The sequence below is a fragment of the Helianthus annuus genome, chromosome 10, assembly GCF_002127325.2.
Source record: "Helianthus annuus cultivar XRQ/B chromosome 10, HanXRQr2.0-SUNRISE, whole genome shotgun sequence".
Classification (NCBI taxonomy): domain Eukaryota; kingdom Viridiplantae; phylum Streptophyta; class Magnoliopsida; order Asterales; family Asteraceae; genus Helianthus; species Helianthus annuus.
Window position 1 is genome coordinate 119,274,519 of NC_035442.2, and position 72,089 is coordinate 119,346,607.

Consider the following 72,089-nt stretch of genomic DNA (forward strand, 5'->3'; position numbering starts at 1 on the left):
TTCAGTTCTGACCCGATTAAGCTTAATTCTTCTATGTTTTAAGCTTCCATTAGGACCATCTTATTTTGTAGTATAACCCTCTGAGGTTATATTACCTGGTCATTAGTATTTTGAATTATATGCTAGTTTCCGTTATTATGCTTATAAATGCCTGTTATGCCCTTATGCTTTATAAACGAGATTTTTGAAAATGTGAGAGGACAAATAGCTTTATTACTGATATATAAGTATGTCAAATAAATTTGACATCAGTTTCTGGTCTCAAACTGAAGTTATGCAAGATATCGTAAAATGAAGTTTTTTTTAATTAAATTACGCTATTTTGCATAAGATATGTTTAAACATAGATTTTGATCCGAAACTCATTACCTACTGTTAAGATATTATTTTTAGGGATTTTTGGAAATTTTTTCCAGATTTTATACTGACCATAACATAGAGTTCTAGCATGAATTCGGTAATTGACGATAATGCCCTTTTTACTAATAAAATGAGATTTACATGTGATTGGCCTACCAAACCTTTTTGTACTGATTTGATATGAAAAATAAAATATTTTAAGCATACAAGGCTATCCAAAATCTCAGAATCACATAAACATCTCAAATATCGTCAATTAGCGATTTTTACGCTAATTAGGTATATAATATGGTTTAAAACTATATTTAACACCTAAGACTTGTTACCTACTGAATTTTTAAATAAATTTTAATGTTATTACAGTAGGTATAAGTCATGAACTCAGATTTCCACAAATGTCCTTAAAAGCATATGTGAAATGACCAAAATACCCTTTCTGGTCATAGTTTGGTCATAAATGGTAAATCACACATATGTATGATATCTTACTGTTATAACGTCATAAAATAAATATTTTTGCTGAATACTTTGGACCAGAATATCAGTTTGCTATAAAACCTCTTTTATAAATATTAAAATGACCAAATGCCCCTACGGGACTTAAATTGGTTTTAAATACTTTTTGGGCATATATGTTAACATCCTACTGATGTATTAACATATTTTAAGCATAATAACATATGAGACCTGTATATAATTCAATTGGTTACCCATTATGCATTTATGCGTTCGGTTCGGTTTATGTAACTAGTTTACATAAATTAGCCGAAATGGGTTTAACCTTATCATTAAATCTTCAAAATCCAGAATGTGCTTAGTTTACCCATATTATACAAGTATCCAAACGTGTTGGGTCTAAATCACATTCTATTCCGGTCTCCGCTTAATCTAGCGTTTCGAACCCTAAAGTATCTTTCAAACTAGCCGGTCTAAGTCTTTGACTTAAATAAATACCCGTTAGTATCCTAATAGGTTAATAAACCTTCCATACAGATTGAGTAGCTTTGGTAGAAGGTATTTTCATAAGGCTTTAGGAAATATACGGTTGAGTTACATCCTTACACATCTAGCTCAGGTAAATACTTTTAACTTATTTTCCATTATACGGGCTTGGGATACGGTATTTTATTAATACCGCTTGGTCGGGTATGAAATCATTTAATCGGATTGTGATTAATAAATTTACATAACCCGTTTTAATCTGTTTTGTTTGATAAGATAAACATTGGGGGTTAATACGACCGTGTCCTGGATATCCTTGGCTCGTTTCATTTGTAAATGACCACGACCTATGCACAGGGTGTAGGCATACACCTGGCAGATGCAAATGCTAAATAACCCACATGTTGGGGATAACTCCTTTGTGGGTTTTATAGTGGTGAGTCGGTTAATCATGACCGGCTTCCAAACCGGCCCCATATGTATGACAAATATGTAAAACTGTATACAAGATTATCTTAAATAATTGTCCCAAGTTATAAATGGTTTGTGCCTTGTGCGCCTAAATCAATTTTCATAAACTATTTTCAAATGAGTCGGTTAATTGTATTTACCAGTGAAAACTGACGTATTTTCCAAAGACTAAGTGACAAGTACCTCTCGAAATTAGGCTGGAGCTACTTGGTGTCAAATAAGAGGATCTTGCAAATCCTTAGATGCCTAAAGTCTGTTATTTCAGTTTCTTGTATTTTGTTTTATGATCCGCCTGTGGATCTCTATTACAACCAGTCTGTATATTCTTTCATTTGGACACTCGGACACTATGGTTTGTAATAGTATTTAATCACCAAGCCTTCCGTTGTGCTATTATATTGTGTGTATTGACTATGATGATATCAACTACGTCACGATACTCCCCGTCGGGCCCACCGGTAATATGTGGAAATATCGGGGTGTGACACTCACACTCGCACTCGACCTCGCGCGCGCGTGGCGTGGGCGATGAGGTGCAATGTGGCGCTTTGATGGCGCACTTCACATGCTCGCATCGCCGTGAGCCGCTTGAAAGCCGCCTTTGTATTTTTGACCGTGTGCGCGTGGTGGAGCACAAGGGTTGCAAAGACCAAGTGGTTGGTGACGTGGCGTGCAGGCGCATGACCCTAGTGGGTCCACGCGCAGAGGCGCATGACGTGGCAGTCATGCGCGTACGCGCGCGAGTACACATGGCATGATGGCGCGCACTCACGCATGGAGCATGGGCACTGAAGTGACGTGCGCGGCGCACCAAAGTGAGCCAAAACGGAGCGACAGTGTGGCGTACTCGCAGAGGCTTACAGGTGATGTGGCGCACGCGCGCAGGTGCGCATAGGATTGAGCCAAGGTGGCGCACACGCGCATGGAAGTGAGCCAAAATGGCACACGCGCGCATAAGCGTGCAGACTTGCGCGTGCAAAGGCGCGCGCGCACCAGTCTGCCTTGCGCTCGCGGGCGCAGAAGCTTCCAGCAGTTAATGCCAGTGCAGTTACACTTCAGCATTCAAAACTGACGAAGTCAATGCTTTTGACTGTGAATTTAATGACGAATTAAAGTTCATTGAAGACGTTCAATGCAATTTAATTCGCCCATTTAATTCATTTTTCAGTTTCATCAAGACCTGCAACTATAAATAGGGTGCTACCCTACTGCAGAAGATACACCGAATTCACCAGCTAAATACAATCTTCTTCTCTGAATTCTTCTTCGTCTACAAGCAGCAAGGTATACCTTCGGGTTGGAGTCAAGACCGGCAGTACGACTGCTTCGGGCTGTTGTATCCTGGAAACAAACCTGTTCTCCTGGGAGACACGAAATTTGTTTTAAGGGACCCGTGTCTAACACGATCCTCAGCCAAGAACCTGTTTTCTTTTGTTATTCGGTTCTTGTATTTCCATTTTATTTCAGTTGTAACAGTATCGTTTTTCAGCTTTCCTTATTTTAGTTGTAATTCAAGATAATAGTAAAGTTTTATTTATTTTTACACGAACGGATTCCTACAATCTTAAAACAAATTTTTAAAACACCGTTCGTGTAAGACACAAACAATTCTGCTGTAATTCTAAATTTTTCCTTCACAGCAGGTTGTGTTTTAAAAAGGTTTTTTCTCTGTTTTGATTCAAAGTAGAGACTTTGTCAAGGCATATTTCTATTCTTCTACTCCTTCTTTGTCTTTGGGTTCTAAGATCTTCGGTTGTAGTCTTCAAAGTTGGACTTAGAAGCTACACGGTTGGTTTTGTTACTCATCGATTCTGTTAATAAAATAATAAACCAACACATTTATTATTCTAATAGATTTATTAACTTGGTTTTGTGGAATTTTTCAGAATGTCGACTGAAAATACCAACGTCAACGTGGTTGTCGGTACCCCTGCCAACATTGTGGGAGCGTCCATAGTGGCAAATCATGCTGAACGACCCGAGAAGTTCTCAGGTCTCTACTTCAAAAGGTGGCAACAGAAGATGTTCTTCTACTTGACCACCATGAACCTTGCGAGGTTCTTGACTGAAACAGCTCCCCAACCTGCGGAAGGGGAGACCAACGCTCAGGCTCTGAGCGCGGTAGAGGCTTGGAAGCACTCGGATTTCATTTGTCGAGGCTATGTACTCAACAGTCTCTCGGATGCACTGTATAATGTGTACTATAATATCAAGACTTCCAAAGAATTATGGGAGTCTTTGGATAGAAAGTACAAAACGGAAGATGCGGGAACAAAGAAATTTGCTGTCGCCCTTTTCTTAGAGTACAAAATGGTTGATAACAAGACTGTTATGAACCAAGTCCAAGAGTTACAGATTATACTTCATGACATCCACGCTGAGGGAATGGTACTTAGCGAAACATTTCAAGAGGCAGCCATGATCGAAAAATTGCCTCCTTCGTGGGTAGAATTCAAAAACTACCTAAAACACAAGCGAAAGGAAATGACGATTGAGGAACTTGTCGTCTGTCTTCGTATAGAAGAGGACAACAGGGTGGCCCAAAAAGGCACCATTTTGCAAGCTTCGGCTAAGGCAAACATGGTGGAAGTTGGGGAATCCTCAAAGGGCAATAAGGGCATGGGTAAAAACAACAACAAGGGGAAAGCAAAGGTTAAAAACCTTGGACCGAAAAAGGGGGCTGTGAAAAAGAAGTCTGTGTCTTTCCAAGGTACTTGTTACAACTGTAACGAGACGGGGCACCGTGCTAACCAATGCAAGAAACCTAAGCGTGAGCGTGCGCATATGGTTGACGAGGATGGTATGCCTCTGATTGCAATGATAACCGAGGAAGCGGCTATGATTGAAGAAGTCAACGCGATGGGTGAAAACCCAAAAGGATGGTTCGTTGACACGGGTGCAACCCGCCATGGTTGTGGAGATAAGGCTCTTTTCTCTACATTTAAGGAAGCGTCAGGTGAAGAAAAGCTTTATATGGGTAATAAAGCCACCACAAGCATAAGGGGGAAGGCACCGTCATCCTGAAGATGACGTCTGGCAAGGAGCTTACTTTGACCAATGTGCTTTATGTCACAGAGATACGGAAGAATCTCATGTCGGGATGGATGCTCAACAAGTTTGGATCTCGTCTAGTGTTTGAATCGGACAATTTTGTTCTTTCTAGACGTGGAATGCTTGTTGGAAAGAGCTATACCCTTAATGGTATGTTCAAAATGAATGTAATGGTTGTAAACCAAAACAAGAAAATGAATGAAATTTCTACTTCTACTTACATGATTGAATCTTCTAATGTTTGGCATGGTAGACCAGGGCATGTAAATTTTAATTCATTACGACGTTTAATTAAATTAAATTTGATACCAACATTCCATATCAAGTCCGATCACAAATGCGAGACATGTGTCGAATCCAAACTTACAAGATCATCGTTTAAATCGGTTGAACGAATAACCGAACCCCTTGATTTAATTCATACCTATGTGTGTGATTTAAAAGCGGTTCCCTCAGGTGGAGGAAATAAGTACTTCATCACGTTTATTGATGATTGTACTAAATATTGCTATGTGTATTTACTAAAAAGTAAAGACGAAGCAATAGAGAAGTTTATCTGGTACAAAAATGAAGTTGAGAATCACCTTAAAAAGAAGATAAAAGCTGTGAGAAGCGATCGAGGAGGTGAATATGTTGCACCTTTTGCGGATTTATGCACAAAAGTGGCATTATACATGAGTGTACACCTCCTTATACTCCACAATTAAATGGCGTGGCGGAACGAAAGAACCGCACATTGAAAGAGATAATGAACACCATGTTGATCAGTTCGGGAGTGAACCGAGAAATGTGGGGGACGCCATTCTCTCAGCAAACTATCTTTTGAACAAGATACCCTTGAAAAATAGGGACGAAACTCCATATGAGTTATGGAGAAAAAGGAAGCCTTCATACAAATACTTGAAAGTGTGGGGGTGCCTAGCAAAGGTGATTGTACCACCTCGTAAGACTCTTAGGATAGGACCCAAAACTGTTGATTGCATTTTCATAGGATATGCACATCAAAGTAGTGCACATCGTTTTCTTGTACATGAGTCCAAGAATCCCGATGTACACAAACACACTATCATAGAAGCTAATTCCAATATCGTCTCAAATTTTGAGAATGTGTTTCCTATGTTAGGACAAACACATGCGACTTCACCAACAATGGTTGATGAAGCAGGTCCAAGTTCATCTACATGGTTAGATGAAGCAGGTCCGAGTTCATCTACGAGGTTAGATGAAACTCATGAACGACCCGAGGTCGAGGAGGGTGAGCTTAGACGAAGTAAACGACAAAGGGTTGAAAAATCCTTTGGTCCAGACTTCATGAGCTATATGGTTGAGGGTGAGCCCAATACCTACCGCGAAGCGGTTACCTCCACAGAAGGACCTCAATGGCAAGAAGCAATTAAAAATGGAATTCATTCTATATTGCAAAATCATACTTGGGAGTTAGTAGATCTTCCACCTGGTTGTAAACCACTTGGATGCCGTTGGATATTCGAAAGGAAGATAAAAGCCGACGGAAGTATTGATAAATCTAAGGCAAGGCTAGTAATCAAAGGATTTAGACAAAAGGAAGGTCTAGACTACTTTGATACTTACTCACTCGTGACGCGAATAACCTCTATACGATTGGTTCTTGCAATTGCGGCTCTAAGAAATTTGGAAGTTCACCAAATGGATGTAAAGACCGCATTTCTAAATGGCGATTTAGAAGAAGAAATTTACATGGAACAACCTGAGGGTTTTTCCGCCCCAGGAAACAAGGGCAAAGTGTGTAAATTGGTCAAATCTTTGTATGGCATGAAGCAAGCTCCAAAACAATGGCACCAAAAGTTTGATCATGTCATGATTGAAAATGGTTTCAAAATAAATGAGTGCGACAAGTGTGTTTATTTTAAAGACACACCAAGAGGTTATGTCATCTTATGTGTTTATGTAGATGATATGCTTATCATTGGGAGTGATGATAACATGATCAACTCAACGAAAGACATGTTGAAAGCAAGGTTTTATATGAAAGACATGGGTCTCGCGGATGTGATTCTTGGAGTAAAAATCACTAGAACACAAAATGGTCTTGTGTTGAGTCAATCTCACTACGTGGACAAGATCCTTGGAAAATTCAATTCGGACGATACGAGTATAGCTCGAACTCCAATTGATAATACCCAACGCCTAAGGAAGAATAGAGGCGAGAGTGTTGCTCAATTCTAGTACTCAAGGATCATTGGTAGTCTCATGTATCTAATGACATGTACTAGACCCGACTTAGCATATGCTGTGAGCAGGCTAAGTAGATACACCAGTAATCCGAGCACGGATCATTGGAAAGCTATCACGAGGGTGCTTAGATACATAAGATACACAAGAGAATATGGATTGCATTATACCCGTGATCCAGCAGTGATCGAAGGATACACTGACGCGAACTGGATATCGGATATAAAAGATCATAGATCGACAAGTGGATATGTGTTTACACTTGCAGGAGCAGCTATAGCTTGGAAGTCTTCCAAGCAAACGGTTATAGCTAGATCCACGATGGAATCCGAATTCGTCGCTTTAGATAAAAGCAGGGAAGAGGCGGAGTGGCTACGTCAATTTGTGGAAGCTATTCCAAGATGGCCAAAGCCGTTGACGGCAATCTGCATACATTGTGACAATCAATCTGTGCTTGTTAGAGCACAAAGTGCGATGTACAATGGCAGATCAAGGAACATTCGACGTAGACACAACATGGTATGACAACTTATCTCAACGGGTGTTTTCTCAGTTGGCTATGTTAGGTCAAAGGAGAACATTGCTGACCCGTTAACAAAAGGCTTAAGCAAAGATAAGGTGTATAAGTCGTCAAGAGGAATGGGACTAAAGCCCATAGAAGAAGAGAATATGAGGGAAACCTAACCTAGTTGACTGGAGATCCCAAGATCTAGGTTCAATAGGCAGACTTAATCATAAACCCAAAGGGAGTCACTGTGGGGGGTGCCCCAAAATTAACAAAAAGGAGTGATATACTTCCTAGTCCATTCCAATCAGTGACATGAGGGAAAGGTTAAGCATGTTGAGGTTAAGGATTTTGAGGAAATCCAAATTAACCATGATGCTTTTAATGATTCAGAGGAATCACCTATGTTAGAGAGAAGTGGGGTCGCTTCGAATGGATTTGTGGGGAGGCACAAATCCTAGAGCTCTCGCAGAACCAGGAAAGTGTTCCATGACCATAAACAGACACAACCATGAGGACTTAACACAACTAGGGAGAGTATTGTGTGAATGTATACTGTCGCCTACATAAATGGGGGATTGATCAAAGACACCGCGTCTACAAGACCCTGGGAGGCTAAGTATGCTTCACAAAAGAAGGTTCAAAGGTTACACCTACCTATCGTGCAATACTCAACTATTGAACGTGTATCGTTGAAACTTGATAGATCGATTTCTATTAATGTGGGGGATTGTTGGAAAATTGTGAAAATAGCATTTTTCACAAATATAGGAAAATGATTTTTTCCTATTTTGTACTAGAAATAAATATAAGAAAATGAGCGGGTTTTATATATTTATTTGTGGGTTTGTGTTCTATGTTGGAAGAGCTTCGCAACGAACTAAATCACGTCCAAAACGGAGCTAAGATGAATGAGATATCGATGCTCAAAGTTTGGTGTTTGAAACTTGAATGCTGAAAAAGTGGGAAAGTGGCATCTTGTCCCACATAGGAGGAGAGATGAAACCTAAAGGGGTATTTAAGTGGGAATTCTCCATCTTTATTGTTTCATGGTAGCACACACTTAGTGTACTCGCGAAGGGTGCAGAGCACCCTAACTCGTACTCTCACACGCGCGTGCGCGCGTGCCTGGCGTGGGTGATGAGGCGCAATGTGGCGCTTTGATGGCGCACTTCGCCATTCGCATGCTCGCATCGCCGCGAGCCGCTTGAGAGCTGCCTTTGTATTTTTTACCTCGTGCGCGTGGTGGAGCACAAGGGTTGCAAGGACCAAGTGGTTGGTGAGGTGGCGTGTAGGAGCATGACCCTAGTGGGTCCGCGCACAGAGGCGCATGACGTGGCAGTCATGCGCGTACACGCGCGAGTACACATGGCATGATGGCGCGCACTCGCTCATGGAGCATGGGCACTGAACTGACGTGCGCGGCGCACCAAAGTGAGCCAAAATGGCGCGACTGTGTGGCGTGCTCGTAGAGGCTTACAGGTGACGTGGCGCACGCGCGCATGTGCGCATAGGATAGAGCCAAGGTGGCGCACACGCGCATAGAAGTGAGCCAAAATGGCGCACGCGTGCATGAGCATGTAGACTTGCGCGCGCGCACCAGTCTGCCTTGCGCGCACGCGCAGAAGCTTTCAGCAGTTAATGCCAGTGCAGTTACACTTCAGCATTCGAAACTGACGAAGTCAATGCTTTTTACTGTAAATTAAATGACGAATTAAAGTGCATTGAAGGCGTTCAATGCAACTTAATTCGCCCATTTAATTCATTTTTCAGTTTCGTCAAGACCTGCAACTATAAAGAGGGTGCTACCCTACTGCAGAAGATACACCGAATTCACCAGCTAAATACAATCTTCTTCTCTGAATTCTTCTTCGTCTACAAGCAGCAAGGTATACCTTCGGGTTAGAGTCAAGACCGGCAGTACGACTGCTTCGGGCTGTTGTATCCTGGAAACAAACGTGTTCTCCTGGGAGAAACGAAATTTGTTTTAAGGGATCCGTGTCTAACACGATCCTTAGCCAAGAACCTGTTTTCTTTTGTAATTCAGTTCTTGTATTTCCATTTTATTTCAGTGTAACTCTATCGTTTTTCAGCCTTCCTTATTTCAGTTGTAATTCAAGTTAATAGTAAAGTTTTATTTATTTTTATACGAACGGATTCCTACACGTTATTCAAGTAGTGAAGGTTATTCTTGCTCCATATACATGAGATAGATGATTGTTGATGGCTGTAACTAGGTTTTCATTAACAAATCCAAGAAATCATTGTGTTTTGAAGTAAAACTCCAAATCTGTTATGTTAGACTAACCCTAATAGTTTGCAAATCCGAAATCCAGGTTTGATCCATTTTTTCATTATTGTTACTAAACCTTATAGTCATTGTTTTCAAGTTACTAATTATATCAAAGCTTGTGTTCATGGTTATAACAAATGGGGATCATATCTTGATTTCAAACCAATTCAACCTTCAAGATAACTAGTAAACTTCATAAACTACCTGTACATTTGTTTCGTAAATAGTTAAGATAATCAAATAACTCATGTAATACTTACCATATACTCGACTTACCCTAGCTACCTAGATTAATTGGGTTTTTGCATTACCGGGACGACACGATTATCAGTTCGTCAAACCATTTTTATTTTATACTTGTATGTTAAAAATATGCCATCTTCTATAAATTATGATTTATATAAAAAGTCTCTTACAAAGTTGATTCAATTATAAAAATTCAAAGCTTGTTTTTGTGTAGTTTTTAACTTTGAGGTTTTAAGTTATTTCCTTATCAAACCAACTCTTTATAAAGTATAAATTACTTAAAAATATATGTTTGGCATATAAAAGACGTATTTTATAAGTTTTAAAAAAGTGTCATATTCAAAGCCTGACATGATGGCTCTTAATTCTCTTTTGGATATTTGGTCATGGAATTTCAAAGGTATTGATTTCTATTATATTTTTTTAACGGCAAATAATTTTTTTAAATGGGGCACTAACGAAATTTATTATATCGGGATACAGTCGTCTTTAAAACGAGGAAACCCTCACCTAAGGCCAAAACCCGTGAACACTTGTTTGAAGGCACAACAATGCGGTAAGGTAAAACCCGCTCAGTTCAAGGATCAAACTAGCGATCTCCGCCTACTCGTCTAGTCTCCCATCATCACCAGGTGCTGCTGTAGAAAATAATGGGAAGGGCAAAAATTGAACTTGAGTCCCTTAAAGCACCAAATTTCTCCCTTACCACTCCACTACCACCTCAATAGCGATTTCTATTCTATTAAGCCTAACAAATTATTGGTTGATGACTCTTTGGTTTAAACAATTTCCTTAAAAAGTAAATATTAATGCATGGAGGGTAATGCTGAATAAATTACACTCATGACTTTATAGACTAGTGGCATTTTAGGGGTGAGATAAAACTTTGAGACCAATAGGTTCTGGGTTCGATTCTCACAAGTGGGTTTTTCCCATATTTATTGGGTTTCCTCCTGAATTGGTGTGTAGACATTATGCCTAGTGGAGATGGATATGATCTGGTGGTTCCGCTAGTGACACGATGATACTCCAGTGATCCGTCAGTAATCCAAATTTGCCGTTAAAAAAATGTTAGAATAAATTACCTGCTAGATGTAATTCATATATGAAAAAAATCAAACTGAATTAACAGTGATTTATTATTAAATTAAAATTAGAATTAGAATTATTAGAATTATTTAAAATTAGAATTAAGAGATGAGCAAATGGTATCGGGTATAGGTACCGGTCTCAAATTTACCAAATCAGTGTATTTTCGGTACAGGTACTGCACAAGTATTCACCGGTTTTTACCCTCAAATACCGGTGCCGTACCAGTACCGACCGGTACCGAACCATACCATACTAGGTATATTCGGTACCGGTACCCACTTTTGGGGATTTCGGTAACGGTATTTTCGGTACCGGTTGGTACCGAGCTCATCAAGTCCTGTAGCAACGCAGCAATGCAAGTAATTGCACCGTTTAGATTACTTTTCATACACACAGTAAGTAAACTGTATTTTCGTTTGAATGAGGTTTTATATACACAACAACTTATTTTGCTTTCTTTTTTGGTTTTTTTTTTTGTAATGAATGAATTGTATCATGTAAAATTAACTTGGATATTTAGAATATTGATGAGCAAATCGTATCAAATCCTGTAAACGAACCGGTATCGTATCGGTACCAAATTTACTATACCAAATCATTTTTGGTACCAATTTGGTACCCACCTTTTGGCGTTTTCAGAATCGTTACTTTAGGTTCGATACCGGTCTAGCACCATACCTGTATTTATTGATTTTTGTAGGATCGTGTAGTGACCCAAACGAGTCGATCAGAAGAGTGTTTCACCAATACAAGTGGCGGAAACAAATGTGTCAGTGTTATTTCAGCTGGAAAACACAAGAAATCACTTTAAACTGTCTTTTGATTGATATTAGATCGTTAACAATGCTGTAGACACTTCGACAGAGCTTCGCCGTCGGAACTAATCTCGTTTTTCAATGAACTAACACATCAGGGTATTTATAGGCATTTAATTCCGCATGAACTGGACCAAACGGAACTTAATTCCGTGCGGAATTAGTTTAAGGGAAATCATGAGATCAAACGGAATTACATTCCGTGCGGAATTACCATGGGGTAATTTCGTGCGGAATTACCTCTTAGCCCATATTTCTTGATTTGCGTGCCCTGATCTATCTATTATATTACAAGACTCGATACAAGATGTGACACTTCGGGTTTTCCCGAGCAACCTCCTTGTATTAACCCTTGGTGTACTTATATTATTAAATGGAAATTTGTAAATTTTGTAAATTATATGGGTGTGCTATGTGATCCTTGTGTTAAGCTATGTGCATGTAATACATATATATATATATATACGGCTATAATAGAGAGCCGAGACCACGAACCCGACTCGAGACCACTCTCGGTCTCGAGTAAACAGTAAACAGTTGGGCCGGTTGGGATGCAAACCCCCTTTGAGCCCACTCGAAACCCTTGTAGGGTGCATCAGCCAAACCGGGTATAAAATCCATGTCCAAGCCAACTCTCCCTCACTTCCATCATTCTCCCACACACACACTCCTTCACTCTCTCTCACTTAAACCACAACAAGCAAGCTCATCTCTCTCTCTCTCCCTCTCGGATCCAATCGGCGGCAACAAGGAGTCTCGGTCAAAGCTCATCATCATCACCGGATACTTCATTTTCTCACCATCTTCCTTGACTCGGTGCCTTTTCATCAACCGGTTAGTGTTAATGTGTGTTAAGAGTTTTGGTGTGTTAATGAATAAGAAACATGTCTAGTCTAGAGGTCTTTTGTATGAAGTTTGTTTGATTGGTGGGTTTGATATTGTGTGTGAACTATTCTATGATGATGTTTGCTAAGATGTTCCAAAATGACAAAAGAATGATAGTTTAAAGAGTGTTTAGGACCATCCGGATTATGTTCAATGTTATAAAACAAATGCTTCTTTTGTTTCTTGCAAGATGATCTTGATATCTAAGTGATTTTTGTTCATAGAATGCATGGTTATGTAGGAGGAACATGTTTGTTATAGAGAAATCCTAAAGATGAACTAGATGAACATGTGATGAATATGTGTTGAATGTGTTTGAATGTTGTTACAAATATTTGAAAAACTTGTTGTTTGATCCATTTTGGTTAAGTGCTAGACAAGGGAACATGTTTGTGAAACCTTATTAGATAGTACATAAGGGCATGAAATCAGAATTCTGTGCATAGTACAATTCGGGCAGATGTATCAGAATCAGCAGGTAAACGACTCGAGACCAACGGTTGCGACTCGAGACCATGGAGCCACAACTCGAGACCGCAACGGTTGCGACTCGAGACCTGGGCCAAGCAACTTCAAAACGGACTTCAGGGACTCGAGACCCTCAAGGTCTCGACTCGAGACCACACCGTGACAACTCGAGACGGGACTCGAGACCTCTGAAGTTGCGAGTCATGCCTGCACCACTCGAGACCAGCCATTACAAGTCGAGACCTCCTGGTTGCGACTCGAGACCGCATGTTCTCGAGTCGAGACCATCTTGTCTCGACTGGGCTGTTCACTTTAGTTATTGGGCCATAATGTGATTTGTTTGGGCTGCCTGTTTAACTGAACTATGTGTTAGTTGATACTGTTGACTGATCCAATAGTAGAACAGGCCCAATAACTCTACATGTAACTGTATGCACGCTATGTGTTAGATTATGTGTAAAATATACGTGACATTCTCTGTACCCAAACCTGACCTATACTGGTAACCATGTTAGGACGTGGTGACCAGCGTGTTTGACAAGTAACCTAATCTGCCGAGCAACCCAAGGTGAGTTCACACACTAAGCATGCGTCCCAAGGAGGGACACGGACAAACTGCCAACTTGGGAAAAATACTTTTGAACTACTATTTCTGGGGGAAATCCGAATGGGTATTTACTATCTCTGGGGGAGATACGTTTGGATATTATTTATAAATCACAACTAGCCAAGCTAAACGAAACTCTATCACCTTAAGTCCCTGCTTACAGTACCGATTAATCGCCGGGGGCGAACGGGTTATTAGTTGATAGCGCTATTAGGTCTGACAACCTCACACCGTGACCGGGGGAGATCGGGCGTGAACTGGTAGACCTTGCATCTTTGTCAATGACGATAGACATTGATTCGGGGCACAACAACTTTCCGTCAACAGTTTCGATATCTACAGTTTAGTGAGCTTACAGATGGGGTAGCTCCCCACAACGTGATTATAAATGCTTTATCTAAACAACTTATATTTTCGAAAACTAAAACTGGACAACTAGTGAACTGGCTCAACTTTACGTTGACACCTTACTGCATGCTTTGCAGGTACCCAGTGATTCAGGAGCTTGCATCTTGCAGATGTGTAGTGGTCGTCTAACCCGTGTGTTGGGTTCTAAACAAACTTGAACTAAAAATCTTGTTCTAAACTATTTTGTCTATGCTTCCGCTACTTATCTGAACTATTACTTAAACTTAAACACTTTTGAACTTTGATTATGATATTTGCCAACCTTGGGGTTGGTGAGTATTACTTATGTTATTAATTAAATTGCTCAGTATAATTGGTGGCTGGATCCTGGTCAGTCACGCCTCCAAGCGGTGGTGTTCCGCATGTGGATTTTGGGGGTGTGACAGATTGGTATCAGAGCCATTGGTTATAGTGAACTTGGTTTTAAAAAGGGGAAAATCTTTTTGAGAAAAACCAGACTATAACCCGTGACTCGCGACGACACTACACTCCAAGTGCAAGACTCAACACATTAGACCTCATAGCTCGGACTAGTGTTTACTTGCTTGCTTGCTTTATGTTTTCTGTTATGCTATACGTACTAGTGTGCCTAGTTAGATAGATACACCTCCCTCTTCTATCTCATTCTCGCTACATTACGACATCACACTCACTCTATGCTTTCTGATTATGAAGACAATGAGTGGACGTGGAAGAGGAAACATTAACATGACTTAGGCTCAATTCACTAACCTGCTTAACACGGTGGCTGCAGCTTTCGCAGCTCACCCTGGAGGTAAACTCGTTATCCTAGGATGTTTAGATCCTACCGCCGCATCGTCTTTTACCCCTAAACCTATTCGCTTCGCTTCGCTTCTCACCACAGGTCAGCATGCACCTGCGCAACCACACGTGTGTACTTTCAAAACTTTCATGGATTGCAAACCTCTCCCATTCAATGGCACTGAGGGTGCCATAGGTCTTCTGCACTGGATTGAGAAAGTCGAAGCCGTCTTTGCTGTCTGTGAGTGTCCCCCTGCAAATTGGGTGAAATTTGCTACTGGTACGCTTGAAGAAAATGCGCTTTCCTGGTGGAAGGCGCAAATTCAGATGTTTGGTTTGGAAACTGCTAATGCTACTGCGTGGGAGGATTTCAAGGACACGATTAAGGAGGAGTATTGCCGCAGGGATGACATCCACAAGCTCGAAAATGAGTACTATGAGCTCAAGATGGTTGGATCAGAGATCGAGGCATACACCAAACAGTCCAACGACTATGCTGCCCTTTGCCCAAACATGTCTCGACCCATGTACCGAAGAATCGAATTGTACATCAAGGGTTTGGCTCCAGAAATTCGAAGCCATGTGACTGCAGCCAACCTCAATACCATTCAGCCGGTCGTCCGTCTTGCTCACAAACTCACTGACCAGGCCGTGGAACAGGGCAAGCTGCCCAAAAGGATTAGTGCTACTGCTGGAACTTCTAATGACAACAAGCGTAAGTGGGAAGGAAATCAAAGCAAGGATGCTAACCTCACTCAGGCCCCAACCCAGCAAAGGAAAACTGACAACAACAAGGGCCCTCAACAACAGGGTGGCTATCGCGGGAACCACCCCAAGTGCAACAAGTGCAATCGACATCACAGTGGGCCTTGTGGGAAAAGTCAGTGTCAGCGATGTAACAAGATGGGGAATGAGGCCAAGGATTGTAGGAGCCCACGTCCCGTGGGGCAGAACCAGCAGCAGCAGCAGCATCATGGGAACGTCAAGGGTTGTTTCCAGTGTGGAGCTGAGGGGCACTTTAAGAAGAATTGCCCTGAACTGAACCAGAACCGTAACAACAATCAGGGAGCTGGAAACAACGATCAGAACAACAATGCTGGAAATGGTGCAAGCGGAAGGGCTTTTGTGATTGGAGCTGGAGAAGCGAGGAATGACCCCAACGTCGTGGCGGGTAAGTTCCTACTCGATGATCGTTATGTTTCTGTATTATTTGATTCCGGAGCCGATGCTAGTTATGTGTCCCTACGTATTAGTAAGAAGCTTAAGCACCCGCCTTCGTTACTAAGTTCTAAACATATCGTCGAGTTAGCCAATGGTAGAAACATCGAGGCCTCACATGTTATCAACAACTGCAAACTAGAACTGTCTGGTCAGACCTATAGCATCGATCTTTTCCCCACCGTTCTTGGAAGCTTCGACGTCGTCATCGGTATGGATTGTATCCAAACATCGCGCGGAAATCCTCTGTCAAGAGAAAATGGTTCGCATTCCCCGCCGTTCTGGCAAACCCCTCATCGTGCAAGGTGACAAAGGCGGAGAAGTCACAAGCATCATCTCGTTCTTGAAAGCCCAGAAATGTTTACGAAAGGGGCACACCGCTCTCTTAGCGCTTGTCACCAACGCACAGGAAAAGGAAAAGAGGATTGGAGATTTTCCAGTGGTACGCGACTACCCTGAGGTATTTCCTGAAGAACTGCCTGGACTCCCTCCCCACCGTCAGGTCGAATTCCAAATCGAGCTAGCTCCCGGAGCAGCGCCTATAGCTCGTGCGCCTTATCGACTAGCCCCCGCAGAACTGAAGGAACTCTCTACGCAACTACAGGAACTATTGGATAAAGGATTTATCCACCCTAGTTCATCACCCTGGGGAGCGCCAGTACTATTTGTTAAGAAGAAGGATGGCACATTCCGAATGTGCATCGACTATCGTGAGCTGAACAAGGTTACCATCAAGAATCGCTACCCTCTCCCACGTATCGACGACCTGTTCGATCAGTTGCAGGGATCGAGCTACTACTCTAAGATTGACCTACGATCGGGCTATCATCAGCTAAGAGTCCGTAATGAAGACATCTCCAAAACTGCATTCAGAACACGTTATGGTCATTACGAGTTCCTTGTCATGCCCTTTGGAATGACTAACACGCCTGCGGTTTTTATGGATCTCATGAACCGAGTGTGCAAGCCGTACCTCGACAAATTTGTGATTGTGTTTATCGACGACATCTTGATCTACTCGAAAAGTCAAGAAGAGCATGAACAGCACCTACGCCTTATCCTCGAACTCCTTCGTAAGGAGCAACTGTACGCCAAGTTCTCGAAATGTGACTTCTGGCTTCGAGAAGTCCATTTCCTTGGGCACGTGGTCAATAAGGACGGGATTCACGTCGACCCAGCTAAGATCGACTCTATAAAGAATTGGCCTACGCCCAAAACCCCTACCGAAGTTCGCCAATTCTTGGGATTGGCAGGATACTATCGTAGATTTATCAAGGGGTTCTCAAAGATCGCTCAGCCTCTCACGGCTCTCACTCAGAAGGGTATTGCTTACAAGTGGAATGAAGCTCAGGAATCCGCATTTCAGAAGCTAAAGGATAACCTCTGTAGTGCTCCTATTCTCTCGTTACTTGAAGGTACCGACGACTTTGTGGTTTACTGCGATGCGTCTATTCATGGTCTTGGTTGCGTGTTAATGCAACGCGAGAAAGTTATTGCCTACGCCTCTCGACAACTTAAGACTCACGAAAGGAACTACACTACACACGACTTGGAACTGGGAGCAGTGGTTTTTGCGCTTAAGATATGGAGACATTACCTGTACGGTACCAAGTGCACTATTTACACCGATCACAGGAGTCTCGAGCATATCTTCAAGCAAAAGGAATTAAATATGCGACAACGTCGATGGGTCGAACTCTTGAATGATTATGAATGCGCCATCAAGTACCATCCGGGCAAGGCCAATGTCGTGGCAGACGCCCTCAGCCGAAAAGACACTACGCCCAAAAGCGTGCGAGCGCTACAACTTACCATCCAGTCTAACCTCCCTACTCAAATTCGAAATGCTCAGGTTGAAGCTCTGAAACCGGAAAACATCAGGGCTGAGTCCCTGCGATGATCGAGGCAGCGATTAGAACAAAAAGAAGATGGCGCTTACTATGTGGCAGGGCGCATTTGGGTTCCACTCTATGGAGGCCTACGTGAACTTATGATGGACGAAGCCCATAAGTCCCGTTACTCAGTACATCCTGGTTCCGATAAGATGTACCACGACTTAAGGACTACATATTGGTGGCCTGGCATGAAAGCCCACATAGCAACGTATGTCAGTAAATGTTTGACCTGCGCAAGAGTCAAAACTGAGTATCAGAAACCAGCAGGCCTACTCCAACAACCAGAAATCCCGAAATGGAAATGGGAGCAAATTTCCATGGATTTCGTTACTGGCCTACCTAGATCCCAACGCGGGAATGATACTATTTGGGTGATAGTGGATCGATTGACCAAGTCCGCACATTTCTTGGCCATTAAGGAAACAGACAAGTTTTCTACCTTGGCGGAGGTTTACTTAAAGGAAGTAGTCTCGAGGCACGGGGTGCCAACCTCCATTATTTCCGATCGAGACGCACGATTTACTTCCGAGTTGTGGCAAGCTATGCACAAATCCTTTGGCTCACGCTTGGACATGAGCACCGCTTATCACCCGCAAACGGATGGGCAGTCTGAACGCACCATCCAAACCCTGGAAGACATGCTTAGAGCATGTGTGATCGATTTTGGCAAGAATTGGGAGAAACATCTACCGCTAGTGGAATTCTCCTACAATAACAGCTACCACACCAGCATTCAGGCAGCACCCTTCGAGGCATTGTACGGTCGTAAATGCCGATCACCTCTTTGCTGGGCGGAAGTTGGTGACAGCCAGGTCACAGGCCCAGAACTGGTGGTAGACACGACAGAGAAGATTGCCCAGATTAGACAACGCATGGCGGCAGCTCGTGACCGTCAGAAAAGCTACGCCGATAAGCGTAGGATGTGACAACTCGTATTTCGAACCTATCTTTGTGATGTATGTAACGTATGTGAACGTGTTGTGATTATGTGAATCTTGATTTATTGAATGATATTATGTGAATGTGTATATGTTACATGAACCGAACCACACAACACACACACGATCGCACAAGCCCACTTGGGGCCGTGTTACTTGTACGCGAACCTATAGGGCAGCCCAAGTTGGGTTCGGCCCATCCCCCTTAGTCAATTAACCATTAGGGTGTTGTAAACATCTCACACTTTTGCCAATGCACTTCACACACAAAACCCTAGCTACCTCTTTCTCTCCTCTCAAACTTGACGGCAAGCATACCCTCCTCATCGAAGATTTCTTGTATTCGGATCACTCTCTCTCTGTTTGATTCTAATCGGTTAGTACTTTAATTATTAATTGTATGAATGTTGTAGTTCATATGTTTCTTTGTGATGCTTTACGGATGAGATATGATCGATTTATGTTACGAATAGATGATAGGCGGCTCACATGTATGATGTTGTGATTGATTGTAATGAAAGTTAGTGTTTGTTATTCGACTCATATATGAAGTATGATTAGATCATGATAAGGATTAATAATCGAATAATGTTAAAGATGATTGTTAACCGAATGCTTGCTAATCGGCTGTAATGTGTTCTTGTGCGGATGATTTGTAAAATTGTTGATAGTAAATGCATGCTAGCAATCAAGGATATGAATCATGATAATATGTTTAAGTGTTATGAGTATTGTTCATGCTTTGGTTATGATTAGGGTTCTTATGAATCAGTTGATAATTTCCCTGTTTGATCGATGGTAGGCTAATCGGATGGTTGGAAAACTGTTGATTGATTTATTGTAAATTTGGAAACTATTGAATAGATGTAACTGATTGCATGAATCACGAAAGTTAGTTAACTAGTCGCACAAGATCTCTTGGTCGCACAAGAAGTCTAGTCGCACAAGTCATCTGGTCGCACAAGATGACCTGACCGCACAAGAGGTTCCCAGTCACACAAGGCTGTTAGATCACACAAGTTGTATGTTTGTTTAACTGTTTGGGCCGGATGATCATGTTGGGCTGGGCTAGCTCTAATCGCACAACCCAACCGGATTATACAAGATGTCCGGATCGCACAAGTTTAGATTTAATTGATTTGGGCCGTGTTCATGTTTCTAGTTTTGTTGGGTATTTCGATATTGGGCTGAGTTTTAGTGGGCTCCAACGGATGACTCGCACAAGGCCACTAAGCTTGTGCGAGCCCAATCTTGAATACGTTATAACTGTTGAACGTGTTAGTGTATGTTGCTATGATCCGTGTGTGTTCCTTATCTGCTAGCTTATGTGAAACATACGTGCATTACTTGAGTCAAAACCTGACTTGTATAGTAACCCTGTTAGGACGTGGTTGACCACTCTTAGTTCAAGAAACCTTTTTGTGTATCTGCCGAGCAAACCAAGGTGAGTTCACACAGCCAAGGCATGGGATTCCCGGGTGGGAATTGGGTTGGAAGATTTGAATTGGATAATTACTCGTACTTACGCTATTGCTAGACTATAGACCATCGTCCTCAGGTTAGTCAGGACACTTACGTAAAACCTACGTAAACTAGTATCTACCATTGTCTCCCGGGTCGGGAGGACACTTACGTAAAACCTACGTAAACTCATACCTACCGCTGTCTTCCGGGTCGGAAGGACACTTACGTAAATCCTACGTAAACCCCACACGTACCACTGTCCTCGGGGAAGGGCACTCACGTAAATCCTACGTGACCTTGTACGTATTCCTGTTCTCGGATTAAGAAGAACACATGGTTGCAAATAGTCCAGTAAGTACAAATATGGGAAGCCCCCATTAGTAAGGATAAACGTGGGAATCCCCCCACTAGTAATAAATATGACCATGGGAAACCCCCACTATTAGTACATACATACATGGGAAGCCCCCACTAGATGAACATACGATTTGCTATTCTGAACTTACTTTCTGTGAACTCGCTTAACTAGTTGTTGACTCTCTGCTGCATGCCTTGCAGGACCTTAGGTACTTGTGGAGCTTGCACGGGAGGCACAGTCGTTGTGGACAGGGATCGTGTATGTTATGTTGAACACTTATGACATTTCAAATTATTATTTATGTTGGGTTTACTTACAAGCTTCCGCTACTTGAACAAAGTTTGGTTTGAACATCATTGTATTGAATTGGGTTTTACGAACTACTTTAACTATTATACACTATGTTCAATATGATTGATGGCTTGATCCTGGTCATGTCACGCCTCCAAGCGGTGGTACTCCACGTGTGGATTTTGGGGGTGTGACAGATTGGTATCAGAGCCATTGGTTATAGAGAACTTGGTTTTAATATGGGGAAAACATTTTATTAAAACCGGACTATAACCAGAACAGTGCTCTCAACGATCCACAACGACGCTTCGCTCCACGTGCAAGACTCAACATCCTAGGTAATATGGTTTATGTTTATTGCCTACATGCTAGAACTATATAGAACTTTGCTCGTAGTATGCTTAGATACACCTGACCCTATTACATGAGAATACCTATATGCTTACACTCTTCTGTCATCGCACTACTCGCGAACCATTCTCACTTATGCTACTTTTACTATGAAGACCATGTCTGGACGTGTTAACATGACTCAAGCCCAGTTGACGGCTCTCATTAACGAACAAGTTGCTGCGGCACTTGCAGCCGCACAAGCAGGAGGTATATCCTGTAGTCATAGCACACACTAGGATCATTGGATCCTACACTCCTAAACCAACTCTCGTGTTTAAACTTTGTCCTATTCGTACACAATAGGTCAACCCGCACAGCAACCTGTCTGCACATTCAAGAACTTCATGGACTGTCGTCTAAGCACATTCAGTGGCACAGAAGGAGCAGTGGGACTACTCCATTGGTTTGAGAAGCTCGAGTCAGTGTTCGAGATGTGTGAATGCCCTGAGGCTCGCAGGGTCAAGTACGCCACTGGCACGTTGGAAGGGATTGCGCTAACCTGGTGGAACGCGCAAGTTCAGATTCTAGGGTTGGCAGCTGCTAACGCCACCCCCTGGAACGAATTCAAAGAACTGATCAAAAGGGAATACTGCACGCGTGATGACATCCACAAGTTGGAAGTGGAGCTTTATCATTTGAAAATGACGGGGTCAGAAATCGAAGCTTACACGAAACGGTCGAACGAACTGGCCATCTTGTGTCCAACCATGGTGGACCCTCCAATCAAGCGTATCGAGTTGTACCTCAAGGGTCTAGCGTCAGAAATTCAGAGCCATGTGACATCGGCTAATCTCGACAATATCCAAGACATCCAGCGTCTTGCTCATCGCCTCACGGATCAGGCGGTGGAACAGAACAAGTTGCCCAAACGCATCAGTGCTACCACTTCAGCCGCTACGCCTACTACTCCTAGTGACAACAAAAGAAAGTGGGATGGGGATTCTAGCAAAGGTTCGGCAACAGTTCAGTCTCAAGCTCAGCAACAGAAGACTGACCACTACCAGAGTCCTAGTCAGCAGTCTTCTGGTAGTCGTGGACAGAGAAGATATCAAGGATTTCACCCCAAGTGTCACAACTGCAACAGACACCACAGCGGCCAGTGCAACAAGGGTCGTTGCCAAAGGTGTCTCAAGATGGGTCACGAGGCCAAAGACTGTAGGAGCCCACGGCCTGCGAATCAGAACCAGCAACTGCAGCTACCAGCTCAACAAAACCCGCAGCAGCAACAACAACGGGGCAACAGGGGATGTTTTTAGTGTGGGACTGAAGGTCATTTCAAATGCGATTGCCCTCAATTGAACCAGAACCAGAATCGCAACAACAACAATCACCAGGGTAATGGGAACCACAACAACGGGGGAAACAACAACAATGGCAACGAAGCAAGGGGACGTGCATTCGTGCTGGGGCGAGGAGACGCAATGAACGATCCCAATGTGGTTATGGGTAAGTTTCTCCTCGACGGCATTTATGCTACTCCAGTGACACGATGATACTCCAGTGATATATAACAATAAAGATTAAAATCATCAAATATTAAAGATTAAAGATTAAAATCATCAAATTCGAAACTACAAAAAACATTAAAGATTAAAATCATCAAATATTAGAAGTAATAAAAAAGTAGTTATACATTGACGAGGTATGGTACTGAACCCGACCTGAGCGGTCGGACTTTCTTGTTATTTATCACTTTTATAGTAATTATATATTATTATTGTGTACTAACCCGTGAAGCCCAGCGCGTTGTAGTTTATATACTACACTAGGCTGTGGGCTTGTAGAGACAACCCCTAACTAGGTCTGGCCCATTGAGGTTAGGGTTTCCCACATCTCCTATATAAGAAGGTCTCCACCTCCTTATTAGGGCATGATATATGGGGCAAACACTTTTGTAGCTGGAAATGGAAATAGGGGATCCTTTCTCTACCGGCCGTCTCTACATCCCCGTTTTTCTCTCTTCTTCTTATTTGCAGGTCTAGGATTCGGGTGAAAAATATGAGGTGTGGCCATATCCGTATCCATCACCGTAGAAATACTGACCCACTCGGGTTCACTCTTTTACATACATCTTTAAATCGTAATACTTATCAATGAGTCTAAAACACTTTTAACCTTTAATTAATAATCTATAAAAGTATTATAAAAATAAATTATAAACTTATTTCACAACTTTATATAATGTTATTATAATTTTTCTATAATCTGCTGGGTTCCTTGGTTTAAAGTGGTCGCGCCTAAGGAAGAGGGAGGTTTGGGTGTTCGTAGTCTTGCTTCTACCAATAAAGCCTTGATGGTCAATTGGAGCATTAGATACAAGAATGACAACTCGTCACTATGGGCTCGGTTAATTACGGCACTACACTGTGGGGTTAGATGCAAGTCCAGTATTCCGGTGAAGTGCTCAATCGGTGGGGTCTGGAAATCTATTGTTAATATGGGCAGAGCTACACAAAATCCCACCATTGATATTAACGCTAAAATGTCACCAAGAATGGGGGTAGGGGACAAAACGTTATTTTGGCTGGATAATTGGATGGGTAACGGACCTCTACGTGACCGTTTCCCCAACCTCTACGCGGTGGAGTCCGAGAAAAGATGCACAGTTCAACAACGGTATAGCATAATCGATGGGAATGTGGAGTGGTTCTGGGGCAGTTTGAACATCCTGACCCAATCCGAACAACTGGCTGAACGGGCTTCCTGCACTACTCTTCTCTATAATATCGAGCTCGGGTCAGGACCAGATCTCTGGTTATGGAAAACAGGTTCTTCAAGGGAGATATTCACTGTGCAACTTTTACGGGCAGAGTTGGATCACATTAATATCATACCGGAAACAAAGGTGCTCAACTGGCTACACTGGATTCCGAAAAAAGTTAACTGTTTCTTATGGCGAGTCGTACTGGACCGAATTCCGACCAAAGAAGCATTGATGGCTAGAAGAATCTCCCTCCCCTCAGCCTCTTGCATCTTTTGCAACGACGTTATAGAAACCGTAGACCACCTTCTTGTTACCTGTGACTTCGCCCAGCAGGTTTGGACTTTGATCCTTCAATGGATCAACATTCATCTACCGCGTTTCACCTTGAGTGTCATACAACTGTCCGAACAAATTTTATCCCACAAGACACACAAGGCCTTGAAAAGAGCAATATGGGCGGTTGTGGCTGCAACATGCTGGAATATATGGCGAACAAGAAACGACTTCATCTTCAAGCACAAATCTCCTCAGCTGACTAAATTGATTGGCGACATCAAGGCGCACTCTTTCCTGTGGGTGCAATCTCGAGCTAGTCTTCCTGATATAACCTGGGAAAAGTGGAGGGGTTTCAAGTTTATGGATTTCCCCCTTTAGCTTGAACTTTCTTTTTAGTTCTTGTAATTCTGTTCCTTTTTTATTTCTGTAAAGCTTCTTGCTTTTTGATCTATGAAATTCCGCCTTTTTCGAAAAAAAAAATTAATATTTATACTATATTAAATTTTTGTGAACTTGATCAATCAAAATACATTGAATTTTTAAAAGATTTTGACCAAATTAAATGCTATTGCCTACTAATATTGGGGGATGGGGAACCTATCTGCTGAACACCTGGATCCGAAAAAGAAAACAATAACGGATGGCTGGATGCAAAGGATGGGACTCTTAACTAGAGATAGGTAAAATCGGGTATTCTTAAAACCCGGAACCGGTTTCAACCCGGAACCGGGTATGGATACAACTGAGTGGAACCGGGTTCTCGGTGGAACCGGGTCCGAGTACAACCCGGGTACACGTAAATAAATATAGAACCGGCGTAACCGGTTACGGGTTCAATGGAACCGGGTACAGGTACTGTTTGGAACCGGGTACGGGTACTATTTGGAACCGGTTACGGGTACTGTTAGGAATCGGTTATTTTGAGTTTTTCAATAAAAAGCTGTCTACATACTGTTTGAAACCGATTCCTTCTGTATTCACTCGATAAAAGCTGACTTTTTAACTTTTCTACTGTCCGGAACCGGTTCCAACGGGTATAGTACCGTTAGGAACCGATTATTAAATATAAAAATCAGTTTCGGCTCATTTCATTCAATCCATCTTCTTCTTTAAACTCATTGAAAGAACAAGAACCTATGGAATCGGAAGAAGGAGTTGTTATGGTTTTAGAAACCAAACGTAACCCCGCAATTTGGAAATATTTTGATTTGTGTTTGATGGCGGATAGCCATGAGATGGCTAGGTGCAAAAAGGAAAAGAAATAGATAGAAGAAGAAGAGGATTTGTGAATAAAAAATGGGAAAAGTACAACATATTTATACTGTCATCGGTTCCAACGGTCATAAAGGAATCGGTTCCAACGGTCTTATTTGCATTAAATGTGTTTTGATACTCAAGATTCGGTTCCAACGGTCACTTGGAATCGGTTCCAACGGTAATGTATACCGTGTACAGATAGGAACCGGGTACGCAGGAACCAGGTACGGGTAGGAACCGGGTACGGGTAAGGAACCGGGTACGGGTAGTTTTTTTTACAGAATATGGGAACCGGGTAATACCCGTCGGGTTTTTTAAACCTGGGACCGGTTCCTCTGAGCATCGGGTATGAACCGGAACCGGGTTCGGGTCGGGTCCACTGGAATCGGGTAGGAACCGGTTTTTATGCCCATCTCTACTCTTAACTATGTATTACACTTAAATACATATATGAGTTGATCTGATAAAATGAAATTAACGAAAATACAACAAAACATGTGATATGTATTACACTTAAATACATATATGAGTTGATCTGATAAAATGAAATTAACGAAAATACAACAAAACATGTGATGACATAATTATAAAGGGTTTTAATCCCATAGTGGAGTTAGACCATGTGTAGTGGAAGGGGAAGATAATGCCCCCACCCTAGGGCATTTTACGCCATGTGGCGGTCCAGTCAGCAAAGGGGCATTATTGGGCGTTTTCTAAAATGGGTGTAGTGGGGATGGGGCATTATTGGGGCATTAAATAAAATAAAGAAAAAACACAGAAAAAATCTTATTGGATAAGGAGAAGGGGGCTGAAAGATGATTAGACAAGGGAGAAGGGGGAAGGCGTTTTATATAAAACGCCAAATTCATTTTTTTTCAAAAAAAAAAAAAGCCAAAAAACGCCCTATGTAATGGGAGGGGGGCGTTTTTCGGCGTTATTTTTGAAATTTTAAAAAAAACGCCCCACTACACATGGTCTTAGGGGGTGTTTGTTTTTTTCAAACATCTTCAAGGGAACCATTGTCTGCAAGCGCGCAGACGTTTCCCTTGAAGACTGTTTGTTTTTTTTTAACAGATCTGAAAATGGCTTATATCATCTTAAAATAAAAGCTTAAAATAAAAGCTATGAACCCTTCCTTCAAACATCTTTACAGAACTCCTTCAAACATCCTCCTACCAACATCTCTAGCATCCTCTTCTTCTTCTTCTTCTTCTCAATTCCACACAAAACCATGAAGACCTCTTTCAGAGGAAGCTACGACGCCGGCCGTCGCCTCCGTCTACCACCACCACCGCCCCTTCACCCTACTTATTACGGTAGCTGACACATCTCCGACGAACAGAGTTTCGGTACCTCCAAATATGGGAGCCAATCCCGAGCTTGAAAGCCTGTTTCCTGAGAAAAAGCGAGTCAGAAATCCTATTGTTCCAATCGGTATCATTTCTATTCTAAACCCTAGTTTTTCTCACTTCAAATCCATGTTGCTGTTTATCTTGTTTAATTGGTTGTCTTTTCAAATTACAAGCATTTTGTGGCAATCATGATTTACCTGCCAATTATGTGATCATTAGTGTTTTGGTGATATATCTTTGTTATAATCTTTTAATTTGAATATGCTGTGTGTGTAGTGTCTGGAAATGATTAGATTATATGCTTAACCATGTAAAGTAATGTTTCTAATTTCATAAGTTAGATGTTTGCTGGAGCACTGATGATGCAGTTATTTTGGTTACTGGCTATTACTGTGAAACTTAAGATTATTTTTCTGTGTTTATTCATGCTGATTATAAAGTCAGTACCGGCCATAAAACAATTGTATTGTGTAGTTGAGGTAATTGGTTTAGGATGTTTTGATTTGGAAAATAAAACAAAGTTCATGTAGTTTGTACAGACAGTATCAATTTATAAAAACAAACAGTCTTATATTTTCAGCTTGAAGAGCTTCAGACCACATCTTTAGTTGCAGACATAAAAACAGATGAAATCAGCCTGCAGACAGCTTATGTCTGCAAAAAACAAACAGCGCCTTAGTGTATTAGAATTTAGAAGTTTTTACTTATCCACATCTATGTAGGTATATTTTTATGATTATTTGAGTATTTACATACCTACTCATGTGTATTATAAATGATATCATCAACATGTTGTTCAACCTACGAATATGTATACAAGGGTACTATACGGGTAGTGTTTGTGGGTTGACGGATCAAACTCCATGCAAACATGAAATTTGACACGAACCCAAACACATTAAGGATATTCATGAGTTCACACGGATAGCACTAACATTCACATTTATGTGTTAATAATGCATAAACCTTATTTTTATTGTAATCTTATTACAAAAATTTTGATTTTTAAAATTCAGGATGTTACATAAATATTTAATGTTAGCACGTACGTGTTGTCTATAAATGTATGCCATCTGAGAGAAACACACTCAAAACTCCTCATTTTTCAAAGCGTGGAAAATAAGTATGTTTGTTACAAAGAAACTTTTTTCTGTTTTTATTATATTAACTTGCCTTCTTATAACACCATCTCAGTCTCAAAACAGAAATTGCTATTACTTTGAGTGGACAATTAACTTCTATGACGGAGTCCAAGATTCACCAATTGATGTTCATGTGAAATCAAAAGACGATGATCTTGGGCATCACACCATCACTTACGATCATGGGTGGCCTTTCGGTTTTTGTGAGCAATTCTTCGAAAGAACTCTTTTTTGGGGACATTTTACTCTTGGATCCAAGTTTGTAAGTTTCAATGTTTTTGACAAAGAAATAGCAAAAATTATTGGTCGGAATATTTCAGCCAACAACATGGTTCACTGGCTATTGAAACAAGATGGGTATTACTTGTCACCAGAATTTAAACCATATGATGATCCAGCTTGGATGTTTAGAGGACATTGGCAATAAGAAATATTTTGAAGTTGTTTTTCTAATAATTATATTATAATAAAATTATATTAATGCTGTGTGTTTGTTAATGACAATAATTTTCGATTGATTATGTTTTGAATTCATTATGCAAACAACCAAGGAACCACCCCAAACCCCCAACTTTTTTTCTATAATGACCTGAATCGAACAAAACAATAAAAACAATAATTGACGAACAACTTCAAATTCGTTTTCTATGTTGTTACTTTGTTAGGCGTGCATCCTTTAGGGTATCAAAATTAGCTCACTTTAAACTCATCAATACTTAAGTCAAAATGAATTTCTTTGGAAACCTAATTTAATCTTTTGTTTTTTCAATCAAATTAGTTATTATGTTAACTAGTTTGAATAAAAATGGAATCAATATACTTTCATTACTTTGTCCCTTGTGTCATGATGAATTTGAATCAATTGAGCACATCTTTGGTACATGCAAGTTGTTGGATAGATTATGGGATCTCATCTCTGGTTGGACCTCGATTCAATTCCCTTCGGATTGTAATCCTTTGGCGGATATCGGTTGGCTAGAGAATTCATCTTTGATCAAACAAAACAAAGAAGTTTGGGCTCCGTTATATTTGTTACATGGTGCTTATGTGAAAAAAAAGGAATGCAATAGCTTTTGAGAGTTAAAGATTAATCATCTCGATGCACTAAAGATGTGAAGACGTTTTCTTTTTGATGGATTACAACTAGAGCGAAGAAGAAACAGTGGAAGACTTGAATTGAGTGGCTTTTAACCCTATAACGTAAATGTCTTTTTTGCTGTTTTGCCTAGCTCCTTGTTAGGCTTTTCTTTTAATTAATGAAATTATCGTCTTTAACAAAATCGTCATATTTAAACTAGAAATATCTAGTGTTATACAAACGTTAAAATCCCGAGCGTCCCCATAAAATTTTGACACCACACCCCATAAAATCTTAAAACCTAGCATAGTATTAAAGAAAAGGAAAAAAACTAGAAATGCAGTTCACTAGAAAATTTGGCAGATGAGGTGATGGAAACACGATGAAGGAGATAATTTTTTTTAATGGCTAAGCTTGCATATTATGAGGATTGAACTCATAACCTCTTACTATCATATACCTTATCTAAGGGGCTGTTTGACAACATCTGAACCAATAAGTGTTGAATGAATAAGAGGTCTGAATGAGTAAGACTTAAGAGGCTCTGAACCAGTAAGTGTTGAATTAGTAAAGTGTTGTTTGGTTGCACCTCTGAATAACTGTGTAAAATGATATTTTTACCCCTGTTCATAATACTGAACATATATACATACAGCAGATCATCAAACCACTTTCATACAAATTTGTTAATAATATTGAACTATTTATAAAACTTTATACAAATCTGAACATATATACAATCTGTTCATATATACACACAACAGATCATCAAACCACTTTCGAACATATATACAATCTGAACGTATATACAATCTGTTCATATATACATACAACACTTCATGATTCGTTACCTGCTGACGTGGAGGATTGCTGCGACGTGGAGGGTTGCGGAGGAGAACGAAGGAGAAAGATGGAGGGCTGCGACGTGGAGGGTGGCGGAGTAGTAAGGGGCGGTGGAGAGGGGAGGAGGAGATGTTGGCGGCTGTGGAGGAGAAAGGGGCGTGCTGTGTATTGAGGAGAAGGGCGGATTGTTTTATTAGGGCAAGGGGTAGGAGTGCCAAATTTTTCATTCAGATTAAAAAAGTTGTTGAACCATTCAGATGGTTCCATTAAGAGGTTAAGTTTTTGTGAACCAAACAACCCATACCTCTAACCGATTCAGAGGTAGGCTTTTAATGGGTCCATTAAGATGTAAACAAACAGGCCCTAACTCACCAACAAAATTGATTTATTCCCAATGGAAGAGATAAATAATTGTTAATTTGTGTGTTAAAAGCATATCTATTACTATTTTCCCCTACTTTTCAATGACTTTTCTTAAACTAGTCTCACAAGTAATTAAAGGCTGGATAGAGGTTACACCGGTGGATAGTCCCACTGGTTTTGCAAAAAAAAACATCTTTTTCAATTATCTATATCTATATAACATCTTTTTTTAAACTACTTTTCAGTAAAATACTAACTTGATTGGTCTTAATTATCTCCATAATTAGAGTTAAATGCTTGGTTGGTCCCTATGGTTTGCGAAAATTGCAGACTTGGTCCCAATGGTTCACTAATTACAGTTAGTCCTAATAGTTGTAATTTTTGCACTCGGGTGGTCCTTATCACTAACATGAGTTAAATTTCTCAGTTAAGTTGATGTTAAATGACCAAATTACCCTCAACAATTAAAAAAGTAAAAGTAAAAATATAAGACGGGTCCACCCCCATCATCTTCTTCTTCACCTCTCATACTCTCTCTCTCTCTCTCTCTCTCTCTCTCTCTCTCTCTCTCTCTCTCTCTCTCTCTCTCTCTCTCTCTCTCTCTCTCTCTCTCTCTCTCTCTCTAGGAACCACCATCAGCCATCATCTTTGGACCACCACAATTGCAAACCTTGTATTTCCACAACAGGCATTCCAATTGCAAACCCTTAATTCAAATAAAATTGTACAGGTGCTTACACTATCAACGTTGATTCATGGTAATATTGGGCTTGAACATGTTCATTTTCTTTCTCTAAAGGAGGTACTGCTTTACATCTTGCACGCTATATTATAACAATCATATGTCTATGTAGTGCATATTGTGGCATTTACTTATGTCACTTTGCTTATACCTTTTTGTACATGATACAAGTGATCCAGCTGACGACACAACTGCATTTGGATTTTCCATAAGATGATTGTGCCTCCTTACAGTTCTGGTAGTGCAGGTGGTGGTTGTAGAGTTGGTGTGGCGCCGGAGGTTTGTGTAGATGGTGGTGATTGAACGGTGATAGATTGAAAGAAACCAGTTTTTTTGGGGGGCAGAAGATGACTGAACGGTGAATGTTTAATGATGGACCTCCAAAATTTAAGGGATGAAATGGTGATAAAAGCCATTGACGACTGATGTGGTTACTGGTGTTTCAGACAGGGAGAGAGGGGGATAGGGAGAGAGGGGGATGAAGAAGAAGATGATAGGGTGGGCCCATCTCCTTTTGTTTCTTATATTTTTACTTTTAATTTTTTAATTGTTGAGGGTAATTTGGTCATTTAACATCAACTTAACTGAAATTAACTTAAGTTAGTGATAAGGACCACCTGAGTGCAAAAATTACAACTATTAGGACCAACTCTGTAATTAGTGAACCATTGAGACCAAGTCTGCAATTTTTGCAAATCACAGGGACCAACCAAGCATTTAACTCTAATTATGGAGATAATTAAGACCAAACAAGTTAGTATTTTACTGAAATTTTATTTTAAAGCATTGATGTTATATTTTTATTGAATATTCAGTTAATTATATTTTTGAAATTTAGAATTTGAAATCCATATATTAATGGTAGATATCTAAATCAATTTCAATTATTCTTTAATTTGTAATTATCATTTATTAACTTTCTAAAAGATTTTATTATTATGGTAATATAATTATGGGGCAAATTAAAATCAACTAAGTTATTATTTTACTAACTTTTATTTTTGAAACATGCATGTTATATTATATGAAACTCATTTTTATTAAATATTCAGCTATGTGTATTTTTGAAATTTAAAACGTGTTTATTTACGACAGATTTCTAAATCAATTTAATCATTCTTTAATTTGTATTTATCATTTATTAACACCCTAACTTAGCAATTTTTAGACCAATCAAGTTATTATTTTACTAACTTTTAATTGTAAAACGTATATTTTCTATTATATAAAACTCATTTCTATTGAATATATGAAACTGTGGAGTTTTCATGTGCTCTACAGCCAACTAAGCCCAAAACGCGTTGGTGATTAAAGAGGCATTGGATTATTTATGAATCAGGGATCTCTCCTGGCCACGGCCGATGTGGATTTGACTAGGGTGTTACAATGGTCGATGTTAATCTTTCGGTAGTCGGTATCGATATCATTACAATCACCCCCCCCCCCCGCCCTTAGGGACTCATCGTCCTCGATGAGGTTTGCCTCAGTGCCCCACCATCCCAAACAACTTAGGGATGGCTCTGATACCATTTGTAACATTCGGCCTCTCGCACCACCAATATTTTCTGCTTTGCCCCTAATGAGTTGCCCATCCAAGAGCTCGCTACTTTGTTTTTGGTTGCCTCGGTGGAGACTTCCAGGAGGTCGCCCATCCTAGTACTACTCCCACCTGAGCACGCTTAACTGTGGAGTTTTCATGTGTTCCACAGCCAACTAACCCAAAACGCGTTGGTGATTAAAGAGGCATTGGATTACTTATGAACCAGGGATCTCTCCTAGCCACGGTCGATGTGGGATTTGCCTAGGGTGTTACAATGGTCCATGTTAATCTTTCGGTAGTCGGTATCGGTATCATTACAATCACCCCCCCCCCCTTAGGGACTCATCGTCCTCAATGAGGTTGCCCTACCATCCCGAACAACTTAGGAGTGGCTCTAATACCATTTGTAACATTCGCCCCTCGCACAACCAATATTGTCCGCTTTGCCCCGATGAGTTGCCCATCCAAGAGCTCACGACTTTGTTTTTGGTTGCCTCGGTGGAGACTTTCTAGGAGATCACCCATCCTAGTACTACTGCCACCTGAGCACCATTAACTGTGTAGTTTTCATGTGCTCTACAGCCAACTAAGCCCAAAACGCGTTGGTGATTAAAGAGGCATTGGATTACTTATGAACCAGGGATCTCTCCTGGCCACGGCCGATATGAGATTTGTCTAGTGTGTTACAATGGTCCATGTTAATCTTTCGATAGTCGGTATCGGTATCATAGTGGCGAGATGGAGGAGCTGTCAGACGGTGGTATGATAGAGCTGTGGTGGTGGTGCTAAGGTGGTGTTTGCTGGTATTGGTAGAGAAAGAATGCGATTGATTGAGAGAGGATGATATGCACCGACATTTTTCATTTTTCTGACGATGATATTTGTATGATGGTGGTATTGTATCTGTGGTTTTAACATACAATACATGGTTTTAGCCTTGATTTTGTAGGAGTCTTAATTATTATTGTTATATTTGATTTTGAAAGAACTAGAATTGTTGTACCTACACGTCCTACACCGCATCATATAAGAAGAAAAAAAGGAAATGTACCACTAACCGATCTATACAAGAAGAGTAGAACTAAAATAATATTTTTTTAGCTATTCCATATACGTGTCTGTTTTAACGTTTTTAAGTCGGCTTAGTTATTTTTTCAATAGTTTACATTTTGTTTACTTTTTTGCAAGTTAATAAGCCATAACGCCCATGCATGGTTCAATGCTTTTACATCTACTTTTTGTTTGATTTAACGAACCCACCGCAAAGCGCGAGTCCTCATTCTAGTTATAATTATTCTACAAAATTGTAAAGTAATTATAATTACCCTACAATAATTATTCTACTACTGTAAAATCATGATTTTGTGTACATTTTGCTCTATACAAATAAAAAATTTATTATAATTACCCTATAATAATTACTTTATTATTGTAATATCATGATTTTTTTATATTTTACAATTAAACATCATTCATAAGTATAAGGGAAAAAAAAATCTCTCCTTTACTTGTTATGCGAAGGGTATTTCACTATTTTCTATGTTAAAGTTCATTTGTATTTGATTTATACCCTCAAACTTACAAATGTATTTTTATTAAGGCTGGAGGGTGTGGGGGCGTCACCCTCGCCACGTCAAACTCTATAGCGCCCTCTGGCGCTATACACCCACACCCATCATTTTAAGAAGGGGCGCCATTGATGTGGCTCCATCATGGTAACGAGCTCAAAGGGCTTTACCAGGTGGGGCCCATGTATATTCATCCAATGAATTTTTTTTTTTAATTTTTATTAATAGGGGTTTCATCCACACCATGCAAGTTAAAGAGGGTTGTGATAAAGCCACAATGGTGATATGACGCTAACGTGGAGCTGAGGTAGACTGATAAAGCCCCTTAAGGGCTCCAACCACACCCTATAGCCTTAAGATGTAATAATATGTAATAATATAATATTGAATATCATAGTCAAAATAATTAAATGTTTTTAAATCGCCGTTTATTTTAGAACAAGTTGTTATACTATTCATGTTTCATCTTTTGTTATTATATATAACTAGGTTATTGACCCGTGTGTTACACGGGTTGAATAATGAAAATGATCTAATTTAGAATTTTATAAATATTTCATATAAATGAAGTTATAGATATAAATAAATGTAATGCAACTTTTAAGTAAAAAATGTATCATATTTTTATATTATATTCTATACAAAAATTAATGCAAACTCTTGACTACTTACAAAACTAAATCCTTGACCCGTATAGTTGTTTCCTTTTTATGACCGTAGCCAAATTCTAGAACGTATTACATTGCAAATTTATGACAATAGAAAGAAAACATAAATATGTTGTTGTTGTCACTTAAATCAAAATAAGTAAATCGTACATGCAAGTTTGACCCGCAAAGATCAAACGAAAACCACATGATCTAAAAGACTAAGGTGGTGTTTGTTTTTGAAGAGGTAAGAGGTCTGCAGTCTGCGGACCACATCTGCAGGCATCTGCAGGAGAAGAGGTGGACCAAAAGACTGCAGTCTGCAAGGAGAAGAGTGTTTGTTTAAGACCCATCTCTCCTCTTTTCACTTCTCAGAACCACCACTCTCCTCTTTTCACTTCTCCTCAACTTCTTCTCTGAACCCTTCATCTACCACCACCACCACCACAAAACTAAGCCTGACCGGAACGACCCAAACTTGAACCAAAAACCCGACACCACCGTGCCATCGGGTTCCGGTCGCCAGTAAACGGCTTGTCGACCATCCGCCGCTGCTCGAGTCACAACCACCACTGAAACACCACCATCGATTCCGGCGGGTTTTACCGCCGTCGTGAACCACCATCACTGCTGCATCTGCTACCTCCGTGAACCACCACCTGCAACACGTGTTTGACGGAGAAATGAACAGATCTACTTAGATCTAGAAGAAGATGAGGGGTGAGAGATGCTTACCGGACTAAAACATCAAGAATCGCGGCTGCCGTACATCAGAACCACCACTACCGCACTTCAATCGGAGAAACCGACTTTAAATTCATGCTCGGAAGGGGTGTTTTAGGGGGGGGTATACCCTGGTTCCGCCGGAAAAAACACGTCGGAATTCCACTGTCACCGCCGTGAGCGGCGGCGCCGTCGCCGGAGTTGTCACCGTCCTCCCCCTACTTCTGTCGTGCCTTTGATGAAGATGAAAGAATGTGCAGATGGTTGAGAAGAGGTTTGAAGAGGTTTGAAGTGGCTGGTCCATGTCTTCTCCAAGAAGAGGACGCGTCCGAAAAACAAACGCACTTTCGACCTCTATGTCTGCCCTTGGTCTTCTTGGCGCAGACAGAAGTGGTCAGGAAGAGCTTCTCACAAAAAACAAACACCCCCTAAATTGAAGTTCACAGATCTTACTACCAAAAATTGCAAAAACAATGCATAAGTCAAGTCTTTTAGCCAGAATCACAAAAAGTTAAGGGTAAATTGCCATTTTAGTCCTTGAGGTTTGGTCCAACTTACCATTTTAGTCCAAATACTTTTTTTCCTCCTCTGGGTCCCTGACGTTTCAATTTTCTTGTCATTATGATCACATTGCCTAACTCAGTCTAAAAATCTGGTTATAACCAGTGATATTTTTGGCATAACTGTTGTGTAGTGATAACCAGGAGTAGTTTACAACATAATTTATAAATCTCATAATAATTTAATGCCAAAAATATCTCTGATTATAACCTGATTTTTAGACTAAGTTAGACAATGTGATCAAAATGGTAAGAAAAAGGAAAAGTCAGGGACCCAGATGAGGAAAAAAAACTATTTGGATTAAAATAAAAATTTGGACAAATACACAAGGACTAAAATTGCAATTTACTCTAGTTAAAGAATATCCTATTAAACTTTACTACAAAATCCTTCACATTTTAAACAATAACGATCATTCTCATTTTAGTCCATAAACAAAACATAAAAGTTCAAAATAGCATCAACGTTTACATCCTTCCTATAATTACATACAACAAAAGTGCTTTATGCATCACTGCCAAAAGTGTCAAGATCAATAAAATCATGAGTGATATATTAAGGCTAATAGAGAGTTAATAGAGACACAGAGAGCCATACATACAAAAAAGAAACAAAATAAACTGCTTAAATAATACCAATAAACGCATGATTTATATCGAAACTAAGGTTCCGAATTCTATAGAACAATATGAACGCATTTAAGTTTTCTAGTAATGTTTTAACAAAAAGGTAAAACAAAAAAATGATATAGAAAACAGAAACCATAAATCTCAAATATCGAAAAGCTAAAGAAACCAATTATCAAACACAATTCAAATCAAAGCACTACAACAATATAGAGAGAATCCAACAAAAAATACAATTGTAAACAAATAACTACGATATATAGAATCAAAATCAAAATGAACATTATGTGTGCGTACTTGCCCCTTCTCAGCAGATATATGCCTAGGTGTAGTGAAGATTTCACTTTAAACATGGATATTGCATTAAAGTATTGAGGATCACTTACCAAGCCAAAGAAAAATGGTCAAAGTTGTAGCACTTTTATCATCACCACTTATGAAGTAACTTACCAATTCAATAATTATATTGGGTTTCCAACATCTGTGTAGTTCCTTTTATAAACACAAGAAACTTAACATTAAAATATAGAGCTAACCTATGAAAAATGAGGGTAAAGACAATTAATGCAACTCTCAGCAATGCCACCAAGAGCTAAAATTGCACCCTCCCTCTCTTTACAACTTGCATCATCTAATAAAGATAACTTGGACTACACATACCATAACATTACATGATTTCTCATGACACAATCGTAAATCAGTTGCAAATAATAAGCTTACTTAGAGATTATATCCAAACACAATTACCTCGACAAAAGGCATTAAAGCTGAAAAAATCTCATTACCAAACACATTAGAGATCATATCCAAGGCAGCAACACTACACTTTTTGAGCCTTTGAGATTCCATATATTCACTATGTCATCATCCTATAATTATCAAACAAACGTATATTTTTTATTTGAATAATTCGGCCAGTTTAAGATCAACTGGCACCTTAGAGCTTATTTGAGTAATTCCAAATATTCACTATTTTGAACACTAAAACTTCTCAATCTTATTCACTCAGAGAACAGAGTACAAACAGCAAAAAAGATGCATTAAACACAATTTTAAATCTATAAAAATTAATAAATACCATCTCTGATCCAGAAGTTGATGTCGCCTTTCCCGCAAACGTTCTTCTGGTCCTAAACGCCTCCATCTGACCTTCTATTATGTACATTTCCTTATGTATTGTTTCAAGGGCAGATTTGTTGTCCCAAATATGAAGAAATTAAAATCGATCTACATATACACTCATTAGAAAATAAACACAAAACGTTTGAATTAATCAAATTAAATACGAATCTGGATCAGATAGGATTGAAATTGTTGTATGCAACGATTAGGGTTTATGGAACCATGAAAACAATACTTTGCAAGAAATCGAATACTGACCTTTTAGAATTAGTGGTGATGAGAATCCATTAGAACTTCCAGCAGCTATTCCCATTGGTCTTGCTTTCAAACGAAGATCAAGAAAAAGAGAATTTGATGATAAAAAAAAATCTTAATTATATGATGGAAAGGAAGCATGGGAAGTGTTAGGGTTTCTGGTGACGGCGATGAAGAAAAAAACCCAATTGTGTTTTCATAGGGAAAAGTGATTGTTGGGAAAAAAATATATGCGGGTCATTAATCCGGATCTTAGGCCCGTGTGATTGCGCATTGGGTTAGAGGGGATGAGGTGTGGGTTAGAGGGGATGAGGTGAATTGTGGTGATGACAAGTGTCCCAAATGTGGTTTCTTTTATTATATAGTATAGATTATCGAAGGTTAATATTATTTGAAATTCCCACGTTAGATACTTGACATTAAAGTATCCGAACCTAATCAATATTTGTCTTTTTGTAATATATTTGAATTCTTTTCTGGCATGTTTTCTTTCCTTTCTTTGAACAGCTAACGGTATTTCTTCTATTTTATACCGATTATATTAAAATAATTCTTTTGCTTATTAAAATACTTCTCTTACTTAATGCTTAGATTTGAACTTAGAACCTCTCATCAGAAAAGGCTTAAACTATCTACACACTAGCCATTCCAAAAAGTGTTTTTTTGTTCTATATGTACACCTTGCAGTGTCGAACTGTGGTCAAAGCGCAACGTTTTGGTCTGGTCAACCAGACAAAGACTGACGGGTGTCTGACGGGTCTGTTGACCGGACCAAAACGCCAAGCTTTGGCCGCGTTTTGGTCCTGTCAACCAGACACCCGGTCAGTCTCTTGTCTGGTTGACAGGACCAAAACGCAGCCAAAGCTCGACATTTTGGTCCGGTCAACAGACCCATCAGACACCCGTCAGTCTTTGTCTGGTTGACCAGACCAAAACGCCGCGCTTTGGCCACAATTCGACACTGCAGGTTGTACATATAGGACAAAAAAACACTTTTTGGTATGCATATAGACACATTGGTGTGCCAATGGTTACACGCTCTGAAAAACATGCACCCCTATCAAGCATTTATTTGTCCAATCCCGTTGAGAGGGTCATAAAAGATGTTAGGCTAAAAAGAGTAACTACCATTCCGATACGTTTGTGTGATTTAGTTTGAAAAAATATTTAAATTTTAATCACAATAATCTATATTGGATACTAATATAATAAGGGTGTAAGGGGCGTGTGCGAGGATGGCTTGCTATGACCCGTTATTGCGCGGTAACACTGCCGCCATCCCCATATTGTGTGCGGTAAACGGCGAGGAGGAATCACCGAATAGATTGAAGGTTGTTTTCGAACGTTGAGGATGGTTCAACGGCTATAATGCAGTTAGTTTTTTTCTTTTTGAATTACATTTTATTTATATTTAAACCAAACCGTTCACAATCCATTTTACACAAATCAAAACTATTCTGAACCAAATGATACAAACCAAACCATTTCTCTTCTCATTTTATACCACAATTTTTCAAACTGGGGATGAAATACCGTTGTTTATTCCGCCTGACATTACCGACGATGAAATCTCCTCAAGCAATAGTAATTTGATTTTTTTTCAAAGATTTCATCGAACAAGCCGAACTAGAAGACACTGGCACATCTAGTAAAAAAATATATGTCCGTCGTGATCGGGAGAAAGGCCACGAAACCCTTATGGCAGATTATTTTGTCGAGGAGCTGAAATACAATGATGATTTTTTTTCGTCAAAGGTTTCGTATGCCAAAAAGGTTGTTTTTAAAAAATTGTGAGCGACGTGGAATCAAATAATTCGTGGTTTGAAGAGGGCATTAACGGGAGAATGAAGAAGAGTTTTACCCGTTGCAAAAAAGTTACATTGGCGATTAAACAACTTGCAACCGATAACCCTCCAGACGAGAATGACGAGTATTTAAATATGTCCGAAAGGATTTCCCGTGAATGTCTACATTTTTTTGTGAAACTATATGTAGTATGTACGCTCCCGAGTTCTTACGTAGACCAACAAGCCACGACGTTGCGCTTTTGTACCAAGCTCATGAGGAGAAACATCACCTTCCTGGGATGTTGGGGGTAGCCTTGACTGTACGCATTTCGTTTGGAGAACGTGTTCCACAGAGTTTGGTGGCCAATATATGAGAGGAAATCACATGTACCCGACAGTTATGCTCGAAGTGGTGGCTTCTCAAGATTTGTGGGTTTGGCATGCTTTTTGTGGTCCACCAATTTCACAAAACGACATCAAGGTGCTCTGATGTAATGCCAATTACATCTCTTATTAGTGTACAATTTGTATATTTATCAAGTCCAGTTGTATCGGTATTAATGTGTTTTTGTATATTATCGAGTCGTTTGTATTTTGTGTTAGTGCATGCATCTGTCGACTTCGTCTTGTATCAAGTCTTAGTCTTAGAATGTTAGATCAGGGCACATTGTACGAGATTTCCCAAGAAAGTTGATTTCACATATATGGACATGTCACTATGTGGGAAATCAGAAATTTGTTCGTATGTGGGAAATCAGGAGGGTGATTTCGCTTTTATGGACATCATGTCCATATGAGCGAAATCTTGCTACTATATATACCCCAAGAACGAAATCATTTGTACATCTTCTTGTCTTCCAATACCGAGGTACTGCCGGTGTGAGACTTGGTTGTAAAAGCTGTAATATCAATCAAAAGAGTGATTTAAATGGATTTCTAGCTGTTTCTACGTTAGTTACTTGTTTTCCGCACCTGTAACTGATCAAGACTCCTCTGATAGACTCGTTCAGGTCAGAATACGATCCTACAAGTGGTATCAGAGCTTCAGGAGGAGGAGTTCCGCAGAGATTAGCTATAATTCATCATAGTTTCTTACTTCTACACCTTCTTTCTTCATCAGAAAGAGATTTTACGGTCGAAACCTGTTCAAATTTTCACAGACTGTAGGAAATTGATCATAGACAAATCCCTGAAAGTTTGAGCTTAAAATTCACAGTAAAAATGGACCAAAATGCTTCCCGAGTTGATTTCGCTCATAAGGACATTACCTGATTTCGCTTTTGTGTGCACCTTAAACCCCTGATTTCGCTTTTAAGGACATCCTAAAACCCTGATTTCGTTTTTGAGACCATCCATAAACCTAATTTCGGTTTTAAGGACACACCATAACCCTGATTTCGCTTTTAAGGACACACCATAACCCTGATTTCGCTTTTAAGGACACCTTAACCCCTGATTTCGCTTTTAAGGTCACACAGAACCCTGATTTCGCTCTTAAGGTCACTCAGAAGTCCTGATTTCGCCCCAAGATACCTGATTTTGTCCTAAAATTCCTGATTTCGCTCCAAGGTGTCTGTGTTTGAACAACGAAAATTGAAAAATGGATACTGAGTTTTACAACGCGTTTACTACAACTCCGACTAATCCATCCGACATTGCTAAGACCATGACAATGGAGAATGAAACCGGAACAATGCAAAAACCCCCGAAACTTATGGGAATTGAAGATTATCACGGATGGAAGAAACGGTTCAAGAATTGGGTTCAGGCGAATCATTTAAAGGCTTGGGAAAGTATTGAAACTCAGTATGAGAGGCCACAAAATTCAGTGGGAGTTGGTAAAATCATTTCAAAGTTCACTGAGCAAGAAAGAGAGAGTTATAAAGCAGAAAAAATGATGATCAATTTGTTACAACAAGCTGTTAAAGAGGATATATTTGTGTTGCTTCAACATGATGAAAGTGCTTATTCTATCTGGGAAGCTCTTCAAAAGAAATTTGAAGGAAGTATTGAAATGCTACAAAGTAAAGCAGCTTTGTTGAAAAAGGAGTTTGAACTATTTACGTGCATGCCTGGTGAAACAACAAAGACTCTTATACAGAGATATTGTCATCTTGTACGTACCATGTCACAGTTGAAGATTACAAAAACTCCAGCAGAATGGGTTGAAAAGCTTGCTAACGCGTTACCACAAAAGGAATGGGGTACATATCTGATGATATTGAAGAATTCCGGACAGTTTAGCAGGTTATCAATTGCACAGTTTATTGAGAAGCTGGAGGCACAGGATCTTGAACAACAGAAAATCGCCAGAATGAACAGTTCAAGTCATCAGCAAGATATCAAACTGTACTATAAAGGAAATGTTCAAACAGTTGAAGCAAGTCCAAAAATTCAAACAGCTTTCAGTGCAGGAAACTCATCCGGAACATCTAGTCCAAGCTCAGTCAACACTAGCGGATTTTCAAGTGTGAATCCTTCAAGTGTTCAAAGTGCATCTGCTGGAAATGGTCATCTGATTCAGTGCAATGTGGCTCTACATCTTCAAAATGGAGAAAATTATTCTGAAGAAGTTGTAAAGCATCATATGGGACTATTGGTTACTGCATTAGAGTCTTATGAAGGGTTGATTGCCGGAAAAATTGGCAATCCAATGCTCACAAAAGAAGATTATGACCAGATTGATGCAGAGGAGCTGGAACTAATGGATATTAAATGGGCATTGGCGAGTTTTTTGAGGAGAGCAGAAAAGTTTAGATTGATTACAGGAAGAAATGACTTCTTGGATGCAAACCTTTCTAATCTAGGATTTGATAAATCTAAAGTTGTCTGTTTTCGTTGCAGGGAGAAAGGTCACTTTAAAAGAGAGTGCAAGAATCAGGAGCCGAGAGGAGCAAAGGAGTCGCCTGGGAAAGATGATTATTATAGGAAATCCATTTATGAGCAAATCACTCATCAACCACATCAACAAAAAGAAGCTCAAACGGCACATGGAAGAATGATCGAGGATGCAAACAAGAAAGCTTATTATGGCATCGTTGATCAAGATGATGAGAAAGTGGCTGAAGGTTTTAGCTGGGACAAGTTTATTCCAGCCGATCCAAACGTTCAAGCTTTTATTGCACATATTGTTCAAAAGCCAAAAATGTTAAAGGAATGGATAGGAGTGTTATCTGATGAAGAGAAAAGTGAAGATGAAGGATCTGTTTCATCTGAAAACAGTTCATCAGAAACAAGTGATGATGAAGAGATGGAACAGATAAATTTGGGAAAAACTCATTTATCTTCTGACACTTTTGAATTTTATTTTGCAGAAAAATTGAAGAAACTGAAAGAGAGGAAAGCTGCAAAGGAAATGAAAGAATTCAAAGTGATTGAGAAGACTGTGGAAGTTAAAAAGATAGTTGAAGTCGAGAAGATTGTTGAAGTCACAAAACCCTGTCTTACTTGTTTAGAGTCTTGTAAACAATGTATAGAAAAAGATAAGAGGTTTAGTGAGTCAGAAAAGTTGAAAGAACAGTTGTTATTTGATGTAAAGAATTTGAAAAAGTCATATGATGTATTGAACAGAAATGTGAATAGTCTGGAGAAGACTAACTCTGAAAGAGAGAAAGCTTTGAAGATGATGAATGCTACCATGATGTCGAAGCAAAAAGAGATAAACTTCTACATAGAAGAATGTGCAAAATGGAAGAAAGAGTTGGATAGTGAAGCAGCTGAGAATGAAAGAATCAGACGATTGCTGCGAAGTTACACAAGTTGTGTCTACATAATCGATAGAATTTATCCAACAGTTGAAGGTTTTAAGGCATTTAAAGATGAACAGCCAAAGAAGAAGAAGGATACTGGACCATCTGCTGAAGAGGAAAAGAAGACCTCATTCCGGAGACAAACAAATCAAGAATTTCTAGCTGAGAAAAAGCAGAATGAAGTTCAGAGAAAAGAAAACAGAACCTGTTTTAGATGCAATGAAGTTGGACACATTGCATGGAATTGTCCTAAATCAACCAATACAAAACAGGGAGTTTCTAGAAAACTAATAGAAGTCATTGTTGATAAAACGGAACCACCAACTGAAAAATTTAAAGTTTTCAAAAATTCTACATATGAAGTTGGTGAATGTTCGAGGTGATTTTACAGGCGAAGTGTGAAACTTGACAACCAAAAATGGGTTATTAAGAAATCTGAGGTAAAATCTGGCGATGAATCTGATTCCATAAAATTAGAGGAGCCACAGTTTGATGAGAGTGATGAAAACTCAGTTCCTTCAATGGATGATGAGAACTTTCCACCATTGAGGACTGAGAATTTTAAAAAGAAAGTTGGAAAGTCTGAAATCTCAAGTCAGGGTTATTCTGAAAAGGATAATTTTGATGTTGGAAAAGCATTTAATGGGAAAGTTAAGAAGATTTTCGGAAAAATGGTTGATGGGAAGGTGAAAGGGGTAAAAGACTTCTACGCTACAAAGAAAGCAACTTACACCCCAACTAAATCTGAATTGAAATCACTCAAGGCTGGTCAGGCTTGGGTGGACATTTTCTTTGAGTAAAATCCTGACTTGCCGGAGATCCCAAGTTTGTAATCGTGGATCAGAAATCGGCATCTTTCATGTTTAATAAGGTTGTTTTGAAAGTTAAAATTGTTAAGAGTTTACAGGTTGAAGGACTACGCCGGAGCTTCCAGGTTGGTAAGTGCGAAGCAGGAATCGGCATTCTGATTGGTAAAATGGTTTATGTAGATGTAGATATAACATTTCTACAATTGGTATTGTCTGAATATTCTTACAAGTGATACAAAGGTTGCTTAATTGCAAAACGGTAATTCAGGGACATTAATTTGTACCTGATTTACTACACATGATAACACAAAGAACAAGATGATGAACCATATCCCCAAATTTTAACGTGTAGTTAACCTACAAGTGCCTACAAGTGGTAAAAACAAACTCATTTTCCGGAAAAATCATTTTGATTAAAACAAACTTAAGTGTTTTGAAATCTAAATGAGAAAATGGTTTATGATAGGGGGAGTTCAGATTGTTTATGCCTAGTGAATGGCGAATTGATGCGATTTGATATCGGTTGTCAAGTTTTTGTATAGTTTGTTTTACATTCTGTGTTTTCAAGTGGGTCAAGAGCTTAGTTGTTTTTCAAATTTTTTCTTTAATGTGTTTGCATTTTAGGGGGAGTAGAAAATTTCAGAAAATCCAAAAACATTAGAAAATTTGAAAAAGCCAAAAACATGATAAATCAAAAATGAGTTTCGTTGAGAAAAGAGGAAATGATAGTACATCAGTGGACTGTCACAACATGCTAAAGAATTGGAGAGTTAAAAATGTGATAAACAATCTCACTGAGGAAATGTCAGTAGGTTTTTGCACATTTAGTAGATGTGACGAGATATAAACCTAAAAATTCAAACTTGCTTATTCTGTGGGTAACAACATCTTGAATATATAGGTAACCCCTAAAATCTTGTTTGAAAGGTCCCTTATTCTGAGATACTAGGTCTTTATGCTCAGTGATATCTGGGGTATTATCCCGGGACTTCTGCTGTATGGAAGTACTGACCTAGTCCCCGGATAATGCTTTCCGCAAATGCTTGAAACATAGCATCGCCCTCAGCAAGCTGATGAAACAATAAAATTGATAGTCAGCTGTTGAAATCAAAAAGATCCTCTAAAGGGGACACACCGAAAAGTCGAAGTCGTCATCTCTCTGCGTATACGGAAGTATCGACCTGAGCTCTCACGGCCCTCGCAATTTAACCCCTGAACAGATATCATCTGTGGTATACTCACCTGTAAGACTGAATATTGGGATCTGGATACGGGAGTATATTCAAGTAGTGGGACACACGGATAAGTTCAAGAGTTTAAAACATTAATATCATATCTCAGATTAGTTGAAATTTGTGTGAAAATTTAAGTGGACCAGTATACTGACAATCTAAGTGAATTGTTTAAAACTTAAAATGAAATGAAGCTTAATGGTGTTGGTGACTTGTCTCAAAAACTGATATGATTCTCTTACACGAACTCACAAAAATATTGTTTGTAAATATTTCTTTACTGCATTACATTTTCTTTATTACAAAATCCAAAAAGATTTTTAGTGTGTTTTAGCATAAATTTTTGAAAATTCAAAAAGATTTTCGACAACTGATATTGAAAAGCTGATTTTCAAAATTCTGAGTGCTAAACATGATGAGTATAATTTGAGGGGGAGTGTGTCTTTAAAACTGATTATTTTTATCAAACCTTCAAGTGGTTCATGAGTTTAAAAAATCATTTTGTTTTGATTTTGAAAGAGAGTCTAAGTTAGTGCAAGCTTATATGTTTGAAATATGTATGTGAGAGAAATTTACTTTGAGGTAGAGTTTTTGCAGGATAAGATGAGCCAGGTTATTTGTTCCTGAGATTCGAGCTAAATGAGAGCCAGGTTCCGATACCTGAGGACTCTGATTAGAGGTAGCCAGGCAACGATCTTGGAACATGAAGAGCCAGGCTGATTGATTCTGAGAAGCTGTGAGATGGAAAGCTAGACAACGATTCTAAAGCTGATGATGCTGATGAACTGAAGAAATGCCAGCATATCGCATGGGGGAGTCTGAAGACCTGCAAGAAAAGATTGAGAGAGTGAAGCCCAGAGGCAGATCAAGACTAAAGATGCGAAGACTCGACACTTAAGACTTGTCAACATCTGAGGGGGAGTCTGTTAGTGCATGCATCTGTCGACTTCGTCTTGTATCGAGTCTTAGTCTTAGAATGTTAGATCAGGGCACATTGTACGAGATTTCCCAAGAAAGTTGATTTCACATATATGGACATGTCACTATGTGGGAAATCAGAAAGTTGATTTCACATATATGGACATGTCACTATGTAGGAAATCAGAAATTTGTCCGTATGTGGGAATCAGGAGGGTGATTTCGCTTTTATGGACATCATGTCCATATGAGCGAAATCTTGCTACTATATATACCCCAAGAACGAAATCATTTGGACATCTTCTTGTCTTCCAATACCGAGGTGCTGCCGGTGTGAGATTTGGTTGTAAAAGCTGTAATATCAATCAAAAGAGTGATTTAAATGGATTTCTAGTTGTTTCTACGTTAGTTACTTGTTTTCCGCACATGTAACTGATCAAGACTCCTCTGATAGACTCGTTCAGGTCAGAATACGATCCTACATTTTGCAGGGCTCTAGTGGTAAAAGGAAGCTAAAAGGAGAAGATATGAAAGAAACTAAGCCTCCGGACGAGTTGTATGAGAACGAGAAGTGAAATGGAATGAAAATCGAGGAAAACATCCCTGTTGTGTCGCACGACAGGGAAGAAAAGACCCTCGCGTCACGCAAGGGGAGGCAAGTCAATGAGCCGGCCAAAAGCCTTTTCGCATCACACGAGAGGGAAGGCAACACCCGTCGCATCGCGCGACGGGGTTTCAGTTCGTGAAAACAAGATTAGGGTTTGGGTTGTGATGAAAGACCATATAAATATGACTTTTATACATCCTAATCATATTCTACATTCCTTGGACGGAAATTAACACATCTAAGACGAATTTGGGAGCTGTAAGAAGGTTTTTTTAAAGATAAAGGATCATAAAGGTCAAAGCTTTGGAGCACGAGATTGTGAATTCTTCTGGTTTTCATACTTTGGGTCACACATTTTTTCTTTGTTTTGAACCGTGTTTTGTGAATCCTTTTAGATGATTATTTTATGGTTTAAAAGCTATGCTAGGCAAAAAAACATTAAACACTGCCTAGATTGATGATTACCATGTTTTGATACTTTGTTTTCTATTCGGTTTATAGATTAGATTGTGGTTTAATAATAAAGTAATCAATATTGGTTTTTAATGATTTGATGTGTTTGCGTATCTAAACCTGTTCTTTGATCCGTTATAACTCTTCATGTGTACTTGGTGAATGTCACATATAATATAGTTGCATGCTAGGTTGACTGCTTTGTGCTTTTGATTGCTAGCGTACGTAGTAACCATATGAGCATAGTTGTGATTCAAATAGGTTTAGGTGTTCTACCAACCTTAATAGCTGTGAAGTGAGAGGTTTTCAGTTTGTTTCGAGTGATTAGATTGCTAGGGTTAGATACTTTGTGAGAAGATCCCTTAGTTTACCTATCTTTGTTTGCTAGCTAAGTCTAATCAGGATTTCTTAGTTACCTGTGACTTTCGTGCTGTGAGATAGATTGTCTAGATGGTACTTTATTAATACAGTAGGAAAGTCTGTGAGAGAATCCTCTAAACCCGGTAGTTTAACAGCTTTTAGGTTTCCATAGGTTTCTTCTCGAGAAGGGTCGAGAGTCCTTCACATTATCCTTTAAGTTTAGTATTTTGAGATCCTGATTTCCACAATAGTTCCATAACCGATAGAAAGTGTCAAACATGTGTAGGAGTCTGCCTATGTAGTGTGTCTTCCGTCATCTGATCACATCTTCAGTTAATTTGTGTCTTTGTTAGCTTTAGTTAATTTTAGTAGTTTGTTAGACCCCCCCAAACAACAAAACAAATTAGTCGAGTCAATTTAGTTAATAGTAATCGAATCTAGTAAACGCAATTAGTAGAGTCTCGTGGGTTCGATACTCAAACTTACTTTAGTTGTACTACATTGACCGGTACACTTGCCAGTTGTGCGGTCTAGGTTTTAGAGAGTCTTAATTTATAGATTTAAAACTTAGTGTGTCTAGTTTAAAGTTAAAATTAGTTAGTTTTTATACACCGCTGTGAGCACAACAAGTTTTTGGCGTCGTTGCCGGGGACTCTTGGCAGTTGCGTTTATAGCTTTGATTATACTTATTTTCTATATTTCTGCTAGTGTCGTTTTGTTTTGTTTTGTTTTAAGTCAGTCAGTCAAGTCTTCTTATCTTTCTTGTATCTGTTTTGCAGTGAATGCCCATTTGCGATCGCAAGGAACGCCGCCACCGCTTATTCTCCCCAATATTTCGGATTTAAAATTCGAGGTTAGTACTTCTTCTTCACACTTGCCCCTTTCTGACTCTACTCCACCATCTACTACACCCGCACCACCTAATACACCATATCCGTTTACTCAAATAGCCGAACGTAGGACGATTCACCAGTAGTCTACCCAGGGCTTAACTGGTGTTTATTCACCCATCACCATTCCACCAACGACAACTCCTGGCAGATTCCCTCATACATTATGACCGCCATTGCTAACTCTTGCTAGTTCCAATGTCATGATGATGAGGATGCACCTGCCCACGTTGCCCGCCTGACCCGCATCTATAGCACCTTCAAGCTTCAAGGTGCCACGGATAACTCTATATTCCTTCAACTATTCCTATTCACTTTAGTTGGATGAAGCGCCACTTGGCTTGACTATCAACCTGCCGGTACGTTTTCCACATGGGCAACACTCCGTGAAGGATTTCTGAACAAATACTTCCCCCTGCTAAAGCTTCTAGGCTTCAGAACCAAATCCATTCGTTTCAGATGGAGCTCGATGAACCATACTACCAGGCTTGGGAACATTTTCAAAACCTCCTCGCTCGATGCTCTCAACATGGCCTATCAGTTTAGGCCCTTGTTGAGAAAATTTTCAATGGTCTCACCTACGAGACTAAAACTCATTTCCACACCTCTGCAAGTGGCCACCTCATGGGGAAGAAGAGTGTGATTGTGTCACACCCCGACCCGCAACGGAATAGGTGATCGGGGCATGATTGGGTTGATCCGAAGAGCTTATGACTTGCTATTACGAGTTTTAAATAATCATTGATCCAACTATATGTTTCACAAAACAAACAATCGAAATACAAGTTACATAAGAGACATATAACAATTTAATTCAACTAATCCGTTTCTTGTTAACTAAGGCCCATCCTATGTCCAATCTTCTCTTCGTACATGTTCACCTGTATCATGTGTAAAAATGGTTTTTGGGTCAACAAAAGTTGGCAAGTGAACCTTATTGTTATTTGAAAAATCATTATGATTAAATTTGATTTATTGAGAAAACGTGTGTTAACTAATATAAGTAAGCATGTTTGTATGTTATATATCAAACTCATATCACAACTTCAGACGATAAACAAACCAACCGAACTGATTCAATAGTTGTATGCATGTTGCACGGTTGTGTGCCAATGAATGAATGTATGTTGCACGGTATTATGGTGTGATGCAAGCTCTAAGCTCAATCAAACGGAGCTGACCTCGTATGGTTGGCAATGTCAAGTTCCGCTCATAGGTAATGGGGAACAGACGAGCCTATGATGATGTGATGTCTAAAATGAATGAAAATGCACCAAGTGATAAACAACCAAACAACACATAACACAACCTCAAACAATAAACAAACCAAATGTAATGATTCATATGAATGTATGTATGTTGCACGGTATTATGGTGTGCTGCAAGGTCTAAGCTCAATCAAACGGAGCTAACCTTGTATGATTGGCAACGTCAAGTTCCGCTCATAGGTAGTGGGGAACCGACGAGCCTATGATGATGTGATGTCCAAAATGAATGAAATGCACCAAGTGATAACAAACAATCAACACATAACACAAATACTTCACATAATGGTAATTGCACGTATTTGAATTTGAATTGGTAAAATGAAATAAAGATATGCGACACATGATACACCCCAAAAACGTATAAATAAAATAAAAAGAGGAGTTGTAAGATTCACTTACTGATGTGCTAAAAGTGGTCTAAATAAATTAACTAAACTAAACCCTAAACTAGACTCTCTAAGTTTTAAATTTATAACTAAGACTCTCTAAACTTAGACCACACAACCGGCAAGTGTACCGATCAATGTAGTATAGCCTAAGTAAGTCCGAGTGTCGAACCCACGAGACTCTACTGACTATGTTTACTAGACTCTGACTAGACTGACTCTAACCTAACTATACTTAACTGTTTTGTTGTTTTGATTTTGAGCTTTGTAATTAAATAAACTAATATCCTAAATTAACTAACCAAGACGAACTAAGGTAATCGAACGACTGGGAACACGAGTTTGAAATCAATCAGAAAGAGAAACCACCTAGACAATGAATCCCTTAGAACATGTAATGACTTATGACTTTGACAATCGACTAAAGATCTGATATCTAATCCAACCAACTTCCCGCTAAGGATAATTAAGTCCTATACTAACTAGTCAGCTCAGAGCGGGACCCCCACTCTCCAGTTCCTAGAAACCGACTATGAAGAACAATCAGAACACGTAATGAAGTGCTAAAATGGACCGACTCGACCTATCGACACCGAATCCCACAACTACTAGAATTAGAAGAGAACAACCCTAATAATATTTTAGATGTGAAGCTAACCTCAATTTGATACACCGAATATCTAGGAGCAACTAAACGCGAATAAATAGAAGAACCCCAAGCTATCGAGTGTTCAAACTATCAGACAACGCCTAGAACAGACCTAGCAATCCCAAATCATATTTCTAATCATCAAGATTGGATGCACACTTTAACCTAGCTGATCTCATTAACTTGGTCACCTTGGATTATTTCTAAAACCAAACTCTAGATCGAGAACCCGGAATAAACGACCTATAAGTGACTAGAATATGTCTAAGGTGAATTTCTTCTTTCTAAACACATCAAAATCAATAACCAAATAATAATCACAGCCAAGAACTGGCACACATATTCATAATTTGCAACAAATCAAAGTTATTTTAAATCAAAATACGCCGTAGTCGATAAAACAAAATATAAAAGTCAAAACAAATATTCCAAGTTCATCACAACCTAGGTGGAAAGATAAAACTAGCCAAGAAACATGTCTGAATAATCAAAACAATAATATTTAGTAGCAGGTATCATGATTGAACAAGATTAAACGAAAAATAAAGACTAACGATGTGTCAAATCTTTAACCCTTCGAACCCGGCTTCGTTCTTGAATCAATCCTTTCTTCCTCTGTTAGAAATCACCTCTTGAATCCCCCGGTTCGTATGGCAGTCGTCAATCCCCTGCCTACTGTCGTCCTTTTTTCACATCTGATGTCTCCTTCCTGTCGAATGGCAGCAGCCGTTTGATAATCCCCAAAAATTAATTATTCATAGGGATTTTTTTCTATTCATATGATATGGCCTCGTTATGCGATCTCTACTTCAAATATGGGCCCAGTTGACGTGCGACTCTAGAAGCCCAAACACAAAGGAAATTAAAAACAAATGACAATGGCATGGATGGTGTTGATGCAACAAATAATAGACCAAGGATAGTAGCTGGGCTGGTTAGGCAAAAGGGTTGAAGGGTTCAACTTTGCCTAACGCAGGTCGTGGGGTCCCCCCACGTTTGCAAGACGTGGAAGGAGGTTCACTAGTTTGTTCTTGTTGTTTGCTATGAATCTTCTTCTGAAATGTGTTCAGATTCGGATAAAGGAGCAAACAGAATGTGTGTGTTGGAAGTGAAAGGAAGTATCTTGCAAGAAGCAAGTACTAATGATGTATGGCCAGAGATTTGGAGAAATCAAGGTTGGCCCGGAATGTCCTAGGAAGTAAGTGAAGTGTCAAATATATAGGAGAAGGCATCTCCCAAAGAGGAATGTATTTGACTAGTGACCCTGCTTGCAGTGAGGGGCTTACCCTTTCGGGGGTTAAAGCCTTTTGACCCCTGGATAATAGAGTGTGCTCTGTGGACCTGCATTGCTTTTGCGGCTGGTGGGTTGGTGAAGTGATTCGGAGATGTGACCATTTACTGTTCTCTCACTGCTTTACTTCACCTCCACGACTTTTCAACCGTAGGATCGTTTTCAGACCCGAACGAGTCGATCAGTAGAGTTTTTCTCAGTTTTCAGAGGCGGAAACTAAGAAACTGAGTTTAATTCAGCAAGCAGTACACTTTAAACTGTCGTTTGATTGATAATAATGACGTTTACAACGAGTCGACACTTCGGCAGCACTTCGTGGCAAAACCGGAACAACTGATCATGATTTCGCTCGAGACTGTCCTTATATAGAGGATGTGATTTCGCTTGAACTCATTCAAGCGGAATCACCATTTACAATTCAAGCGGAATCAGTCTTAACACTCGAGCGGAATCAGACTTTTGAGAGATTTCGCTTGAACATGGCCTAATGCCATTTCAAGCAGAATCAGCTCTAAACCACTATTTCTCGATTCTCGTGCCCTGATCTAACTAGTACAATACAAGACTCGATACAAGACGTAGACGACATACGGATGCACCAACAAACTCCCCCTCAGATGTTGACGGAGTCTTCAGTGTCGAGTCTTCTCATCTTTAGTCTTTATCAGCCTTTGGGCTTCTCTTTCTTGAAGTATCTAACGCTGTAAGCATCCTCAATCTCTATCTTCTCTTCTCTTTCATCACCAACAAACTTTTCCTTCGGATGTTGATATCTTCTCTATTCATCAACTCCAACATACACTCCCTCTCAAATGTTGAATCTTTAATCTCTTCAGCAGTAACAATCTCAGAATCAAAACCTGGCGCTTTGCAAATCAGACTCCCCCTCTCAATCAGCTGGGATCGCAGTCTGGCTTTCACAGGTTCAGCATCCATTCCAAGATCGTGACCTGGATCTCCTCCAGCTCAGGTTATCTGCACAATCTCTACCTCAAACATAAGTTTTATGATATCAAACATTAACATGCTCCGACATTACTTGTAGAAATCTCAAAATGATTTATCTTTCAGATTCTGATGAACCACTTGCAGGAATATCATTTTCAAAACTTCTGATGACCACTTGTAAGATAGATTGTTAATACTTTAAAATCACAATCTTCCCAAACCTGTTCGTCATGTTTAGCACTTGAGATTTTGAAAATAAGCTCTTCAACACCAGTTGTCGAAAATCTTTTTGGATTTTTGAACATAAAAAATGCAGTAAAGAAATATTCACAGACATATTTTTGTGAGTTTATGAAAGAGGATCATATCAGTTTTTTAGACATATTACTAACACCGTTAAGCTTGATTTCATTTTAAGTTCTAAACAATTCACCTGGATTGTCAGTATATTGGTCCACTTAAATTTTCACACAAAGTTCAATTGTTTCGAGATACGAAATTAATGTCTTAAGAACTTAAACTTATTCGCGTGTCCCACTACTTGAATATACTCTCATATCCAGATCCCAATATTCAGTCCTACAGGTGAGTATACCACAGATGATATCTGTAAAAGGGTTAAATTACGAGGGCCGTGAGAGCTCAGGTCGATACTTCCGTATACGCAGAGAGATGACGGCTTCGACTTTTGGTGTATCCCCTTTAGAGGATCTTTTCTTCAACAGCAATGATTATCAATTTTATTGTTTAATCATTTTTGCTGAGGGCGAGCTTATATTTCAAAGCATTTTGCAAAGTATTATACGGGGACTAGGTCAGAATTTCTATTCAGCAGAAGTCCCGGGATAATACCCCAGATATCACTGAGTATAAAGACCTAGTATCTCAGAAAAAGGGACCTTTCAAACAAGATTTCGGGGGTTACCCATATATACAAGTTTTGTTACCCACGAATTAAGCAAGTTTGAATTTTTTAGGTTTATATCTCGTTGCAATCTACTAAAAGTGCAAAAACCTACTGGCACATCCATAGTGAGATTGTTTATCACATTTTTGACTTTACATTTCTTTAGCATGTTGTGATAGTCCACTGATGTACTATCATTTCCTCTTTTTCACAACAAAACTCATTTTTGATTTTATCATGTTTTTGGCTTTTTTAAATTTTCTAATATTTTTGGATTTTCTGAAATTTTCTACTCCCCCTAAAATGCAAACACATAAAGAAATTTGAAAACAAACTGTATAGAAATTGACAACCGATATCAAATCGCATCAATTCGCCATCCACTAGGCGTAAACAATCAGAACTCCCCCTTTCAACAAACTATTTTCTCATTATGATTTCAAAACACTTAAGTTTGTTTTAATCAAAATGGTTTTTCCGGAAAATAAGTTTAGTTGATTTTACGATTTGTAAGGACGGGGATGTGGTTCATCATATTGTCTTTCAACCACTTGTATGATGATTACATCAAGTTCAACTTAATGACCTTGATTAATCACTTTTTCAGAACAAACCTTTGTACCACTTGTATGCAAAACACAAACAAATACAAATATAAAGAATAATGTCGATTCATGATCCACGATTACCAACTTGGGATCTTCGGCAAGTCAGGTTTTTCTATTCAAAGAATATATCCACCCAAGCCTGACTAGCCTTGGGTATTACCGAGTCATCATCACTCGGTTTCTTACCTTTCCTCTTTTTCTCATAGAACTCTTTAACCCCTTTGACTTTACCGTCAATCATTTTACCAAAGATGTGTTTCACTTTGGGGTTAAAGGACTTTTCAACATCAAAAACCTTTTTATCATCATAAAATTGGTTTGAAATTTCCACTTTACCAATTTTCTTCTTAAAATTTTCAGCACTCAATGGTGGAAAATTTTCATCATCCATCTGAGTTACTGACTTTTCACCTTTTACCTCAACCTGTGGCTCCTCTGATTTTGTGGAATCAGATTCATCGCCAGAAGATAGCTCCTCTGATTTTGACTTATCAGAATCATCGCTAGAGCTATTCCCAAACTTCTTAACAACCCATTTCTGGTTGTCAGATTTAGCTCTCTTTTTGTAAAACCTGTTTGAACATTCACCAATTTCAAACTTTGAATTTTTGAATAATTTGGTTCTGTCAATTGGTGGTTCAAACTCAACCACTTTCTCTTTGAGTTTGGAAACTCCCTGTTTGGTTTGAATGCTTACAAACAATTCACCGCAAGATGTCCAATTCTACCACATTTGAAACAGGTTCGAGTTTTCCTTTTCTGATCAGCATTCTTCATCTCTTCTTGCTTCTTTGCAAGGAATTCTCTGTTTGATTGTCTCCAAAATGCTTTCTTCTCTTCTTCTTCTGATGAAGTACCTGAAACAAATGTCATCTTTGCTTTAAAATCACGAACATATTTTTCATTTTTCTGTTTTTCTGTTGGAGTAAATCCACGACCTTTCTTTTTGAAATTGCCATGGTTAGGTTTCTTTTGAAAACCAGAACCATAACCTTTTTTCTTGTTTTCTCTTTGCTTAACTCTTGAGGTGTATTTTTTAGGTTTATAAGTAAGATTTAAATCTTTTATTTCAGAAATGTTAATTTCAGTAAGTTTGAAAACCTTTTTTATCATCTCAGTTTTGACACCTCTTATTGGAAATTCCTCATCAGAATATAATTTGTCCGAATCATTCAAAGTATATGCAACTTTAAATGTTTCATCATTCAAATTAGATTTTGATAACAGGAATTCTTTATCATAAAATCTTTTGCCCTGTTTTTCATTTTGACCCGGAGTGCTGAACTCGGACTTTGACTCCGACTTTGACTCCTCAGTTTCATCGTTATCTAACACATGATCCACCACTTTCTTCATCAATTGAGATTGTTGATCAGTGTCAGACGATGTAAACGTGACATCAATTCTTTCAGGCAAATTGACTGACGACTCCGACTCCCACTGTAAGTTTGTAGCCTTTTGGACTCTTTCAGAATTTGGATTTCTGGGCAAATATCCATTTTCCAGCGGGGGTGAACACTTGTTGTAACTGATACCTTGTTTCTTACCAGAATTTTTCTTGTCAGCCTTTGTCTTAGTGTCTTTCTTCTTCTCAATCTTTTTCTCTGGAGTCTTTTCTTCAGAAACTTTTTCAGCATTCTTTTCTTCAGTTACTTCATCCTCTTCAAATGCCTTCATGCCTTCAACAGTAGGATATATCCTGTCAATGACATAAGAAGTACATGAGTAAATTTTCAACAAACGATTAACCCTTTCTGTTTCAATTCTTTGTAATTCCAGTTTCTGTTCAAGAGCAGCACACTTCTCGATGTAATTGTTCACAACTTTCTGTTTAATCATAAATGCTCCTTGAAGTGTCTTCATTGCTATAGTCTGCTCTTCACTTGTATCATTATACATGTTCATTGCTTTGTTCAGAATATCATAAGATTCTTTCAATCTGTTCATGTTGTGAATCAATGAACTGTTTTGTTTCTTCATTGTTTCACAATTTTCACACATTACAGGACTCTTCTTTGCAACAACTTCTTCATCAATCTCAAACTTTGGAACTTCTTTTACTTTTCTTCTCACCACCGGTACTGTTTCATCATCACTGCTCACCGGTGTCTTTACCTTTTTCTTTTTCTTCTTGGCTTTCTCATCTTCACTATCACTCTCAGCCATCATCTTCAAATGATCTCTCATTTGTTTAGCATAGTACTCAGTACCATCATCATCACTGTCTTCTTCGATTCTTGCAACAAAAGTTGTGTGAGCTGAAACTTGATCAGGATTATAATCATCCCAAGTAAAATTCTCCCAGCTAAAACCTTCGGGTAATTTCTCATCATCTTGATCTATTACCAAAGCTTTATCATCAGCTGAAATATATTTATCCCAGTTAAATCCAGTTGATGATTTCTGTTCATCTTGATTAACCACACAAGCTCTCTTTCTAGAATCTTCAATCGCATTCCTTCCATGTGCAGTTTGTGCCTGATGTTGATGTTGTTGATTTGGTTGTTGGGAAACTTGATGGTAAATGGCCTTCCTGTAGTAATCATTGTTGTTGAAAGGATTCTGAGCTCCACTTGCTTCGCGATTGGTGCACTCCCTCTTGAAGTGTCCTTTTTCCCTGCATCGAAATCAAGTGACTTTAGATTTGTCAAAACCCAAAGTGGAAATATTTGCCTCATGAAGATCATTTCTTCCTGTGATCTGCTTAAATTTCTCAGCTCTCCTCAACACACTAGCCAAACACCATTTTATATCCATAAGTTCCATCTCCTCAGCATCGATCTGATCGTAATCCTCTTTAGTAAGCATTGGATTTCCGATCTTTCCTGCCACAAAACTACTGTATGATTCCAATACCATTCCTAACAAAGACATGTGATTCTTAGTAATTTCCTCTGAATAATCTTGATCATTTTCAAGATTTAAAACAATGTTGCATTCAAGTTTTCTTCCATTCTTTGTTGCTGAAATGTTCGGATCGAATGATGGAAATGATGAGAAACTTGTCTTGCTGCTTGATCCTGTTGATGAACTCCCTGGTGAATTCTTGGCATTGAAAGCAGTTTCCACTTTTGGAGAAAAATTTGTGGTTTTCTCATTCACCCCTGTTTGTAATACAACCCAATATCCTGTTCACCATCAAAATCTTTCATTCGAACAATCTTCCGTTGCTCCATCTCTTGAGCTTCCAACTTCTCAATGAATTTACTTAAAGTGAGAGTGTTGAATCCTTTCTTGTTTCTGAGCATCATCAAATACGTGCCCCATGTTTTGTGTGGCAATGCATCTGCTAGCTTCTCTATCAACTCTTCATTGTCTTTGTTGATGCTTACCCTCTTCATATTTACCAACAAGTTGCAGTATCTTTCGATGATCTGCTTTGTGCTTTCATTCTTCAAACCATGAAACAAGTCAAATTCTTTCTTCAGAAGTGATTTCTTGTTCTTGATCATTTCCTGACTACCAACAAACTTTGATCTTAATGCTTTCCAAATCGAATAAGAACTTCCGTTGTGTTGCAGTAAGACCATGATGTCTTGTTTCACAGCTTGTTGTAGCAAACTCAGCATCATTTTCTCATTCTTGTATTTCTTTTTGTCATCTGCACTCATGTCTTTGATCGGAATCTCCTCTTCATCGTCATTAGTCGGTCTAATGTATTTCGTTTCCATGCACTCCCAAGCATCTAAATAGTTTGCTTGCACCCAATTTTCGAACTGTCCTTCCCAATACTCCTCAAGGTTCATGAGTTTAGGCGGTTTTTGCATAGTCCCCGTTTCGTTTTCTAGCATCGTGTTCTGTGCAATAGTGATCGGGGTAACCGGGGTAGCGAATGCGTTATAAAAATCTTCTTCCATGGTTCGGATATCAAGAATTTCTCAAAAATAGACTGTTCAAGTAAAATATCAAACTCAAATATGAACTGTTCAAGCGAAATCACTAGACACTGGTTCAAGCGGAATCAGTCAACCAATGTTCAAACGGAAAAACAATTTGAAGCGAAATCAAAAGTACATTTCCAAGCGGAATCACCAAGTAACTTTGGAGCGTAATCAACCAACAATTTGGAGCGGAATCACACTTAATTTCCAAGTGGAACCTTGTTTCAAGCGGAATCAGAAAAAATTTCAAGCGGAATGCCGATTTGGAGCGGAATCAGCATACTATCTCAAGCGGAATAACTGTGACGTCATCATTCAATCGAACCTTTTCAAGCGAAATAGCTAAAAATGCCAGTTTAATTTCGAATTTTAACTTGAAACTTTTAAGGCTTTGTTAATGTGTAATTCCGAGTGCACTGTGTGAATTTGAGCCGATTTTAACCGTGAAAATTTTTGAATTTTGAAAAAGAATGGTGTAGAAACAGAAATTGCAGCTGAATTGTATAGAACTCTTCTCCTGAGCTCTGATACCACTTGTAGGATCGTTTTCAGACCCGAACGAGTCGATCAGAAGAGTTTTTCTCAGTTTTCAGAGGCGGAAACTAAGAAACTGAGTTCAATTCAGCAAGCAGTACACTTTAAACTGTCGTTTGATTGACAATAATGACGTTTACAACAAGTAGACACTTCGGCAGCACTTCGTGGCAAAACCGGAACAACTGATCATGATTTCGCTCGAGACTGTCCTTTATATAGAGGATGTGATTTCGCTTGAACTCATTCAAGCGGAATCACTATTTACAATTCAAGCGGAATCAGTCTTAACACTCGATCGGAATCAGACTTTTGAGTGATTTCGCTTGAACATGGCCTAATGCCATTTCAAGCAGAATCAGCTCTAAACCACTATTTCTCGATTCTCGTGCCCTGATCTAACTAGTACAATACAAGACTCGATACAAGACGTAGACGACAGATGGATGCACCAACATCAACCTTCGAACCATTTAACCTTTTGAGCACTCATGTATTTTAGTCATTTTATTTTGTCTTGGGCTACCCCCGTCATCAGCCCCCCAAGTCAGATGTTTTTGGGGAATGGGCTCAAAGACGTCTGACTTTTATACGTGTATTTTACTGTCCAAAGGCTTCAGAGGTTCGAAGGTTTGAAGGTTGGAAACGGTTGGTGTTTTCGAATTTCAAAATTTTGACAAGACGGTTGGCAAGACCTGTGGCAGTTTGTCAGGCGGCGGTTATTAATTCAGCCCTTTAATAATTATCATTTATCTCATTTGTTTACATATTTTTATTAGAAGATCATTACTTGCTACTTTTTCTCTCAAGTTTTCCCCCTTTTTCACATCAGGTCAGTTTCGTTTTTCTTATTCTCTTGTTAATTTGTTCATATCATGGGTGCTCGTAAGGATATGGCAAAATCCTTTTCTCGACTGACTCAAGAGGAAGTCGATTTGTTTTGTATGGAATGGGGTATAGGGACGAAGTATAGACCGGTTGCACCGGCCTGTGATAAATCTATCAATGAATGTCCTCCCGGTATGATTGCCTTATATTGTCGTCATTTTGAGTTCTCCAATCTTCGTTACCCTTTTTCCAACTTTGTATTGAATATTTTGGAGTATTACCGAGTGTCTTTTGGTCAGATTCACCCCCTTGGTATGGCTAGGGTTTTACATTTTGAAATTTTGTGTCGGGCCACCGGGTATGACCCATCTCTGTTGTCTTTCCGTCGCTTCTTCCGGCTTGCTAGGAATGGTGATTGGTTCACCTTTGAGACCAGTCAAGTTGATACTTGTTTAATTTCGTCCATGGTTTCTACACTTGGGGTCTGGAAGGACCGGTTTTTCTGGGTGTCAGAGGAGATTGTTCCTTTCAAACTTGTTTGGAGACACCCAGATGCTGTTCTGAACGAACCGGAGCCTTCTGCTTCTGACATAAACACTCGTTTTTTAGAAACTCTTAGGGAGTGCCCTTCGAGGCTTCGTCCCTTCCCTGAGCATTTGTTGGTGTTGTTGGGTATAAGTAAACTGTGGGAAAAGGCCAACCGGGATCCGGTGCTTATTAGAGATGGGAAGGGTATGCATTTATTCTTTTCTTGCTCTTTTTGCTCCTTTTTTCTTTGTTTTCTTATGTTCTTTTTATTTTTGTTGCAGTTATGTCTGCTCTTGATTTCATTAAAAGCGATGATACCTCTGATGTTGCCTTTGATGATGTTGCTGCTACTCCCGGCGAGAATGTGGTTGTTAAGGGTTCTGATTATAGGTTTGAGGGTTCCGGGTATGTGAATGTTTCGAACGTCAAAGGCTTTACCAAGGCAACTGCTTCCAAAGGTTCCACTTGTCGTTCCCAACGCCATCTGAAAAGTGTTGATCAGCCTTCTGGTTCGGAGCCTATCGATGTTAGTGATGATATTGAGGTATCAACGGATCAAGCTGTGGATATTGGCAAGGGTAAGGAGAAGGAGTTGATTGTTTCAAGCAAGAAGAAGAAATTGATTAAGAAAGGTACCACTCCTACTATTCAAGGTTCGTCAGTCAAAAGTGTTGAGAGCTTCAAAGGTTCAGAGGGTCAGGACATTTATGTGCCTAACTGGGGGGTTAAGGTTGGTGATAATTTTAAAGACCTGGCTGTTTGTGCTGAAGCTCTGGCTCATTTTGCTCCTCCCGACGTTCGAAGCGCCATATCTGAGATGGAAGCTGATCATCTTATTTCTAGGATGATGCTCAGTTCTTGCAACCTTTCTGCCTTTTTGGCTGAAGGTGTTACTCGTTTTGCTGAAGGGATGCAGGAATATGAAGAAGCTTCCAAGAAAAAGGATAAGATGAAAGCTTCAATTGCCGCGATGAAGAAGGAGATAGCTGGTTTTGCTGAGAAGGAAGAAGCATGGTCGAAGAAGGTTGATGATTTGTCTAAGCAGCATGAGATTGAAATGAGTGATTTTAAGAAGAGCTTTGAGGCCGATCGGGAGAAACTGAAGGCAAATAGAGAAGCTTTGTTTGTTCAACAAAGGGCTTTTGATGCGAAGAAGGAAGGTTTGAAAGCTACAGTTGCTCGAACCACCAGTGATAATCAATGGTTGATTGAGCAAGGCTTTCAACAGGTCGTTACCTACCTTCTCCACTCCAAGGAGTTTAATTCCGCACTTGGCAAAGTTTACACAAAATTGCTTAACTTGGGGAAACATCAGGGCCTCATTGCCGGGTACAAGCTTCATGAGTCTGGACATCCTTTGGAGAAGTCTCCTTTATTTCGTCCTGAAGCTTCCAATTTTTCAAGGGCTCCGTTGAACAGATGGAGAGGCTGACCTATCCTTACATCCATCAAGTTTCTGCTTGTTTTGGTAAGCCTCTTACTGTTTTGCAGGATTTGAAACCGGAAGGCCTTAATGAAAAAGTCTGCTCTGAAGTCTTGGATTCTGTTTCGAGGAAGAGATCCTCCTCTGGGGATAGTGATGACACCCCTTCAGACGGACCAAATGCTTCGAAGGATGTAAGCTTGGAAGCTTCAGCGGTAGGTGGCGATGGTGGTGCAAAAGCGAAGAAGCTGAAGAAAGCAAAAAAGGCTAAGGGCGAAGGTTCCGGGGTTTCCAAGCCTTCTGCCGATGCTTAACGGAAATTCGTAGCTTTCTTAGCACTTAAAAACAATTTATGGTTTGTGATGTTAATCTTAAACAATGTTAGGTTTTTAGGAACCCTTAAGGTTCCTGTTGGTTGTGTTAGGCATGTGTGGCCATTTGGACAATATCTTAACTTTCAAGCCACTAGGGCTTGTTTTAACTTATATTTGAATGATTGAAAGTCTTTTGGGGCGTTCTTGGTTATGGTATTATGCTTAGCTATTTTCTGCATTGTGCCTATTTTTCAAGGCAGCTTGGTTGGTTTTAAGCCTTTAACCTTTGAGGCTTTTTGGCTATCTACAGGTAGGTTGAAACCATTGAGGTTTCGAGTTGTCACTTAGAAGGCTTGAAGCCTTGAAGGCTTCGTAGTGTTTTGGCTTGACTTTGTTTGTGTCTTTAAAATTTTTCGTTCACGTTGCATTATTTTTGTTTTCTCATAACTTTGTCTTTGTTGAGGTTGTGTTGCCTTATGTTTTTTGTACCTTAAAGGGTTCGGTGCTGCAGTCACTTAGCCTTGGTATTTTTAACAAGAAGGCATAGCACCTATCCTATTTTTTTTTCTTGTTTTTGTTTGATTTCGTAAGCCTATTTGTTGATTATTTTTCTAAGGCTTAAGGAACATTTGGTGTAGGCTGTTTAAACCTGTCTATGAGACTTCTTTGCTATTGATAATAAGTCTCATGGAGTTGTATTGATCTAGGAACTCACCCTTTATATAGCTCCATTCACCCCTTGAACCCATTGAGCGATGTGGCCTGGGAGCTCAACCTCTTACATGGCCCTTGCCATGGAGTTTCTTACTAGGTTCTCAACCTGTTTTTAGGATAGAAAGACAAATTTGATAAAACAACTTCATTCATTCAAGAGACATTTTTACGAAAGGTTTTCATAGTTCAACTCTTGAAATGCAATATTGCAAACTACAAACCAATCTTTCCCGTTTAGACATGAAATCTTTTCAAGGTTTTTCCATTCCAGTGCCTTGGAAGCCTTTTACCTTCTGGGTCTGCTAGCTTGTAGGATCCACCCTTATGTGCTTCGAGGATGGTGTATGGACCCTCCCATTTTGGGCCGAGCTTTCCCTGATTCTCTTTCTTGCTAGCTTCATTGTTTCTAAGGACCAAGTCTCCTGGCTTGAAACGTTCATTCTTGACTCTCTTGTTGTAATAGGCTTCCATTCGTTGCTTGTACTTGGTTTCTTGAATTGCGGCTTGGTCTCGTGCTTCTTCTAGGAGTTGTAAGTTCAACATGGTCTCTTTTTGGTTTGTTTCGGGATCCATGTTGACAATTCGTTGTGTTACAACTCCTACCTCGGCTGGGATCACAGCCTCGGACCCAAATACCAAGCGATAGGGTGTTCTCTTGTGGCTTGTTTTTTCGGTTGTTCTTATGGCCCATAGAACACTAGGCAATTCGTCGAGCCAGTTGTTTTCGTACCTTCCCAATCTTGTTTTGATACCTTCCACTATGCTTCGATTAGTCCTTTCGACCTGACCATTTGATTGCGGGTAAGCCACTGAGCTGAAGACCTGGTTGATCATGTACTCTTTACACCAAATGTTGAAAGGCTTCTCAGCAAATTGCCTCCCATTATCAGTGACGAGTGCCCCCGGCAATCCATAACGGCAAATAATGTTCTCCCAAACAAAGTCGATGACCTGTTTGCCTGTAATCTTTGCAAGTGGTTTAACCTCGGGCCACTTTGTAAAATAATCTATTGCCACCAGCAAGAGTTTTACTCCTCCTTTGCTTGGGGGAAATGGACCAACAATGTCCATTCCCCATTTATGGAATGGCCATGCCGAGGTTATTGGGACAAGGTCATGCTTAGGACTTTTTGGGATCGGTGCATGGATCTAGCAAGCATCACATTTTCTTAATTGCTCAGCGGTGTCACGATGCATTGAGGGCCAGAAATACCCAAGGTTCATGAGTTTTGCAACCACCGACCTAGCTCCAAAATGAGCTCCGCATATGCCTTAGTGAATTTCTTTGATCAAATACTGACTTTGCTCAGGACCAACACATCTTAGCAAGGGGGCAAGGTAACCCTTTTTGTAAAGGGTTTCTCCTTGTAGTACGTACTGCCTTGCCTTGATTTTAACCTTTCAGCTTCTACTTGATCATTGGGTAGTTCACCATTTTTAAGGAACTTCTTGATTGGAGTCATCCAATTTGGATCTTCATCAGTGACTACGTCTTGAACCTCCAGCTCATCAATTGATGGAGCTTTTAACACCTCTACTAACACCTTCTTTGTTAGGTGAGCAAAAGTGAGAGATGCAAGCTTGCTTAAGGCATCTGCCTTCTTGTTTTGGGACCTTGGAATCTGTTTGATTGTACATATTTGGAAGGTGTTCATCAATTCTTTGGATTTTTCTTTGTACCTTTTCATGTTGGGCTCTTTGGCAACATAGCTATCGTTTACTTGGCTTGAGACCGGTAACGAATCTGTGAACATTTCAAGCTTCTGGTCCTTCATCTCTTTGGCCAGCCTTAAACCGGCGATCAGTGCCTTGTATTCAGCCTCGTTATTGGTGGTCTGAAAGTCAAAACGGAGAGCATATGTGAATTCCAACCCTTCTGGGTTGATCAAAATGAGCCCAACCCCTGATCCTTCAACGCTTGAAGCCCCATCGGTGAAAAGCTTCCAGGCTTCAAGGTCAGAGGGTTCAGAGGTTGCAGTGTTTACTTCAGTGACGGTTTGCTTAGGGACTTCTATAATGAAATCAGCCAAGACCTGGGCCTTGATAGCTTTTCTTTTGAACGTAGGTGACCACTTGTATAGGGTGTGCTTGGAAATACCTTCGAAGCCTTCTAGCTGTTTGGACTAGGGCTAGGGCAAGTTTTTCTAAAAGAGGATATTTGGTTTCAGCCAATTTTAGAGTTTTGCTGAAGAAATAAACGGGTGCCTGGATTTTTTCTCGTTCAATGGTGAGGACCGCGCTTATTGCTTCTTCAGCAACTGAGAGGTAGACTGAAATCAATTCGCCTGTTTCTGGGGCTGCCATGTCAGGTAGGGAAGCTAGGTGCTGCTTCATTTGACTGAAGGCTTCATCGGCCTTTTCAGTCCATTTGAAGTCCTTCTTATCAGTGCAACCTTTGAGTGTTTTGAAAAAGGGGAGAGACCTCTCCGCTAACTTTGAGGTAAAACGCTTCAAGGCTGCAAGCTTCCTATTCAAGCTTTCAACCTCCTTCTTGGTTTTTGGTGGTTTGGCTTCAAGAACAGCTTTCACCTTGTTTGGGTTGGCCTTGATGCTTTGTTTCCCAACTATATGGCCTAAGAACTTGCCTTCCTCAAACCCAAATGAACATTTTTCAGGGTTGAGCTTCATGTTAACCTTTCTTAGGTTCTTGAAAGGTTCTTGAATGTCATCGAGCATTTGATATTCCGTCTTGCTTTTGATCACCAAGTCATCGACATACGCTTCCATGTTTTTATCAATTTGGCTTGCGAAGGCTTTGTCCACTAGACGTTGGTAGGTTGCTCCGGCGTTTTTGAAGCCAAAAGGCATCTTCTGGTAACAAAAGATTCCCCTACCGGTGTGGAATGATGTCTTTTCCTCATCTTCTTCTTTCATAAGTATTTGATGATACCCTTTGTAAGCATCTAGAAAGCATTTAAAAGGGTAGCCGGTGAGGGAGTCAACCTTGAGATCAATTTCCGGCAATGGATAGCAATCCTTAGGACAAGCCTTGTTAAGATCCTTGAAATCTATGCACATCCTCTAAGAGTTGTCTGGCTTCTTGACCATAACTGGGTTTGCAACCCATGATTGGTACTTGACCTCTCAGAGGATGCCAGCTGACACAAGCTTCTCGACTTCCTGGCATGCAGCCAAACTTCTCTCTGGTGCCAAACTTCTTTTCTTTTGAACCACGGGCTTGACATCCGGTGGTATTCTTAACTAGTACTCGGCAATGTTTCGAGGGATCCCTGTCATATCCTCTGGACACCAAGCGAAGACATCGATGTAGTGTGTTAGCAACTTTTCGAGGTATGAGAGGGTTTCTTGTGAAAGGCTTAGATTGACCCTTATTCTTTGTTCAGGGTACTTAGGATTTATGATTAGCCTTTGCTTGTCTTCTTCGCTTTTGGAACTTTCACCTTCAACCATGTAGGCTTCCTGGGAAGGTTGAAGGGTTGCTATTCCCCTCTCAGTGGGAAATTTGACAGTGCCATGGCCGACGGACACAGCCATGTAAAATGCACACTGCCCTGGCCTCCCAATGATTACGTCATAGTTTGAGGGAATATTGATAACCACAAAGGTGAGTGGCTGAGTTCTTTCTTTCTGACCTTCGCTGAAACGAACATTAAGTGTCAATTGCCCTAAAGGTTTAAGGAGTATATCGACAATACCTTTTATGGAGGTTCCGGAGGGTTGAAGCCTTGAACGTTCTTCATTGCTCAAGCGGTTGAAGAACTTCTCAAACATGATTTCAGTAGCTGCCACAGTGTCTATGTATGCCCTACTTGTTTGTAATGTTCCCACGGTTGCTTCTACCACAAGAGGGTTTGAAAGAGGATCTTTCTCTGTTGGGGGGAAGCACACACACTAAAGCTCCCAAGCTTCTAACCGTTGTCTTTTTTGTGGAACCCTTCCATCAAAATCCACCATATTGACTTCCTTGCCTTTTCCTTCAGCCATTTTGTCCCTTACTCCCTTCACCAAGTGAGCAAGTTCTCCGGACTTAACAGCTTCTTTAATCCTTTTCTTAAGTTGGAAGCAATCATTGGTGTGGTGACCCTTTTCTTCATGGAATTCACAATATTGTGTGGAGTTCTTGTTTTTTCTGCTTTTGGGGAGAGGCCTAGGAGGCCGAAAGTTTTGCTTGACTTCTTCTGTTGCTAGGATTTCTTGAGGAGTCTTGGTGAGAGGTGTGAAACTCGTGCCTTTTTCTCTACTGGAAGGGTTGCGACCTTTAGACCTTCGATGGTCTGAACCCTTTTGGCGTCTGTCATAGGAGTTAAAGTTTCCTCTCTTTCTGGCCGGGCTGCTACCTCGCCAGCTGTTTCCTCTTTTCCTTTGCTCTTTGATGTCTACTGCCTCCTCCCCTCGAATGTGGGCGTCAGCCCTTTCAAGAGCTTCTTCCAAAGTTTTGGGGAGGGATTTGTTAAAATCCCTTGTGAGGTATTTAGATGTAATGGCGTTCATAAAACCAGCCACCCTCATTTTTTCGTCTACCCCCACATAGGTTAGACCTTCCTTCTTGTATCTCTCTATGAATTCTCGAAGGCTTTCATCATCTCTTTGCTTGATCTGAAAGATCACTGTAGCATATTTAACGTACCGCCTTTGTTGGGAGAAATTGGCTAGGAACCCCTTGCTAAGGTCATCGAAGCTTCGAATGCTTCGAGCAGGTAAGTTGATGTGCGTGAATTATATATATTTTTAATTGAGTTTTTCTTCACACAAATTTAGTTTTAAAATGGTTTTTCACCAAGAAACTAACTACACACACAAAGGGCAAGTGTACCTGTCGGGTGGTAATATAGCTAATCGGTAAGAACTGGATATCAATCCGTGGATGCGGTGTCTCGATACTAAACTTTTGTTACTTCAAAGCCTTTTCAAATGATTGGATTGGTTTTTCTAACTTATCATGCAAAATAAATAAACTACTAAAATTTCTAACAAATAACAATAACTAAGAAAGGTTGCCTAAACTAAGTATCCACTTATTCACATGTGACAACAAAGAGGAAGGGATTGTGATGATGCAAGCTCCAATTTTAACTAAGTCCCCAATCAAGGCTTCCTAGTTTATAATTCTTAGGAAAATTAAAAATGAATTAACATTCTAATCACCTAAAAATTATTCCTTTAAGCTCACTTGCTAAGTTGATGTTAATCTTTGATGATGAGTTATTCATTTGTCAAAACTCCTAACTCTACAAATTAGGGAAAACTAATATGAGAAACACACTAATCACCCTAACTTGGTTTTAAGTAGTTGGCACTATCACCATGTTCTTGATATGAACCACAAGCATGGTCATGCTAGCTAACAACCTTGGCCTAAATCATCAACCAAACATGAACACAAACTATAGAATTCATATAAACATACTTTTGATCTTTCCAAATCTAGATGCAAGAATTCACACACAAGCTCAAATCATTGTTCATATCATATTAGCACTCACCATTCCTAGTTTCATGCTATGAATCATACTAACAAGTTAACAAGATTCAATAATCATAATCTCTACATGGGCTTTCCAACACAACATGTAAATACTTATGAGCAAACATTCAAGAACAAGAACTTTAAGCATGCATATGAACTCCAAGAACAAAATCAAATGACAACATGAAGATTAACAAGAACAATCATCACATCTACTTCCATATTATCACATGTTCATAAGCTTCAACATAGTTTAGACAACACAAATGTTTAGCCTACAAGGCTCATAACTACCAAATCAAGCATAAATAAACATAAATTGTTCATAATGTAGTAAGCTAACCAAGTTAAAGACAAGAATTAAATGGTGTTTGAGTAGATCTTCAAGTGGTTTAATCCTCTTCAAGGCTCCTTCTTGGCTCCAACAAGCTTCCAAGACCAGATTCTTGAGAGAAAAAGTCACCAAAATGCTCCAACTCCCTTGCAAATGAGCTAGAAACTCGTATTTAAACTGCTGGGCGTTTGGCACTACCATGCCACCTTTTGGCACGGTCGTGCTTGGCAAGTGTCAGAGCCACTTTCTTGAGTGTTGACCAAGCAAGCTACCATTTTCGGAAAAATCGCGCTCAAATGTTCCCGAGGTCGCACGACCGTGCTCGGAGATCCTCTGGTCGTGCGAGCCGGTAGTGCTCGGTAACAGTCACCTCGTTCTCGGAAACAAGCTGATCAGAGACTAAGATTGACTTGGCACGGTCGTGCCACTGGTTGGCACGGTCGTGCTTCCCTTGATTTTGAATATTTGGCTGCTGAGTGCTAGTGCTGATCGAGAGTGCCGACGTCGGGAGGCTTGGCACGGTCGTGCCACTGTTTGGCACGGTAGTGCCATATCTGGCAGTTTGCTGGAATGCACCATTTTAGCTCTATTTTGCTCCAAAAGCTTCCGTTTCATCACCGGGCCGAAGCCCGGACCTGTATTTTCACAAATAACTCAAATGAGTACCAAAATCAATGAAAATACAAAGAGTTTTCGCATAAACGGGTCGTATTTGACGTTTAAAAGATGTATAAATTCTTATACATCAAACATCCCCACACTTGAACTTTGCTTGTCCTCAAGCAAACTAAAATCAACGAAACTCTCTAAATGGCAATCATCTCAACTAGCATTTCATAAGCACAAACAAATAACTTGGGTCAAAACAATCAAGGAGTGCTCAATATAAAGAAACAACCGAAGAGAGATATGTAAAATAAATTTATGAGCAATGGTCCATCTTAGAAATCCCTACCAATTCACCAAGCATCCTCACAATGTTCACACACACTCGGCTTAATATAGGTGCACATACAATTAATGGAGTATGTTTAGAACACTCGATGCCAAGACGATACCTATGCGATATCATAAGCTTGTGGAAGGATCAAATCTAATCACTCGGCGAAAATATAGCATAAATCATGAGGTCTTGGTTGGGTTGTAACTTGGCTTGGGTTGAGGGTGTGGAATGGATTTTGAAAAGTGGCTAAAACGGTTGTAACCCGACGGTTTGACTAACTTAAAGCATAAGAAAAATAGAACTATACAACTAAATAGTAACTAACCGAGAGCTACCGACAAGTATTTCTTTTCGCTCCCAAAATCGCTCTAACAAAGCCATTTGATAAGGCTTTTTCAACTATATATATATATATATATATATATTTTAAACAAGAACTAACCCATGCTTTGGAGAGAACTAAGTACGTCTACCTAGCTAAAAACTCTTGAACATGAGGGATATAACAACTAAGAAGAACTATACAAAAGCTACAAGTTAATCATAACCGAACCGGGCTTCCAACCAAAAATGGGCTAAAAATATAAAAGGCTAATTTGGCTAAGTGGCTAATGTTTTGGGGTTTTTAAGAAACGAACGGGAAAGGCTCAAATTGGTTTAACTAGGGGAATAATTCGGGTAGGGAGGTGAATGAAAATGGCTAAAATGAAAAGGTTTCCTAATGCCTCAATCACTTCTATGCTTGTATTCTCGCTTTGTGGCCTCGAAATGCATGCCTAACACAAGTTCTAAATCGCAAAAGTTATCCGGCTCACTCAATCTTTGCCCGCAAAAACATAAGCAAAAATAATCTAAAGCTATAAGGCTCAAAAATAACTCACGGAAACGGGCGTATTGGGTAAATATGCAAGGCAAACAAGTAGGTCAATCGCTTGATTTCTCATGCTCGATTTTATACAAAAAACAAGTTACTTAACGGTTTTTTTTTTCTTACACGAGTGAACCCCCTTTTTGTGTCAACCCAATTTTATTTATCAAAAATTTTGGTGCTTATTTAGATACTTATGTTGATTTGATTTATATGCCACAAAAATTGTTAAAAGAGAGCTTTGCATTATTATTTTATTTATTATTATTATTATTTTTCTTTTATATATATATATATATATATATATGACAACGACAAAGCTCAAGCGATAGACCACCTCCCCACACTTGAATTGTACATCGCCCTCGATGTACAACAAAAAATTGAATAAGCAAAAGAATTGCGAATTCAATACAACTAAAGGAAGGCGGGAACACGAAAACTCCCCTGAAACATGAAGCTAGAAGCGGAACAAGATGAAGCAACTAGGAGCATCCACAACGAACTACCAACCCTTCCACCAAGCCAACACCTCATTTAACCCAACACTGCACATGTAGCAAACAAGATCAAACACATAGGAAGTTTACCCAACCCATTTCTTCCCTTGCCTTTGTTTATTAATTTAACCCACTAATAAAGCGATAAAAACTAACACCTGAAACGGAGGGATGTACGTACGATGGAAAATGGCACATCCCTCAAACACGAAATAGTAATACAAATACGAGATGAGGGCGGTACGAAAACCTCCCACCGGATCCCGAAGGACCGGTGTCATCCCTGCGATCAAACCTGGATCTACGCGCAAAATGCGGAGGCGGCTGTGTGTATGGATGGTTGAGTGAGTTCGCGATATGCTGCTGCGAACCGAACAACCAATCCATGCTTCGTCGGTGCTGTTCGTGCAACTCCTCCAAATAGTTGCCCTGCCGGTGTTGCTCCGCGCGTATGAGACCC

The 72,089-nt window shown here is 39.7% G+C and overlaps 2 protein-coding genes and 1 long non-coding RNA gene across 4 annotated transcripts; 2 read left to right on the forward strand and 1 right to left on the reverse strand.

The window, feature by feature from the left end:
- The first annotated feature begins 4,799 nt into the window (after positions 1-4,799).
- Positions 4,800-7,719, forward strand: LOC110881816. Its single transcript, XM_022129966.1, has 2 exons — positions 4,800-4,974; positions 7,589-7,719. Exons 1-2 carry the CDS (start codon positions 4,800-4,802, stop codon positions 7,717-7,719), a joined length of 306 nt encoding a protein of 101 aa, XP_021985658.1.
- Positions 7,720-23,966: 16,247 nt separating this feature from the next.
- LOC110881815 lies at positions 23,967-25,031 on the forward strand. Its single transcript, XM_022129965.1, has one exon. The coding sequence runs from the start codon at positions 23,967-23,969 to the stop codon at positions 25,029-25,031; it is 1,065 nt and encodes a 354-aa protein (XP_021985657.1).
- A 10,266-nt stretch (positions 25,032-35,297) lies between these two features.
- Positions 35,298-38,791, reverse strand: LOC110885194. 2 transcript variants are annotated; one of them, XR_004870188.1, is made up of 5 exons: positions 38,476-38,791; positions 38,174-38,322; positions 37,843-37,964; positions 35,921-37,745; positions 35,298-35,844 (listed from the first exon to the last, which is right to left on the reverse strand). It is a non-coding gene; the product is annotated as an uncharacterized LOC110885194 (long non-coding RNA). The 2 variants fall into 2 exon arrangements; XR_004870187.1 differs by having other exon boundaries at positions 35,921-37,964; positions 38,476-38,790.
- Between the last annotated feature and the right edge of the window lie 33,298 nt (positions 38,792-72,089).

Bases quoted from the DNA above. Each gene is read 5' to 3' on its own strand.
- LOC110881815 (XM_022129965.1), top strand. From the start codon at position 23,967: ATGGTCAATTGGAGCATTAGATACAAGAATGACAACTCGTCACTATGG.
- LOC110881816 (XM_022129966.1), top strand. From the start codon at position 4,800: ATGACGTCTGGCAAGGAGCTTACTTTGACCAATGTGCTTTATGTCACA. The intron at 4,975-7,588 runs GTATGTTCAAAA...GTGTTTTCTCAG, and splicing joins AAAGAGCTATACCCTTAATG to TTGGCTATGTTAGGTCAAAG.